This window comes from Pelophylax lessonae (genome assembly GCF_965119305.1).
Source record: "Pelophylax lessonae genome assembly, chromosome: 7".
Lineage (NCBI taxonomy): Eukaryota > Metazoa > Chordata > Amphibia > Anura > Ranidae > Pelophylax > Pelophylax lessonae.
This window is the reverse complement of record NC_138774.1, coordinates 155,823,853-155,892,243: the sequence shown is the minus strand read 5'-3', so window position 1 is coordinate 155,892,243 and position 68,391 is coordinate 155,823,853. Positions and strand designations below refer to the sequence as shown.

Sequence of the window (68,391 nt, the reverse complement as noted above, 5' to 3'; positions counted from 1 at the left end):
CGGTGCCCCAACTGATGGAGATGAGCCTGCGGAGAAGTTTTCTTCGCCGGGGCGCCTCAACTCTGGAACGCCCTGTGTCGCAGCGTTCCCTCCCGGCTGACGGCACCCCCACTCAATGTGGGAGGTGACCCGTATCGGACCGATGCCCGCGGTCAGTGGTGAGTGCTGTTACCCCCCCCCCATGTCCGTGGGACAGTCATCTGGGGGGGTTATGTGGGCCCACTCCATGGGGATGTCAGAGCATGCAGTCTCTGTGGTGTACCCCCTGAACGGTCCCTGCTCCTTATGGGGGTGCTCTAGCGGTACCCGCTGCGTGTGGGGCTATTACCTTGTCCTGGGGGGGCTTCCTTATGGATTTCCACGGTGGCCAGGGTCTTGTGCTTCTGCCTGTTTGCGCCGTTTGTTTGGCTGCCATTTTGGGTGTGGACAAGCCTGGCTGTCTCACTGTATGGGCAGCAGCCATTTTTTTGCTACATGTGCTTTGGCGCCATCTTGGATGTGGGCAGCTGCCTAGTAAGAGTGGCGGCCATTTTCCCTGTGATTTTTCCCCATAGACTTCTATTGGCATCCATTTTTTGTGTGGCTCAGGGCGCTGTTCGGCCTCTAGTGGATTAGGTCACTTCCTCCTGCCATCTTCCTTTTCCTGCAAGCAGAGTGTGGAGAGCGGTTCGTTTTCACTTCTCTCTGACACTGTGGGGGCTTTTTTCCTTTATACCTGGGGCATTATCATTAGTAACGGTGCTGTTTTATGTATTTCCAGCATCCTAAAGGGGGACTCCAGTGGTGAGGGTTTACAGTGCAGTCCGCAAAATTCGCCGATTTAAAAGGGCCAGTGTTCCCATTTTTTGTAATCCATCTCAATGATAACATTGTTTTGCCTTCGCTTTGTGCGAAGCCCAAGCATCCCAAGTAATTTGCCTTGCATTCGCTGGATGTGGTTCGGGCAGTCAGGGTTTACCTGTCTGCCACAGAGTCTTTTGGGAAGTCTGATTCCCTGTTTGTCCTTCCCGAGGGACCTCGGAAGGGTTTGACTGCGTCCGCTGCAACCATTTCTAAATGAATCAGACTATTGTTCAGGCCTATTCACTCAAGAGCCAGGTGCCTCCTTTCCCTGTGAGGGCACATTCTACTAGAGCCGTGAGTGCCTCTTGGGCTTTTTGCCACCAAGCTTCTGTGGCTCAGGTGTGTAAAGCAGCGACCTGATCGTTTGTGCACACTTTTACCAAATTCTACAAGATTGATGTGATGGCATCCTCGGATGCTTCCTTTGGCCGCAAAGGTTGAGCGCTGCAGTTTGTTGAAGAGACATGTTTTCTCTTCCTAAAGGTGAATTTGTTGTTCTGGGATTAGCTCCTGTTGGTTGAGCTTTTTGTTGCCCTGTTGGCCATGTTTTGTTTTTTCTGGCCTTGTTGGCACGTTACCGTTCTGTTGGTTGCATCTTTTCCCACCCCTCACACCTGCACTGCTTTGGGACGTCCCAATAGTGAAGAACATGTGGAAGGGCTGTGGCTGTCAGAGGATGTAAGAGAAAATATAATTTTTGTAAGAACTTACCGTAAAATTATTTTTTCTGAGTTCTCTGACTGTCACAGCCCCCTCCCCTCTATTTTGGGGATTGGTTGTCTTCCTGTACTGCTTGCTACGAAACTGATTAGCAGCACTGTGTGTCTGAGGGTAATGTCGAGAGGGACAGCCCCAAAGAGGTGTGTCTTGTTTAAGCTTTTTTTTATCAAGTTTTCACTACCTAGCCTGCTCCTGCAGAGGGCGCCATTACCCAATAGTGAAGAACATGTGGAAGGGCTGCGACTGTCAGAGGACTCAGAGAAAATAATTTTACGGTAAGTTCTTACAAAAATGATATTTTATTATTTTCCTTGCATGTCCTCCTTAGATCAAGAGCAACTGCACTTTGTGTACTTGCAATGCACAGTATATTAGCCTTTAGTAAATCCACCCCATTGCATCCCTGGCCAGGATTCTTCTGTGGTCGATATAGATGTTTAAGGCTCCATGCACACTGGCTTAAAAATTGCTGCTACTACAGGAGTTTTGTTTTTGGTCTGTAGAAGAAGCTCAGTGATGTCAATGCACATTAGGACAATTACAGGCATATTTTGAGCTTAATATTTAGAAGCAGGGAAAAAAAAAAGCCTTCTGCTTTGCGTTTCTGATTGCAGTTTACTGGCAGAAAAAACACAAAACTCTCATCGTCTAAACTCTGTACAAAAATGCTCTATATGAGCTTTTTTTCCTGCCAGGAGAACAGTCATTTCTTTAAGCCCAGTGTGCATAAAGCCTAAAGGCGCACACCTGATGTGGTTAATGTGACTGTATTCGATTTATTTTTCTAATTTAATAAAGCATTTTATTGCACGAGTTGTGCATTTCCCTTTGTTATCCTATGTTCTGCAGATTCTAAGTATTCTGAAAGTTTTAACCTGATCTGATGGAAAACTCTGCTACAAGGCTATACAACGCAATGAGTTTTCTTTTTTTTACACTTTAGAGCTGCATGCTCACAAGCAATTTCTGCTTTACCCCTTGCAGCTGAGGCATGGCAAATTCTTTGTTGATTCAACAGGACCCACTGTAACCCAAGTGCATGCCAGTGGTAAAATATATTCACATGGTCACAAAGCCTCAGAAAACAGTCATCCTCCAGTCCAATCTAACTAGTCTGCTAAACCCAAAAACAAATATATTGCAGAGTACCAGTCCTTGGATGTGATGGTGGTCCTAAAAAATATAATAATAGGTCAACAAGGTAAGGCCATACAAAAGACTTAAAACAGAAGTATGGGGTCCCCCCCCAATTATACTTACCTAGCTGAATGCTGCATCTGTCCCCCACTGGCTTTAACACTGAGAACTGAGCAATCTCCAGTGGTGATCAAAAGTTTGGGCACCCCAGGTAACAATTTGTATTAATGTGCATAAAGAAGCCAAGGAAAGATGGAAAAATCTCCAAAAGTCATCAAATTACAGATTAGACATTCTTATAATATGTCAACAAAAGTTAGATTTTATTTCCATCATTTACACTTTCAAAATAACAGAAAACAAAAAAAATGGCGTCTGCAAAAGTTTGGGCACCCTGCAGAGTTAATATCTTGTACTGCCCCCTTTGGCAAGTATCACAGTTTGAGGTATCTTTGCCCATTCTTCCTTACAAAAGTCTTCCAGTTCTTTGAGATTTCTGGGCTGTCTGTCACGCACTGCTCTTTTAAGGTCTATCCATAGATTTTCAATTATGTTGAGGTCAGGAGATTGTGAAGGCCATGGCAAAACCTTCAGTTTACGCCTCTTGATGTAATCCCCCGTGGATTTCGAGGTGTGCTTAGGATCATTATCCATTTGTAGAAGCCATCCGTTCTTTAACTTCAGCTTTTTCACAGATGGCATCAAGTTACCATCCAAAATCTGCTGAAATTTTATTGAATCCATTTTTCCTTCTACTCGTGAGATGTTCCCTGTGCCACTGGCTGCAATACAACCCCAAAGCAGGATTGATCCACCCCATGCTTAACCGTTGGACAGAGGTTCTTTTCATTAAATTCTGTGCCCCTTCTTCTCCAAACGTACCTTTGCTCATTCCGGCCAAAAAGTTAAATTTTAACTTCATCGGTCCACAGAACGTGTTTCCAAAATGCATCAGGCTTGTCTATATGTTCATTTGCAAAGTTCAAACGCTGATTTTTGTGGTGAGGACGTAGAAGAGGTTTTCTTCTGATGACTCTTCCATGAACACCATATTTGTACAAGTAGCTCTTTATAGTGGAATAGTGTACCACAACTCCAGTGTCTGCCAGATCTTTCTGGAGGCATCGTGCAGTCAAACGTGGGTTTTGAATTGTTTTTCTCACAATCCTGCGAGCTATTCTGTCTGATATTTTTCTTGGTCTTCCAGATCTTGCTTTAACTTCCACTGTTCCTGATGACTGCCATGTCTTAATTACATTCTGAACAGAGGATATTGACATCTGAAAACCCTTTGAGATCTTATTTTAGCCTTCTCCAGCTTTGTGAGCATCAGCTATTTTCAGTTTCAGTTTTCTAGACAACTGCTTAGAAGATCCCATGGTGCTGATTGTTGGGGCAAGGCCAGATGAGTCTGGGCATTTAAAACCTTTGAGATTGACATCACCTGGTCTTCCCAGACGATGATTGAGAACAATCCATGACACTGGCAGGTCTCAGCCTTGCAAAGGGGGCAGTGCATGCTATAAATTCTGCAGGGTGCCCAAACTTTTGCATTTTTTTTGTTTTCTGTAATTTTGAAAGTGTCAATGATGGAAATAAAATCAAACTTTTGTTGATATATTGTAAGAATGTTGAATCTGTAATTTGATGCCTTTTGGAGATTTTTCCATCTTTCCTTGGCTTCTTTATGCACATTAATACAAATTTTTACCTGGGGTGCCCAAACTTTCGATCACCACTGTAACACTGCTGATTGCTTGGTTCTCACATCTCTGTGAGCAGTGAGCCAATGACTGTCAGTCACTGGCTGTATGCTCGCCCCCCCCCCCCCACCTCACTAGAGTGCTGGGCTGTGGAGGGGGTGGGAGTGGCCGGCTCAGGCTCTTAGTGGCTCGCTGAGCCGGGTGTCGGTCCATGCATGGGGGTGGATCCCAACTTCATTGTCGCGTTCTTGCCTGAGCCTGGACCGACTCTATGACTTTAGTCTGCTGAAAACGGGTCAAGGAGTGCAGAATGAACAGTACTACTGTGATCCATAGGAGAAGTACACCCAAATTAACTCTGGCTGTACTTTTCCTTTAAGAGAAAAGAGGTGTGCGGTCAGTTACATTAGATGTTCCCCTTAAGTTGTTCAGATTCACAAACATCAAAAGATTCAGAATTAGTAAAGTAATCAAAAGGACTACAATGTGAAAAGTGCAATATTTCCTAGCCAATTACTTGGATTTTAGAACTGAAGTCAGCTCAGAGAAAGATTCCGATTGAATTCTGTAACTTCTGCATTTGCTCACTGTTTATTGGATTTACTAAGCATTCTTGCTTATGTAGGGTTTCATTACAGGTGGAAAATATATAAAATGGTAAAGAGTACAAGATAATCTACAATGGGTAGCTTCGATGTAATATGAATTCAGTGGCTTCAGTTTGGTCAGTACAAAAGAAACAGAGAGGTCTGTTACAATTTTTATCAGTTCACATATTAACAGTTCTAGATACAAGCATGGTTTTGTCATTCACATACAGCTAGACAGCATATGTTCACATTTACAGTGCAAAACAGAAAGCAAGGAAGTGTACATTTTTATATTCTGGAGATTCTGAGGAATGCAAAACCAACATGCAGATTTTACCGTGTTACCTATTGAAGAATATATGCTTGGCTTGTTAATTAATACAATTTTATCGAATCTTGTTTTTCTATAAACATAGAAGTCAGTTCTTAAAAAGTCCCATTGTGTTCCAGTACATTTACATGGGACAGTCCAATCCGATTCATCCATTTATCATTCAGAATATAGTAACAATTTGGCAGCTATAAATGTATAAACTGATTTGCCACCTTGAGTGACAATTCAGTTGAACAACCATGAATTTTCTATCCCAATACAAACATTGTATCAGTGCAACCTAGCAATCAGCGTGTCCATCTGCTTCTTTACCATCACAAATAGAAACCGCATTGTTGCAAGTCTTGCTTGTCTGCACACTGTATTTACCCTGGGGATAGATGGGCTGGCTGTAGAATATTTCCAGGTTGGTAATATGCGTCCCACATGTTCTCTATTTTACAGAGGTCAACTCGCCCTAAACAAAGCCCTTAACGTATGTCACTGGCCAGTTCACATGTAAGAATATAAAAAGTCAAAATATGAGAGAAGAGTCTGATTCAAATGTACCTAATTAAAGCTGATTGAAACATTTTTTTTTTTTTTTTTATTGCCATCATCAAATGCAGCTACAAATACATAGTTGAGCCACACCTATTAGGCCCCATTCACATTGGTGCACTTCTGCCATGCTTTTCCAGGGCAACAAAAGTGCATGAAAACAATTTGCAATTAAATCCTATGTAACTGTTTACACTGCAGGTGCGCTGTGCCAGTGTTTCTCAACTCCGGTCCTCAGGGCACACTAACAGGCCAGGTTTGCAAGAAAACTGAAATACATCGCAGGTGATATCATTTGCTGCTCAGTGATTGCAGTATTCTAGTCTGCATCTCCCCACCGTAATACTTAAAATCTGGCCTGTTAATGTGTCCTGAGGACCGGAGTTGAGAAACGCTGCGCTGTGCTTTGAAAAGTCCTACATGCTGCATCTTTGGTGCAGTTTTTCAAAAGCAGACCAAAAAAAGCACCTTACATTGTAAGGGAATGGGAACACATCAAAAGCACACGAGTGTGAAAGGGCCCTTACAACAGCACAATTTGGGCACACAGCACAATAGCTCTTCGCCCTGAAGCACATTAGGGACTCCTTTGAAAACATGCTATTGGTTTGCTTCAGACGCAAAGCTGCCATTGGTTCAATTTAGGGATGCACCGAAATTTTCGGCCGAAAATGGGCCTATCCCATTTCGGCCAAAAATGGGTTAAAAATGCAGAAATTAATGGCCGCCGTGAGGAAGGAGGAGGGCACAGCGCAGGTTTGAAAAGTCCCGCCTCTGGCCAGCCGCCCGCTTCTCAATGATGTCCCTACTACTACGATCTGTGCATGAATGAACTAACAGACCAGGCGGGAGGGCGGAGAGCGGCCGCTAATAGCTGTAACTATGTGAGCGCTTCACTTCCCTGTCAGCAGGACGATGTGCATGAATGAAGTGACACACCGGGCAGGAGAGCAGGCGAGCGGCCGCTAATAGCTATAACTATGTGAGCCTTCACTTCCCTGTCATGCGGGTATCTCATCTAACAGGGAAGTGAAGCGCTCACATAGTTATAGCTATTAGCGGTTGCTCGCCCGCCCTCCCGTCCGGTGTGTCACTTCATTCATGCACAATTGCACAGATCGTAGTAGTAGTAACATCACAGGGAGGCGGGCCGCCGGCCAGAGGCGGGACTTTTGAAAGGAAGGACAGTGACCGGAGGAACTGAGTGAGTAGATTTTGCATCCTTGGCATGGGGAGGGACGCTGAGGCGGGGGGGGGGGGGAGCTGAGGCAAGCTTACCAATGGTATTAATTAACACTGGTTGCACTAATGCAGCACAAAGGGGTTAATTAACTGCCACTGGTTGGTCACTAATGAATCAGTGACCAGCAGTGGCAATACATTAACCCCCTCATGCTGCATAATACTAATACCATTGGTAATTCAATTAACCACTTACCAACCCGTCACAGTACATATACTGTGACAGGGTGGCAGCGACAGGTGTACGTCGCTGCCTGTTTTTGGTGTATGCCCCTCTTCTCTATTTTAAAATTATTTGGGGGAAAAAGTAATTTTCGGTTTCGGTTTTCGGCCAAGGGCATCCTGCATTTTCGGTTTCGGCCCAGAATTTTCATTTCGGTGCATCCCTAGTTCAATTATACCATCCGTCTGACAACTGTCACTCATACCCCAGAAAAGGCTCTCATATTGAGCTTCATCTAATACGGAAGTCTGGCTTCAATGGAGCAATGCAAGCAAATAGGACACTTTTTCCTAACATTTTATTTTCATGTTTGCCATCTTTCCCAGCAGTGATGCAGAATCTTTTGTCATAAAAAATTTGTCTCGCATAGTATTAGTCGATGGGTAACCAAACAGAGACCCCGAGCTCGGCCAGTTTCCAGAGACAGATCCTCTGGAAAGCCCCTGTAGTATTTGGGACACTGAAATATGCTCAGAGAGTAGTAGTTTAAAGATACATGGGGAGGTGGATGACTAAATGCTAGAACTAAGCCCCTCATAGCTGAAAGCCAAAATCAAGCTTAAAGGAGGCCTGCACAATGCACTCTGTACATCTCTCCATGCATTTTAACTGTTGTTGGTACACATCTGGTTGTGGTGCTCTGGAGTATCCAGACTAAATTGATCCTGCAGGCCCCTAACCATGGGCTGGATGTTACAGGCATATTGTGTGTGTGTGTGTGTGTGTGTGTGTGTAATACACCGCAGAGAAAAATTAATATCTATGGTTAACACAGGTGTTGCTATAAAGTGACATATTCCTGACCACTTGATGTGATAAGTATTTGATGAGGGATCTGGCAGAATATAAATAGTATAAGTATTGTCATCTGCATTCATTATAGCAAAATAATTATCTAAGGGGGTGCGTGTTTTTATTAATACTCAGTCTACAAACTTTCATCCCTTACACGGTTTTGGATTACTTGACAAATAGATGCTAGTTCTCATGTTTGTAAAGAGAGGCCTAGTATTGAGCAGTGAAATGTGCCAGGGCCACCTAATTATCCCCCTCCCTCCCAAATTCTTCCAAACTTTAGCGGTTCCCATTAATCTGCCAGAATATGGAAAGAAAGGACTGTTAAACTTCATATTGATTTATCAAAGTGCACACAGGTATATGGACTCCTTTCCCATGGTAAAGGAGGCTTACCCATATCAGGGGAATGTTCCCTTGCTCCTGTATGAAGCACCAAGGAAGTGTAGGAAAGGGAGGGATAGGGAAAAGTTAAGGGACGCCTTTTTACTTTACTCTGCATAGGCAAAGAAAATGGTCCCTTTAAGTTTGTTGTATACTGTATGTCACATGGTGGTCATACCATAAACAATTTTATCTCATTTTTTAAATTTTATCTCCTCTAATTCTCCATATATACTAATATCCCATATGTATCAATGAATCACCAAAATCTAGCATGGCATTTATCACTGAGCTTTAAAGAGGAGAGCAAACCATCATCCAAAAATTTCTAGCTTAGCAGAAAAAAAAATCCCCCTGCCTTTACTATAGTGACATCTAAAACATTTCCTACAAAGTCTATTTCCCAAACCTGTACAGGTTCAGGAGTGGGGGTAAAGTAGAATCAAATATCTACAGGTTCTTTCAGTTAAATTATTATTATAGATAAGCATTTAGAATCAAAGCAAAATGGTCAGTCTGAAGCTAGCAAAACCTGATATATAGGCCAGAGAATTAGAACTTGTTTTACCAATCCCTGTTCGGTAAAAATCTGCATCAAGGTTGTACTGCCACAGAAAGAAAAAGGGAGTTTTTTGACCTATTGCTTATTTAAGTTATGAGTTACTTTTCTTGATTAGTGCAAAATATTATATTTGGTCAAGATTATACTTTTTATTTGAAAAAAAGAAAAATTAAACAAATAACTTAAAATTAGATCAGCAAATTGATACAGTAAATTATCGAATTTTGAGTTCTAAATATTAAAGAGGTTTTCCAGTTTTTTTTACTTAGGAAGGTTTGAAGTCAGAAAAAAATGGTTTACTTAAAGCTGAACGCCGGGCACAACAACTTTCCTTCAAATATATTCTAAAATAGCCACAAATGTTAGAAAACTCAGATATATCCTTGTAATTGTAGCAGTGACATCATCACAGGCTGCCTGCAAAAGACTAGAGAAGGGGTTCTACAAGACCAGTCACCCTGCACAGGGAGAGACAGCAGCAGTAACTGGTCTTATTATAGGAATCTCCTGTGCGGAGGCATAGTACAGGAATTGTTTCATGCTGGATTATTGCACACAGATATATATAGAAAAAAAAAATACATAAAGGACTTCAGAATTCACATAAGAATATACATGGCTCTTGTATTCAGACAAAGATTGTTTAGCCCGGACTTCTGCTTTAAGGCGGAGACTTACAAAAGCAGGTGTCCAATTATCCAGTCCTGGCCCGTTTTATGCCCATTTGGCTTGAATCATACGGATTTTATAAACTGCAACTTCATGTGCGTTGTATGATCAGCCCAACAGTCATGAGCATATTTCAATCATAAAGTGAAATAGTAAGTTCAGGATCTTCAAATGCCTCTCTTAAAGGAATCAAGAACACTGCACCACTTACGTGACATGAGCACTGTATGACCCAATGCACAGGAAACTAAAGGCTGGGCCTGTAGTTTGGATTTTTTGTGACCTACCCTGAGCATTGCAATGGAATGAATGAGTCATCAGATCCCACTGACCTACAGGCAAACTATAAGATGGCATTTGGGAAAACTACGAAGTAAAGGCAAGTGGAATTGTTACATATTACTTAAAGAATTTATCATAATGATGTTGAAAACACAAAAGTATAGTGCCATCTACAAGTTTCTCTGTATCCACCAAAGGTTTCATCATTTTAGGCCAGGCATCCTTAAGCAACCACCATCTGTGTGTCTGTTGGCACCACAGAACTGGAACTGCCATTTTGTAGGTCAAACCAAAAAACGTCACCCTTTCCACTGTGCAATGGCAACAGTTTTTCTTTTTAAGCCACTGCAATATTAATTACCACATAAATTACTGAATTTTACGTAAAGAGCTACAGCGTATTCATTGGTGCGTCATTTTTGTTTTTCGAAGTACAGTAAACAAAAGGGTTGCGTTTCCTATAACTATATATCATGACCAATACACTGTGGTATTAATTCACTGCATATAACTACCAACAATAAACTACACAGAATTTATCAAATGAATTAGGATGTATCTGAACTCTTGGTATCATTGTCTTAGGAATCCCAACTCCTAAACATTGACATACACACTTGGCCCTTGCCAGAGTTATAAGAACGCTCATTTTCTAGAAATGTTTTTGTTTTTACAAGCAATTTTTTCTTCTTCTGTTCAACCTACCGTCACACCTTCCAGTGCAAGGTCAATGTTACCTTTACTTGTCAGATTCATTAGGATGGTGTTATATTAGTAGAGTCTGTAATGGCGGCTTACTAATTAGTAACTGTACTGCTTAGCAAAAGCACCGCCTGTCGGACTTAATTACCTCTTCAGAAGAATGCACTACATTTGGAACAAATCCACTTTTTACCCCCTCCCATCCTTCTTGGATATTTATCTCCCCCTTTCTAACAAGCTCATATATGTCACGAGTCAGGTCAGTGAAGGCTTTCTCAACATTAATGGCATCTCGGGCTGAGGTCTCGATGTATCTCATTCCATAGGCAGTGGCTAGTTTCTCTGCCTCATGTCTTGTCACTTGACGTTGCGTGTCTAGATCACATTTATGTCCCACCAGAACAAACACGATCTGATAGGGTTGCACGTGGGCCTTCGCTTCTTCTAACCATTCATGAACATTCTGGAAAGAGCGACGATTAGTGATGTCAAATAGCAGGAGCCCTCCGACAGAATTTCTGTAGTAGGCACGGGTTATTGACCTGTAAATAAAAAGTATTTTCAAATAAATGTGCCAGACTTTGAGAGTAACATTCACATAATTTACAAGCATATATATATAAGTTAGCATGATTTTACATACTGTACAATATATTAACATGTCGACTCCATCAATCATCTCTGACCTCTTTAGAGCACTCCTATGGTTTGAGAGCAAATTATATTTTCCAAAACCAAATTGGAAGTGCAATTTCAAACTCCTTTCAAATGTGACCAGTGAGAACAAGGAAAAAAAAACCTGAAGGTGCAGACAACGTATCAACACAATATTTCATTTAACTATAATAAATCTGTAAGGATATATAAACCCGTCGTATTAAGAAATAATCACTATTGCACCTGCCCTACAAGTCACAGCATTATGTTAACATGGTTAAAATAGAGATGTGCGGAAATACACCACTATGGGGTAGCTTTACTAAAACTGAAGATTGCAAAATCTGGTGCAGCTGTGCACAGTAGTCAATCAGCTTCTAACTTCAGCTTGTTCAATTAGGCTTTGACAAAAAAAACCTGGAAGCTAATTGGTTTCTACACAGAACTGCACCAGATTTTGCACTCTCCGGCTTTAGTAAATCAACCCCTGTGTATTGCAATGCCATTACATGTTTTTTTTTAAATTTATATGACGTAATTACCGTATATATACGCGAGTATAAGCCGACCCGAATATAAGCCGAGACCCCTAATTTTACCACAAAAAAGTGGGAAAACGTATTGACTCGAGTATAAGCCTAGGGTGGGAAATGTAGCAGCTACTGGACCCAACTGGACCACCACGAGACACAAAACAGGGGCTGTGGGCATGGTACAGGAGATGGCGCAGGTCATAGTACAGGCTTTGCACAGGTCCTGGTAAGGGCATGGCACAGGTGATGGTATAGGCATGGCACAGTATGTAGAGGCATGGCACAGTAAGTACAGGCATGGCACAGGAGATGCAGTGCTGCGGGCATGGTACAGGAGAATGTCCTGTACCATGCCTGCAGCACTGCATGAGAAAATGCAGGGGCTGCGGAGGAGTCTCACTTACCTGTCGGTGAGGCGCCGTCTTCGATTTAAAAACCGTGCCACCCGGCGCCGCCAATACGTCACTGCAAATGCGCCGCCGATGCTCGGGAAAGGCCGAACACGTTCGGCTATTCCCGGGGCATGTGGCACATGCGCAGTGACACGTCGGCGCAGAGCGGCGCCATTTTTAAAACACTCTAGCCAGTGACTCGGGTATAAGCCGAGGGGTGCATTTTCAGCATGAAAAAACATGCTGAAAAACTCGGCTTATACTCGAGTAGGTAGGTTGTATTTGCAGTAATTTGTATGATAGGTAAAGATAGAAAAGAAGACTGAAAATCCAGAAAGCTATGATATATAATATAAAGCTATAATCCAGAAAGCAATGATATTTACTACAATGTGACAAAAGACCCATGTAATTCAGTTCTTTTTGCTGACACTCATGTGAGATAATTAGTGGTTTTTTTTTTTAACACAGGTTACCAAATAATGCAGCAGTTGTCCATAAGGCAAAGGCAAAAACGTGCATTGTGAGGCCCATCCACACTAGGAACTGCATTGAAATCACACAGGAACGTGTTGGGTGTCCCTCTGTGATTCGCATGCAGTTCTGTGGATTCAATTTCAGCCTATTTTATTTGCATGCACTACTTTGGGAAACGCACTGCAACCGGATCACATGGTACTTTTTTTACAATGCAATCCGATGCGGGCAAACGCAGTGCGTTTGCAATGTTGTTACAGAAGAATTGTACATTACCAGTCTGATAAATCTCCTCCATTAATTGTTTCTTGTAAAACATTTACCCCAAACCTCTTCTACATCAGTTACAAAGTTACCCCAAACCTCCCCTACATCAGTTACCGTACAAAGTTACCCCAAACCTCCTCTACATCATGTTGCAGCATTAAATGTTTTAGTTTGCCTAGTTTCTTTGATGTAAAAAGCTTTTATTACTCCATGTCTTGTGTAATTTTCATAGGGTCAGCTGTGGGGAAGAGGGATCCGCAGGGTGCAGTATATGAGTTGCTATTGCCATAAGCACATCCTCCAGAACTACATCTACCAAGAGCCCTTTTCCCTACAAACCGTGTGTGAGCAGGTTCTTGATAGTCAAGGCAGCAGTGCTATTTTACTAAGAAAGGAATCAATGCATGCTTCTGGCAGTATTAACATATATTTTTTTAATAAGGGTACGGATAATAGATGAGGAAATGTATAGATGTACTGCATTTTTATTTTGCAAAGACATATATCTTAAAGTGAACCTTTCCCCACCTTTTCACTAAAAATCACGCTCTGCATACAGAGGGGGCCTGCCAATCTGCTCATTTTAATAACCTCCATGCTGTCTTTTCCAAGATATATCTCTCTGAAAACCTTGATGGCAGTACATTAATACCATTACCCAGCTGCTTCTGGATCAATATTTTAATGGAATTAACCAACACAATGGCTTCCCAATTAACTTCTATTGCGGTAACAAATTCAAATAATGAAAGGGACCAGAAGCACAATGCACAAGGACTAGTATCAGTTAGGAGTACTGCTGCACTAGCATCAGGGTTTTTGGAGTGCCTCATCTTGGAAAGGACAGCATGGAGGGAACCGTGAGTTACACATTACACATACCTCCCACAGTTCTTTCTTGGCCAAAATATAACAGAGCTTTTTTCCCTGTGTTAATCACAGGGACAAATAGGCAGTGAGCAGCGGCACAATATAGGCCTGAAGCATCAGCATTGCCTGGGCCTTATCATAAATCTGATATTGTTCATTATATCAGATGTAAAGGCCAGAAAGCTTCTGCTTTGCCTTTACACATTCATTGCAGTCACCTATACAGAACACCAGTAGAGCCTGATTTGCATTTTATGAGCTTATCTGATGAGGCTAGTTTGCCTACCCCAGATACAGAGTTCAAAATGTCAGCCATGAAGTATAAACCACCAGCTTTGCCTTAAAGTGTTACTAAACCCACAACAGTTAAATTGGTCTATAGATGCAGAATAGCATGCTTGTGAATACTCACTGTGTAACTTTAGTGATTAATCCTCTGCATTGTGTAAAAAGGCTGTGTGAGCCTGTATGCACAGATCCTCCCCCTCCTGCAAGTTCACTCTGGACAAGTCCAGATAAGCACAGTGAGTGTAGTACAGCTGCACATGCTCAGTTTGGTCTCTAATACTCAGAGAACACTTCCTGGTTTGAGCTGAGCTATTCAGGTCACATGGTATTAGCATCACGCATTTGGATACGTATACAGATCCTAAATGACAGCCCAGTCCCTCCCTCCTCCCCCATGCCCAGTAAGTAAAAAAAGAAAACAGTAGGTGGGATGTCACATCTTGATTGATGGATGATTTTTTTTTCTTTTCTTGGGAGGGTACATGTGATCAGCACAGGGCCAATCAGCACTGTCCGGACATGCTCAGACAGAGAATTAAGGGTATTGAAGCCTGATAGGACAATTGTGGGAGAAATGAAAACTCCTACAAATCTATCAGCGCTCACTGATACAAGTCACAAGATTGCTCTAATTGCTATATACAGCTGATGAGAAAAAGTATTTAGCAATTTATATTTACTAAACTAATTGCATTTTCATCTTCTGTGTACTGTGGGAGACCAGATATAGTGACTGTAGGATTCTGGGTTTAGTAACACTTTAATGAAACAACATATAAAAAGGGCAGACATTTCTCATTATAGCAGTCATATCACAGGCTAGGAGCTCCTGCAGAGTGATCGCTGAAAGATATACATAAAGCAAAAAGATTATTAAACTTCCTCCATCGGCTGCAGCATATATGCTTCTTTGCCTCCCTCCTCCAATGCTATGTAAATCCCAGTATGAAGCTAAAACTGACTTGTCAAGAGTCTAAACAGGGCTGAGCACGTACGTTATTTTGTTTGTGACAGCTGAAGGGAGTGGTAAGGAGTAAAAGGAAAGTAGGGATGCACCCATCCGACTTTTTTTGTCCCGATACCTAACTTTTGCTATGTGAAATTGCCGATCCCGAGTCCGATCCAGAAGTACTGTTTTGTGAGCTTATAACAAAATAATACTTCCGGATCGGTATCGGTAGATACCTTATAACATTGTGCATTCAAAATCTAAAATGTCATGGGTTTAGTCTTTAAGAGGTTAAACTTCCCTCCTCCGGCAGACGGAACGAAAAAGATACATTGTAATCATTGTGTTTACTTAACTGGGAGAGTTGAAAGGCATTTGCAGGAGGCTCTTTTTTTTTTCTTTGACAGCTGTTCTCTGCTATAAAGAGCAAAACCAGATCGGCCCGTGGATCTGTTAATTTTACCGATCCAGCTATTTTGCCCGTATCGGGGCCGATATCCGATCTGAATATCGGATCGGTGCATCCCTAAAGGAAAGGTGAGTATATGCTGCTGGGCAAGCTAAGTGACCCTATTACTTTGCCCCATTTAACCACAGTAATGGGTCACTCTAAGGCTTAGATGTTCAACCTTTGGCCCTCCAGCTGTTGCAGAACTACAAGTCCCATGAGGCATTGCAAGGCTGACCGTTACAAGTTTGACTCCCACAAGCAGAGGCATGATGGGACTTTTAGTTTCACAAAAGCTGGAGGACCACAGGTTGAGCACCCATGTCTTAAGGCCTGAATCCCCTACCTCAACTCAACATATCAGCCATATTAAAGCCATAAAGCATTTGCTTTGATATGGAAATCTTTTTAGATCCCACTCCCTGCTAAACTGTATCAAAAAGCTAAAAGACCTTGGATTATCCTGAACCACAGAGTATTATAATCAGCCATATTAAAGGTAGGACACACCAGCTCTGCCTTTGATAAATAAAAACTGGGCTAGAACAACCAAAACAACCAACCAAATGAATCCTAGAATCCCAGCTGGAAGACTACGAGGACCATTCCTTTATAAACCTGTGCTAAAAACTCTCCACACTCAAGCTGTTGAAACAAATCTTATCACCATGGATAGGTAAAAATATTACAATACATATATAAACCAGGGCTAAAACATTAAATAATGTGCAGTTAAAAAAAAAAAAACACATAGTGATAGCACCTCTGAAGAAACCCAATCCACAATCTAAGTGTAAATTAGATAACTAAGTTCAGTGAAAAATCCACTCAAAATAGTCCAAACAAAAGTAATTAACATTCAAAATAAATGCCCTTTTTATTTTCACTATGGTGTCCCAAACAGTGTACATGCAGGACTCTTACAGATTAAAAATTGACCTCTTATCACTAAGCAGGTCATTGAGGGGAAAAAGGCATGGTGTAATACTCCAGCCAGTCACTAGGTGCTGCTTTACTCCAAACAGGCACCAGATCCGAATACCTCCTCTACCCCTTATAGTAAGGGCATTAATGAAACATATGATCTCCACAAGAATTTAAAACCGCTTTATTATTAAAAAGAAGGTGTTAAACATATATTGTTCATAAGGCTAGCGGTTCTAATGCATGTTTTTGTGTTCCAGCATCTGACGTCAGTTCCGCCTCAGCACATTTCATCACTAGGACTTTTTCCAGCAAGCTTACCTCTTGAAAAAGAGGTTTACTGCACCTTGAAAAAGTCCTAGTGACAAAATGTGTAAACTTCTGTTAAATACGGAACTGGCTGAATTTCGATCCATCTATGCGCAGCTTTACTCTGAAAAAAAAAAAAAAAAAAACCTTCAAACAAAACAATAAGTGCACCATATTTCATTGAAAAATATACAGTATCTGACAAAAGTGAGTACACCCCTCACATTTTTTAAAATATTTTATTATACCTATTCTTTTCATGTGACAACACTGAAGAAATGACACTGCTACAATGTAAAGTAGTGAGTGTACAGCTTGTATAACAGTGTAAATTTGCTGTCCCCTTAAAATAACTCAACACAGCCAGCAGTGTCTAAACCACTGGCAACAAAAGTGAGTACACCCCTAAGTGAAATTGTTCAAATTGGGCCCAACTAGCCATTTTCCCTTCCTGGTGTCATGTGACTCCTTAGTGTTACAAGGTCTCAGGTGTGAATGGGGAGCAGGTGTGTTAAATTTGGTGTTATCACTCTCACTCTCCCATACTGGTCACTGGAAGTTCAATATGGCACCTCATGGCAAAGGACTCTCTGAGCATCTGAAAAAAAGAATTGTTGCTTTACATAAAGATGGGCTAGGCTATAAGAAGATTGCCAAGACCCTGAAACTGAGCTGCAGCACGGTGGCCAAGACCATACAGCAGTTTAACAGGACAGGTTCCACTTAGAACAGGCCTCTCCATGGTCCGCCAAAGAAGTGGAGTGCACATGCTCAGTGTCATATCCAGAGGTTGTCTTTGGGAAATAGAAGTATGAGTGCTGCCAGCATTGCTGCAGAGGTTGAAGGGGTGGGGGGGGGGGGTCAGCCTGTGAGTGCTCAGACCATACGCCGCACACTGCATCAAATTGGTCTGCAGAAGGAAGCCTCTATTAAAGAGGATGCACAAGAAAGCCTGCAAGCAGTTTGCTGAAGACAAGCAGACTAAGGACATGGATTACTGGAACCATGTCCTGTGATCTGATGAGACCAAGATAAACTTATTTGGTTCAGATGGTGTCAAGCATGTGTGGTGGGAAACAGGTGAGGAGTACAAAGACAAGTGTGTCTTGCCTACAGTCAAGTATGGTGGTGGGAGTGTCATGGTCTGGGGCTGCATGAGTGCTGCCGGCACTGGGGAGCTACAGTTCATTGATAGAACCATGAATATCAACATGTACCTTGACATACTGAAGCAGAGCATGATCCCCACCTTTCGGAGACTTGGCCGCAGGGCAGTATTCCAACATGATAACGACCCCAACACACACCTCCAAGATGACCACTGTCTTGCTAAAGAGGCTGAGGGTAAAGGTGATGGACTGGCCAAGCATGTCTCCAGACCTAAACCCTATTAAGCATCTGTGGGACATCCTCAAACCGAAGGTGGAGGAGCGCAAGATCTCTAACATCCACCAGCTCAGTGATGTCATCATGGAGGAGTGGAAGAGGACTCCAGTGGTAACCTGTGAAGCTCTGGTGAACTCCATGCCCAAGAGGGTTAAGGCAGTGCTGGAAAATAATGATGGCCACAAAAAATATTGACACTTTGGGCCCAATTTGGACGTTTTTACGTAGGAGTGTACTCACTTTTGTTGCCAGCGGTTTAGACATTAATGGCTGTGTGTTGAGTTATTTTGAGAGGACAGCAAATTTACACTATTATACAAGCTGTACACTCACTACTTTACGTTGTAGCAAAGTGTCATTTCTTCAGCGTTGTCACATGAAAAGGTATAATAAAATATTTACAAAAATGTGAGGAGTGTACTCACTTTTGTGAGATACTGTAAAACTTACAAAGCACTGCAAGCTGTCCCAGTAGCAAATCAGTAACTCATGTGATTACAGTTATTACAATGAATAACGGTACAACATATGATAAAAGAAAATAAATACGGAGTTAGCCAATTTAAGCCAGACCAGATTAGCACAGTAAGGCAACGGAGAAAACAGATCTCCCAACTTAAAAATGATCAACAAGTGTCTCCTGTACCAGGTATATGGTGATACAGTTATAGCTATATAGTGGAAAATGCCTCTGTTTATTATGTAGAAGCCTGTTGATAGACACAGGCTCTTACCCCTAATCTGTCAGACCTTCAAATTTTTTAAATTTTTCTTGGCTTTCTAAACAGCTACCCCACAGAGCTCACCCCACTGATACAATGGAGACATGTACAGTGGGTACGGAAAGTATTCAGACCCCCTTAAATTTTTCACTCTTTGTTATATTGCAGCCATTTGCTAAAATCATTTAGGTTCATTCTTCTTCCTCATGAATGTACACATAGCACCCCATACTGACAGAAAAACACAGAATTGTTGACATTGTTGCAGATTTATTAAAAAAGAAAAACTGAAATATCACATGGTCCTAAGTATTCAGACCCTTTGCTCAGTATTTAGTAGAAGCCCCCTTTTGATCTAATACAGCCAGGAGTCTTTTTGGGAAAGATGCAACAAGTCTTTCACACCTGGATTTGGGGATCCTCTGCCATTCCTCCTTGCAGATCCTCTCCAGTTCTGTCAGGTTGGATGGTAAACGTTGGTGGACAGCCATTTTTAGGTCTCTCCAGAGATGCTCAATTGGGTTTAAGTCAGGGCTCTGGCTGGGCCATTCAAGAACAGTCACGGAGTTGTTGTGAAGCCACTCCTTCGTTATTTTAGCTGTGTGCTTAGGGTCATTGTCTTGTTGGAAGGTAAACCTTCGGCCCAGTCTGAGGTCCAGAGCACTCTGGAGAAGGTTTTTGTCCAGGATATCCCTGTACTTGGCCACATTCATCTTTCCCTCGATTGCAACCAGTCGTCCTGTCCCTGCAGCTGAAAAACACCCCCACAGCATGATGCTGCCACCACCATGCTTCACTGTTGGGACTGTATTGGACAGGTGATGAGCAGTGCCTGGTTTTCTCCACACATACCGCTTAGAATTAAGGCCAAAAAGTTATATTTTGGTCTCATCAGACCAGATAATCTTATTTCTCACCATCTTGGAGTCCTTCAGGTGTTTTTTAGCAAACTCCATGCGGGCTTTCATGTGTCTTACACCGAGGAGAGGCTTCCGTCGGGCCACTCTGCCATAAAGCCCCGACTGGTGGAGGGCCGCAGTGATGGTTGACTTTCTACAACTTTCTCCCATCTCCTGACTGCATCTCTGGAGCTCAGCCACAGTGATCTTTGGGTTCTTCTTTACCTCTCTCACCAAGGCTCTTCTCCCCCGATAGCTCAGTTTGGCCGGACGGCCAGCTCTAGGAAGGGTTCTGGTCGTCCCAAACGTCTTCCATTTGAGGATTATGGAGGCCACTGTGCTCTTAGGAACCTTAAGTGCAGCAGAAATCTTTTTGTAACCTTGGACAGATCTGTGCCTTGCCACAATTCTGTCTCTGAGCTCTTCAGGCAGTTCCTTTGACCTCATGATTCTCATTTGCTCTGACATGCATTGTGATCTGGAAGGTCTTATATAGACAGGTGTGTGGCTTTCCTAATCAAGTCCAATCAGTATAATCAAACACAGCTGGACTCAAATGAAGGTGTAGAACCATCTCAAGGATGATCAGAAGAAATGGAAAGCACCTGAGTTAAATACATGAGTGTCACAGCAAAGGGTCTGAATACTTAGGACCATGTGATATTTCAGTTTTTCTTTTTTAATAAATCTGCAACAATGTCAACAATTCTGTGTTTTTCTGTCAGTATGGGGTGCTATGTGTACATTCATGAGGAAGAAGAATGAACTTAAATGATTTTAGCAAACGGCTGCAATATAACAAAGAGTGAAAAATTTAAGGGGGTCTGAATACTTTCCGTACCCACTGTACATTTACCTAGAGGTGAAAAGTACTGACTGGACTGGTTCCTTGAAATACTCCAGTCTAGGGCATGTAACAGCCAATGACTAGGAGTCCAGGTTCAATCTGACAAAGACCCCAAAGTGCTGGCTAATTGGTCTTAGAATCAACACAATATTAGACACATATCCTGTCCCAAATAAGTTGGGAACTTATGCACTCACAAGCAGGATGCCCCATTCGGTGGGACAGCTCTGAAAATAGCCAACAGTTGCCTGAGACACCTTTATGGAAAAATTCTTCTAGATCCCCATCCTGGAAAGAAAGAAGAAAACTCAGGGGTAAGAGGGGCGAAAGGCAAGTATAATTCGGGAGGCAAACATCCTCATGGAAAGATTTCTTTTGTGAAATAGTGATTTTTGCTTTTATGTCTATGAATTATTGTGGAACGTCTAAAGCTCTTCATATATTGTGACATCCATGGATAAAAGGGAAGTTCGAGGAGTTCAATTTCTTTCTGTACCTCTGTGGGTAGGGAGGTTTACTCTCTCTGAAGTGCCATCATGGAATGTAATTAACCACTTTACCACTGCTCACTAGAGCTCTACTGCGGCAAAGTGGCTCGATAACGTCTGGCGACGTAGACCTACGTCGCCAGACATTCCCCTCTCTCGGCGGTGCACCGCCGGAGGCTCGCTCCCGCTGTATTCAGTCACAGCGGGAGTTGGGCCAGGGGAGGAGCGGCTGCTCTTCCCCGATCGTCGGGGAATCGAGTGTGGAGATCTGCCCGCTTGTGTAAACAAAGCGGGCGGATCTCCTAAGTGACAGGCAGGGTCAGATTGCAGGATTCAGCATAACTGAACCTGCGATCTGTCCCTGTGTCACTCAGTCCCCTCCCCCCACACACGTTAGTAAGTACCAGGCATACATTAACCCCTTGATCACCAATAAAAATTAACCCCTTCCCTGCCAGTGTCATTTTTACAGTAAAAGTGTATATTTATAGCACTGATTACTGTAGTAATGTCACTGGTACCCCCAAAAGTGTCAAATATGTCAGTCAAGGGTCCGATCTGTCCGCCGCAATGTCACAGTCCCGCAAAAAAAAAAAAAAAAACACCAAAAACGACAGAAATCTTTCCCTTATTTAGTAACTTTTGCGCAAACTAATCAAATTACGCTTATTGCGATTTTTATTACCAAAAATATGTAGCAGAAAACAAATTGGCCTAAAATGATAAAAAATTCTGATTTTTACATTTTGGGGGGGGGGGGGGGAATTTCATATAAAAAAAAATTTGAAAAATATAATTTTTTCAAAATTGTCACTATTTTTTTGTTTATAGCGCAAAAAGTAAAAATTGCACAGGTGATCAAATACCACCAAAGAAAGCTCTGTTTGTGGGAAAAAAAGGACGTAAATTTCGTTTGGGTACGGTGTTGCATGACCACGCAATTGTCAGTTAAATTTGCACAGTGCCGAATCGCAAAAAGTGGCCCAGACGTAAGACAGCAAAATGCTCCGGTGGTAAAGTGGTTAAGATGGAGGTCAAGCATGTGTAGCTTCCTGCTATATTGATACCAGCCATTTGCTGCACAGGGGTTTTGAAGAGAGATGGCCAATGAAGAAAAAAGGAATTGTTCTAGTTAATGAAGATATAATAATAGAGGGTGGAGGTTTTTCTGTTTTAAGAAGGATAGCCCATTTTGGAGGTGGAGAGCACCTCTCTTGAACCATGCTCCTCTTCAGATTCTGAAGGGCATATGGATGGATATCAGTAGAACAGTGGTCTCCATGCTCACCCACTTTCTCTAGGTGTACTCAGCATGACTGATGTGTTCAAAAGGCGTCTTTATAAAAGGAAGTGGGGAAGTACATTTTTCGCTTTTAATTAAATAATTTCAGAAAACACAAAAACAACTATTTTAAAATGTCCTACCAAGTTTCTGTGACATCCCAGGAGTATTTCTAGATCAAAGTGGTATTAGATTGGTAAGCAATGCTACTACTTAAACTCTGCTACTATGTAAACCCTAACCATGAACTATGCCTTTGGTCTGTAAAAATTCCAACAATACCCATTGATCCTGACAGATATCTTGTGGGCTGAAACTTTCTGTGCTCTCGTATCAGATGAAATATTTGCCAGCTCTCTCTGGCTTACACTAACTTCCCCCAAGTTCTGTTGAGGAGTAGCAGGTCTTCTGTAGCCTGAAACACTTCCCGTCTTGGGGGACTCCTCCACAGATACAGTATGGTGTAAACGCTGCCACCTTAGGACATGAGGTGTGTTAAGCTTCAAAATATTAGGTTCTTGGGTGAGGGAACACTTAAGGTTTGGCTTTTTCTCACAATATAAAGGTTACTAGGTGTTTGCATAGTTAAAGTTTTACTAAACCCACAACAGTAAAATCAGTCTGTATATGCAGTACAGCATGCTTGTTATACTTGATGTGGAACATAAGGGGTGTTAAATATTGTGTAAAAAGGCTGTTTGATCCTGTCTTCTCTAAAACTCCCTTCTTTCACAGTCCCTAATCCATCTGATAGTACAGAGCCTTTGGAGTCACTCTGCACATGCTCAGTTTGGTATGTATTGCTACAGAGTTTTTTTTTTTTCTTGAGAGAGTGCATGTGATCGGCACAGGGCCAATCAGCACTGTCCAGGGGTCCTGCAGCCTCGTAGGACAGTCAAAGGAGAATGAAAACTCCTCCTACAAGCTTTAACCAGTCACTGATAGAAGTCACAAGATTGCTATATACTGCTGATGAGAAAATGTATTTAGCAGTTTATATTTGCTAGAATAATTGCATTTCCATGTTCTGTGTATTGTGGGAGGCAAGATAAAGTAAATGCAGGATCCTGGGTTTAGTAACATTTTAATACGTGACCTCTTCTCTCCTTTGAGAATCAAGATGACAAAATGTATTAGACCCTTAAGTGCCGGTTCACACTAGTACGACTTGTCAGGCGACTTGGTCAGCCTGACAAGTCGTGCACCGTCGCGGTCCATTGTGTGGTACAGGAACCGTTCTAATAGGAGCGACACAAGTCGCTCCGACTTAGAAAAAGGTTCCTGTACTACTTCGGGGCGACCTCGGAGCGACTTGCATAGACATTTATTTTATGAAGTCCGTGCAAGTCGCGGTGCACGCAACTTCACAGGTCGTCCCTTAAAGCGGAGTTCCAGCCATTTACTCACCTGTCCAACGGTCCAGCAATGCGGCCGCCCGAAGCCTCGATCCTCTCCCTCGGCGCAGGCATCACTGCTGTGGGCACCCGGCTGTGACAGTTTGCGGCTTCACAGCCGGGTACCCACTGCGCATGCGCGAGTCGCGCTGCGCGCCGTGATTGGCCGGCAATCTTCTGGGACCTCTGACGTGTCCCAGAAAATTGCAGGGAGGGAGGGGGAGAGGAGAACTTCCGTTCAGGGCGCCGCGGCGCTCCGAGCGGAAGTGGGAGCGGGTACCTGTCAAAACTAGGTACCCGCTCACCCCCCAAAAAATGACATGCCAAATGTGGCATGTCGGGGGGTCAGGACTCCCTAAAGCGGAAGTTCCACTTTTGGGTGGAACTCCGCTTTAAGTCGGATCGCCATAGTGTGAACCGACACCAAGAGATGCATTATGTGTTACTACTCCCTAATACATTACAGATAATCATGGACAGTATGTGTGTGAAACACTAGATGTGCTCATAGTACTCTCTGTATTACCCTTTATATCTCTCTATAGGCTTCCAGCCATAACAAGTCTTGCCTAAATTGTTTGCGATTATAGGGATGAGTATGATCGCCAGATTTATGGTTAGTTTGACCACAGAAGGCTGATGTTTCAGCTACTTTATATTTCAAATAAAAGGCACCTCTGAAAACTCCCAGCACTTCACTGAAGGCTTTCTTTTTCTTGCTGTTGCATCTTTTCCATGTTAACTCCCGGAGGGGAAATTTTTGTTCTCAGCTTTACTCCAGAGATTTCGATGTAGGAAAAATAAAAACACATTCACTACCTTTACATATACCTCCATCTCCTGGATGTCACCTCAGTTCCCATAGACTATTGTGGGGCTGACACACTGAAACAGGAGAGGTCATCATTTATTGGGACCTGGAAGTCTTGTGGTCAAACAAAAGGAAAATGATTGTTATTCTAATGCTTGTTATATCACAGCTTCTCTGTCACTTGCTGCAATCAGAGAAAAGCTCTTTCAAGATAAACTCACAAGACAATGTACCTGTGTGAAAAGCCTTGTATCCAAGTTACCACTCTCCACACCTAATATGTACACCCTCTACTACTACTTCTGGGGGCTATTCATTTATTTAAGTCCAACTCCTGAATATAAGCAACAACACCCCCCCCCCCCCCCCCGCAACTAACCGCTGGTATGAAAAAAATGTAACTAAAAGCCTCTTTTACATACCTGAAGTCCTTCTTCGGATGTCCATATCATTGCCTACATGATATGGAAACTTCCTATTGGTGGAGGCAACACATGCAGCTGCTGGGTCCTCTCAAACAGGCTCAAGAGTCAGGTGAACTCATGGCGGTAGTAACCAAGAAGATAGCGAGCAGGGGAAAATGTCTGGTCCCCAGGGCAGAAAATTGTCTTGGCTCATAGAGGAAACTGGGACTATCATCCATTGCACTGCAGGAGGTCTTAGGAAGAAGTGCTTCTTGGCCACCCACAACTCTCACTAGTTACTGCAGCAGGGAATAGAGGTGAAATGGAGGTTGGCTGTTCCTGGAAGTGTCAGTTTTCCTGTTTAATCTGGGGTGGGGGCACAATTTTTTAGTGGTTCATATTAAGTAAATATTTCCTATTTCCTTCACAGGTATAGCATTAATTCCCACTGGCATTAAAAGCAGATGTTTGAGGGGCGTTAATAATGCTTCCCCACTGACAGCTAAGAGCCGGTTCACACTGAGGCGATCCGACTTCGGGGGGCGACCTGTGAAGTCGCGTGCACCGCGACTTCGGCGCGACTTGCAGGGACTTCACATAATGGAAGTCTATGCAAGTCGCTCCCAGGTGGCCCCAAAGTAGTGCAGGACCCTTTTTCTAAGTCGGAGCGACTTGTGTCGCTCCTACTAGAACGGGTCCTGTACTACTCAATGGACCGCGACTTGTCAGGCTGACAAGTCGCGCTAGTCTGAATGGGCTCTAAATGAAAACAAAATAATTGCCGGAATAAAAAAAAAAAAACAAGGGGAAAAAGGCATGGGGTCCTCCCTCAATCCATACCAGACCCTTTGGGTCTGGTATAGATCTTGAAGGTTACCCCATGCCGAAATTAAAAAAAAAAAAATGGTGTGGGGTCCCCCCTAAAATCCATTTAGGCCACATGCCCACAACATAGGGGGTGTGCTTTAGGCCAGGAGGGGCTCTGCCCCCCCCCCCAACACCAAAGCACCTTGTCCCCATGTTGATAGGGACAAGGGCCTCTTCCCCATAACCCTGGGCGGTGGTTGTGGGGGTCTGCGGGCAGAGGGCTTATCGGAATCTGGAAGCCCCCTTAAACAAGAGGACCCTCAGATACCGGTCCCCCCTATGTAAATGAGTATGGGGTACAATGCATCCCTACTCATTCACCAAAAAAAGTGTCAAAAATAAAAACACAGACACAGATTTTGACAATTCCTTTATTAAATATAAAAAATGATGTCCCCCGATGTAGTACCATCGTCAATCACGATGCCCACGGTCAAGACCCGAGAAAAAAAAAAAAAAGAAGAAGCCTCGCCTGCAAGGAAGGCTACCGCTGTCTGCCTGTTGCACTGCATGACAGTTTTTAAATAGGTAACGGGCAGGGTCACTCAGTGTCATTACCTGATGACACCACCCCCTGTGACATCACCGACCCAGTATGCACCGGTCGGTGATGCTACAAGGGGGCAGTGTCACCAGGTGACCCCTCCCCTTACTTATTTCAGAACTGTCATATGGCTGAACAGGCAGCCGGCGGTAGCCTTCATGGGCAGAGGAGCTTTTTCTTTTTTCAGGTTCAGCGGTGGGGGTGGGCAGCAAGAGGAATGATGCATCTACATTGGGGGACATTGTTTTTTATTTTTAATACAGGAGTTGTCAAAAACTGTGTTTTTATTTCTTTTTGACCTTTTGGTAGGCCAGTGTACAGAGATCAGCAGTAGGTAGGCCAGTGTACAGAGATCAGCAGTAGGTAGGGCAGTGTACAGAGATCAGCAGTAGGTAGGCCAGTGTACAGAGATCAGCAGTAGGTAGGCCAGTGTACAGAGGGCAGTAGTAAGTAGGGCAGTGTACAGAGGTCAGTAAGATAAAGAGAAGTGTACTAGGGATGGACCGATTATTGGTCAGTAGGTCAGCAGTAGGTAGGGCAGTGCCCAGAAGTCAGTAGTAGGTAGGGCAGCGCCCAGAAGTCAGTAGTAGGTAGGGCAGCGCCCAGAAGTCAGTAGTAGGTAGGGCAGCGCCCAGAAGTCAGTAGTAGGTAGGGCAGCACCCAGAAGTCAGTAGTAGGTAGGGCAGCACCCAGAAGTCCGTAGTAGGTAGGGCAGAGCCCAGAAGTTCGGAGTAGGTAGGCCAGAGCCCAGAAGTCCGGAGTAGGTAGGCCAGAGCCCAGAAGTCCGGAGTAGGTAGGCCAGAGCCCAGAAGTCATTAGTAGGTAGGCCAGTGTACAGAGGTCAGTAGAAGGTAGGCCAGTGTACGGAGGTCAGTAGAAGGTAGGCCAGTGTACGGAGGTCAGTAGAAGGTAGGCCAGTGTACGGAGGTCAGTAGAAGGTAGGCCAGTGTACGGAGGTCAGTAGAAGGCAGGCCAGTGTACGGAGGTCAGTAGAAGGCAGGGCAGTGTACGGAGGTCAGTAGAAGGTAGGGCAGTGTACGGAGGTCAGTAGAAGGTAGGGCAGTGTACAGAGGTCAGTAATATAAAGAGAAATGTACTAGGGATGGACTGATTATTGGTCAGTAGGTCAACGCCAAGAGGTCAAGAGTAGGTAGGACAGCGCCCAGAAGTCAGTAGTAGGTAGGCCAGTGTACGGAGGTCAGTAGAAGGTAGGCCAGTGTACGGAGGTCAGTAGAAGGTAGGCCAGTGTACGGAGGTCAGTAGAAGGTAGGCCAGTGTACGGAGGTCAGTAGAAGGTAGGCCAGTGTACGGAGGTCAGTAGAAGGTAGGCCAGTGTACAGAGGTCAGTAGAAGGTAGGCCAGTGTACAGAGGTCAGTAATATAAAGAGAAATGTACTAGGGATGGACTGATTATTGGTCAGTAGGTCAACGCCAAGAGGTCAAGAGTAGGTAGGACAGCGCCCAGAAGTCAGTGGTAGGTAGGCCAGTGTACAGAGGTCAGTAGTAGGTAGGCCAGTGTACAGAGGTCAGTAGTAGGTAGGCCAGTGTACAGAGGTCAGTAGTAGGTAGGCCAGTGTACAGAGGTCAGTAGTAGGTAGGCCAGTGTACAGAGGTCAGTAGTAGGTAGGCCAGTGTACAGAGGTCAGTAGAAGGTAGGCCAGTGTACAGAGGTCAGTAGAAGGTAGGCCAGTGTACAGAGGTCAGTAGAAGGTAGGCCAGTGTACAGAGGTCAGTAGAAGGTAGGCCAGTGTACAGAGGTCAGTAGAAGGTAGGCCAGTGTACAGAGGTCAGTAGAAGGTAGGCCAGTGTACAGAGGTCAGTAATATAAAGAGAAATGTACTAGGGATGGACTGATTATTGGTCAGTAGGTCAACGCCAAGAGGTCAAGAGTAGGTAGAACAGCGCCCAGAAGTCAGTGGTAGGTAGGCCAGTGTACAGAGGTCAGTAGTAGGTAGGCCAGTGTACAGAGGTCAGTAGTAGGTAGGCCAGTGTACAGAGGTCAGTAGTAGGTAGGCCAGTGTACAGAGGTCAGTAGTAGGTAGGGCAGTGTACAGAGGTCAGTAGAAGGTAGGGCAGTGTACAAAGGTCAGAAAGATGAAGAGAAGTGTACTAGGGATGGACCGATTATTGGTGGGGTCGATTATCGGAGGCCAATATTCACTTTTTTTTGAAGTATCGGCAACAAACTTGCTGATATGGCCGATATTTCTTCAAGTGGTTGTACCGCAGTGATGCCTACAGCTACAGACATCACCCCGCTACTGTTTTTTTTTTTAGACCGGATGGTTGGCTCTTGTAATAACAACCAATGCGGCTAAGCAGCCAATACACACATAAATTGCAGTATATCACCAGAACATGCGCTGATCCGATGAACAGTCCCTGACTTGCTGTGGTGTGTTACTTTCAGTGCGTGGTCGTTGCAGTTCCTCCTTAGATCCACTGGGTGGCGGACTTAATCAAAAAAAACACAGCTGCGGGAAGGAGACAAACAGCGCACAGCCGACCTCGCGTGATAACGTTTATTTGAAAACACATAACAGGAATTGCACTCACATGTCCAATCACAAAGACAGGTGCTTCAGCAAGGACCTTCTCCCCCCTCTCCCTCTCAGATGGCCTACGGTACGCCCTGCAGCCGACGATCACGAGGGACTGGTACCTGGAAGGGTGTGGTAAATGGAACCTAAGGTGTAGGATGGGGCCCCTCGTGATATATTATTTATCACTAGGTTCAATGATCAGCATTGGGCCATAAAGAAGGCTATCCAGAAGCACTGGCCTATCTTGGGGCAAGACTCGGCTCTTAGCGAAGTACTTCCAGCGAAGCCCAAGATTGTCTTCAGGCGTGCCAATAATCTAAAGAGCATAGTAGCACCTAGTAAAATTAAGACCCGAAAACAAATACAAAAAGTCAAAGATATCCCCATGTTTTTAAACATGATAGGGTCGTATAGGTGTAAACATTGGAAACGTAGTTTCACTTTGAAAGATGGTCGATCTTTCAAAATCCAGCAATTTATCTGCTGCAGCATCCAGTTCGTGGTATATGGCCTAAAGTGCCCATGCGGTCTGCTCTATATAGGGAGGATAGTCCGGGCAGTGCGTACTAGGGTCGGAGAACATTGCCGCTTTATAGAGCAGAAAAAAGATAAACACAGCGTGCCCAGGCACTTCTGCAAGGTGCATGGAGGTTGTACACAAGGCCTGGAACTGTTTGGCATTGCGGCCATACCTATGTCCCTTCCAGAGGGGGAAAGGTTTTCCAGGCTATGTGGGCAAGAGACCTTTTGGATTTTCTCACTCGGTTCCATGTCCCCTGGGGGGCTGAACGAGGAAATAGAGGTCAGTGCGATCATCTGATTGATTTATTTGATCGAATGTATTGTTAAGGTATGATTTTTATCAAAATTCCACTTTTTTCCCTTTTTTTTTTTTTGGCTTGTTGCTATGGTTCTTAGTACAATTATATATACAAATTATTTTAAATTTTTTTAATATTTAAAAAAAAAAAAAGTTTTAACATTTTATTAATCTTACGGTAGTGTCTATTGGCTCCATATGGAACTGGACTGGACAATCTGTATTGGGTTGCTTGTAAGTCCCTTGTTTTCCTCCCCCTCCCACATGGGATGGATTACCTCTGGGTCTGGCCCTCGAAGATAATTGGCATTGGTGGGGTCATATATAAAAGGAGGCTGGGGAGGAGCAGGGGCGCGACCTGAAGAAGGAGGCTTTGCCTCCGAAACATGTCGTCTTGGCAACCATCTAGCATCACAAGTGATCCTTCATACCCCTGTCTGGCATCCAGTGTTGCCTCGGCTGAGACTGTGGCGCACATGCGCAGTCGGGAGTAGCCGGCGGGTCTGTGCGCAGGCGCACAGTGGAACTGCACGCAGGCACCTGGCGGGGAGACCGGAGACCAATGGACCAGCAGTGGCGGTGTCCTGAGCTGATCGTCGGCTGCAGGGCGTACCGTAGGCCATCTGAAATGGAGAGGGGGAGAAGGTCCTGAAGCGCCTGTCTTTCTGATTGGACATGTGAGTGCAATTCCTGTAATGTGTTATGTGTTTTCAAATAAACGTTATCACGTGAGGTTGGCTGTGTGCTGTTTGTCTCCTTCCTGCAGCTGTGTCTTTTTGGCTAAGCAGCCGCTCGGCTGTTATTACAAGCAGCGGGAAGGGAGGTTCCCAATCCTGCCTCTCCGCCAGGGTCTCCCGTGACAGCAATAAAAGTGATCCAAGTAAATTTTTTTTTTTTTTAAAGGACAGTGTAAAAATAAAAACTTTAAATGTACATATAATAGCGGTACCTAATATCAGCTATGGGCCTGAAGGGTGACTGGAAAATCAATATCGGCCCTGAAAAAAACTATATCAGTCGATCCCTAAAGTGTACAGAGGTTAGCAGTATGAAGAGCAGGATATAGGGAATAGGGATCAGTAGGGCAGAGAACAGGAGGGTATGGTGCAGAGGGGATAAGGAGGGCACGGTGCATGTAGGGCAGGAGGTTGGGGGGGGGGGTCAGGATGGCATGGTATTGGCGGGGTTAGGAGGACAGTTCAAGGGGGTCAGGAGGGCAGAGTACAGTTGCAGGGGGGTCAGGAGAATATGGCACAGGGGGGTCAGGAAGGTATGGCACAGGGGGGTAGGGTGCGGGGGCTCAGGGTGGCAGAGTACAGGGGGGGTCAGGGTTGCATGGTGCAGGGAGGTTAGGAGGGCATTGTGTGTGTGGGGGGGGGGAGGGGGTCAGGAAGGCACAAAAGTTCTTTACTTATGACAGCAGGTTCTGGGTGGTATACCTAACCTTGCGCGGGGGGGGGGGCTGTTTGGCCTCATAGACGCAGTTTGATCCCAGTTTGGGTGTCTGGGGGGGGGGGTGGAGCAGTTCCTTGAGCCACCGCCACGCAATCTCTCATGAGGGGGGAAGGAGGACTCTGCCATTTACTACGAGCTTCCCTCCTCCTTTTTTGTTTGCTTGTTTTTGTTTACTTGTTTTTGTTTACTTGATTCTGGCTCCTCTATCTCTGTTTCCGAGGCTTTCCCTGCCCCGCAGCTGCATGTATGCAAGAGGCAGGGGCTTTGGGATTGGCTGAGCGTGCGACTGCGTGCTCTGAACCTGTCACACAGGAGAGGATACCCCTAGCTACAAAGTACCGGTGGGGACATCCCGCACATTTTGGCAATATAACCACGTTCAAACCTATATTTCATATGTACCTACCCCTGGAAATAGGAGATTTTTCTCTATATACACTCTGAACAAGTGGATTTATCAATACAGCTAACTTGAAAAGAATTCCTTCTCTTTGTGGGACCTATTCCATATACTTCACTCTAGAGATCAGTATGGCACAGGGGGTTGTTGGCTGTCCCGATCTGTGAGGTCTCTCCCATGTGGTCCTAGCGCCCACAAAAGGGAGATTTTTATGCATGCGGGTCTTTTGCTTAGATATGTACTTTGTGGTCTCTATAGCCCTGAGAAAGCGACATGGGAAATGCGTCGGCACTGGAGGACCCAAATATCATAGTGCTATCGCTGTGGTAATACCCACATGCTATTTTAATGGAGTTTTTATTTGGCTATGTTTATAGCTGTAATGTGTTATTTTATGTCTAGATAAACATTATTTTTTTTTTTTATTATACAACTGTGTACGCTCCTTTTACTGGCTTTGTCACCATTGTACCCCCAGCACATGTTTTTCCACCATTCAGGTCATTGTGGAAGTGGGGTATCGCCACTTATACTGCCCAGTGCCCACAATTACTTTGGGGCTTACACTTTAGAGATCTTCTTTCCGGAGTCGGACCACCCAGCAGCATGCATAACAAAAAAACGGGGGCAGAGCAAGGCGTGGTTTTCTGTTGGCTCCTTGTAGGGATTGGAACCTCTCCACAGGCCCATCTGCTGTGTCCTCACAGATCCAATCCTAGTGCAGGGGCCTCAGTGTTCGGTCACCATGGTGACCAGTAGAAACAGCAAGAGACATGCTGCACATTACTAAAAATCCGGACCCAGCCAGCCAGGACAATGGACCAATTAGCGAGCCTGTCCTGGGACTGTTGGTAAGTATATTATTTGCAGGCTCAAGGCCCTACGCTGTAGGAGAGGCGTGAGCGGCTACAGCAGGAATGATGCTGGTGGAAGCGGGGAGGGAAAGGGGAGATAACGCTGGAACACTAGACGAGGGGGGATTTGGAGTCAATATTTCTGGTGGATGCACAGATAACCAACTATTGCTAGCATTCTTTTGTTTAAATTTTATCTGTCAGCAGGGGAGTAAGGGAGGGTTAAAACCCCTGTAAGGTTTATTTTTGCCACCTGTGTCCCAATGCAGAAATTTTACTCCACTTCCTGTCCCATAGCCAAACAGGAAGTGAGAGGAGGAATTTCCTGCAAATTAAGGGAATCTCTTGGGGCCCCCAGCTCACCAGAACTAGAGTCCCCATTAGGAGACTTCCCCTCTTACCTTTCTGGGGACAACCCAGAATTTGGGATATTGTTTAATTTTTACTGATAATGCTAAACAGGACATATAGAGAGAGAGAGAGAATAATCTTCCTAACAGGGGCACAGACAGTAATAAAAACTGGCAAGTGTTTTAATCCATCTTTACTCGCTCTAAAACGAAAAACAAAACAAAAAAGTCTCACATATCACACCCCATTCCTCTCTGCAGTGAACAGAGTGCTGTGCAGCAGGAAGTGTAACTTTACAAACCATCTCTTGGACATGAAATGTGCTATTCTAGCTATAAAGGGCATACAAATACAGAGCTGATCACATGATCGTGGTTTTTTCTGCTCCGATCGCATTCTTTTTAACAAAGAAACAGCAAGTTGTCTTTGTTGAAGGCACGATTTGTTATGTGTATATGGTGTTTGCACACACAACACACACAAAAAACTTGATTTAGGCCCGATTCACATCTATGCATGTTGCTTTTGAGCATAACGCAGTGCTTTTATCGCTATTTGGGTTTTTTGTGCTTTTTTTTTTTTATTTGCAAATTTGTTCTTAGGCAGATTAAATGCACAAATAGCAGGATATTGCGGTTTATTGAACCAAAAACACAAAAAAAAAAAAAACACAGTTTTGCGTTCAAAAAAGTCCCTGACCCTTTCAAAAAAAACGCAGAGGCACAAAAATGCATCGGTGAGAATGTGTTCCATAGGAACCAATGTTAAAAAAAGTCCTGCATTTCTGAAAAAAAGCATGAAAAAACACATTGGTGTGAATGAAGTAAGTCACACATAAATCTCTACCATACTACATTGCAGTCTAAGGGCTTGTTTAACTTATTGGTGTAAACGTGCAGCACAACCCCAGGTTTTTACCCCCCCCCCTAAATGCTCCTGTTTAGCTGAAGGGGCAGTGGCTGGGGGTGACTGTGATACTCTGCTTCATGGCTGTGGTGGGAACTCTACCTCCGGTTGTGCTTGGTGGGCACTACTGCCTTCCAGAAACAACCATTTCTAGTGCATGTTTTCAGTGCAGTACTGCAGCATTTAGGGGGTTAAAATAGGTGATGAGGAGGTGATACAACTCCTTCTCACCGCCTGTCAGATGCTCCCTGAAGAGTAATCCGAGTGATCCTTTAGGGCAGTGGTTCTCAATTCCGGTCCTCGGGACCCACTAACAGGCCAGATTTTAAGTATTACCTTGGGGGATGCAGACTAGAATACTGCAATCACTGAGCAGCAAATTAGATCACCTGTGATGTAATTTAGTTATCTTGCAAACCTGGCCTGTTGGTGGGTCCCGAGGACTGGAGTTGGGAACCACTGCTTTAGGGCCCCGGTGCAAGAAACCATGATGGCCCCCCCTGACGTCCCCCCACTTTCATCTGAGCCTTTTTTTGGGAGGGCGTCCATGTACCTCCTCCCAGAACCCTGCCTCCCACATGCCCCCTGGGGCGTGCATCCAGCGCACTCTATGACTGCTGTGTCCTTTGGATGATCACAGATCACCGTAAAGGGTCAATCACAGCAGCCCTTTACCATGTGATCAGCTGAAACACATTAAAACAGACTTGCCATTAATCGGCAACCTTTTCCTCCCACGCTGAGTCTGTCTGAGGAAAGGTGAGCCAATTTTAACGGCAAGAATGGCAGTGCATTGTTTACACTGATAATCCTATTAATGCCACCTATTGGTGCTCATCAATGCCACCTGTCAGTGCTCATCAATGCCGCCTATCAGTGTCCATCACTGCTGCCTATCAGTGTCCATCACTGCTGCCTATCAGTTTTAAATGCCCATCAGTGCCAATTAATGTCGCCTATCAGCGCTCATCGATGCCCATCAGTGCCGCCTATCAGTGCAGCCTATTAGTGCCCATCAATGCAACCTATTAGTGCCCAATGCCCATTAGTGCCACCTATCAGTGCTCATCAATGCCCATCAGTGCAGCCTATCAGTGTTCATCAATCCCGGCTATCGGTGACCATTGGTGCTTTCCATCAGCCCTGCATATCAGTACCCCAGATCAGTGTTCAGCAATGCTGCCTCCCACCTCAGCAGGGCTCTGAGCTGAGAGTGTCTCTCTCATATAGCTCAGAGCCGGCATTGACAGTTCCCCCTCCTCCCTCGTACGGAAGGAAAAGGGGACAGCCAAACTGATCCTTCTCCCCCCACCTCTCTCCATCTGGTGCACTTCATTAGATGTGAAGCTAATGAACTTACACTGCCTGCGTTGCATACAGGAGGAAAGAGGTTGGGGAGAAGGATCAGATCGGCTGTCTCCTTTCCCTTCCATATGAGGGAGGAGGGGGGAACGGTCAATGCCGGCTATGAGCTATATGACACTCTCAGCTCAGAGCCCCGCTACTAGCAACCCCACTGGGGTCCCCTGACAGCGGTGGAACACCAGGGCCCGGTCGCATATGCGACTGTTGCGACCCTGGTAGTTCCGGCACTGATCCGAATACAGATCACTCCAGGTGTAAATGTGTCATTCCTGACTTGTAGCATGCCATAGAATGATGGCTTACTGGAAGACTACAGAGGAAGGGCGATGGGAGGGGTTTTCTTCATATGTAAATGAATCAGATCACAGAGAGCAGGGCTCTGGGAGGGTTGGATCTGAGGGGAGGGACTCTCCGTGTTTACACTGGTCGGCATATTTAACTGGGCAGGATTGAATTCTAATTGTGATCCATTCAATTCTGTCCAGCAGCAGCACAGCTGGCTTTAAGAACAGGCGGTGTATGAAGGAAGTTACTATTTGATTTTGAATAATTCTGTGAGACGGGACTTGGGAGGTTTGGACTCCTCCTGTAGGTGTGACTGGGTGGGACTGAATGCTAATTAGGATGTATTCTATCCCACCCACTATCAGAGCTATGAAGGAAGTTACATCATTTGCAGAGTCTCAAAGACTACAGAGGGGAGTATTTTAGGCTAAAGATGCAGCAGGAAGTGACTGTAGAAGATGCTCAGTCTACATCAGACTACAGAAAATGTCACATGACAAAACCACAACTAAACACAGAAAACAGAGGATCTGCTGACAAGGGAGCAATATTGTACAGAGGTATGATCTATGCTGGGACTGATCATTCCATTCAGTTCTAGTGAAAATACATTTGAGTACATAAAGGTCCTGAGTTCAGACCCAAGAAGCTCTCATAAATACAAAGAACAAAGGAAACAGAAAAGTCTTATTGCATATTATCCAATGCCATGCTATAACTGAATGTTCTATCTCATTGAAACTAATCAGATTCTAATGTTTAGCAACTCAGGGTAAGCTAAGCGACCAATGCTTATTTCTGATTGGAAAATATAGAGCACTACACAAAATCAGCCTTTACACCCATTCGAGGGATTGGCCCTCCCAGTTTACAGATGGATGCTGTTAGGCTACATATTCCTCACTTATTTATATCCTCCAGACTCTAATATTGAAATTCCAGCTCTGTCCCCCACTTCAGCCTATATAAAGATAGGCATGGAAGTCTTGCTCCTCCTGCAGCATTCTCCATAATTTGAAAGTATCAATTGAGCCCTGTACAAGTATTTGGCAGATCTGGGGACGGGTTTCAGATATCTGGCCATCAGAAGCTCCAAAAGAGATAAGCTGATGATTTATTCAGCCAGTCAATAGCCACATGACCTGAGGATCAAGCTTGGGGGGAATGTGTCTTGTAAACAAATCGGCCAAAAACAATATTGTTTTAAACAAATATTAGGGCTTCATGCTGAACTTCAGGCAGTGGTGTATTTAGGTTTTGGGCTGCCCTAGGCCTGACTAAACTTGTGCACCCCCTAATTTAAATATGACGCACCCCTTCCTGTAAAGGCCACACCTCTTCCTGTTTATGACCCGCCCTGTCATCTGTAAACCACAGACCACAACCAAAGTCTATCAGTGCCCATCAGTGTAGCTTCATCAGTTCCCATAAGGTCAGCCTCATCAGTGCCCATCATCATACCATACCATATCATACCAGGAGGTAACAGTGTGACCACTTTATGGGGGTGCCAGACTGATTAGCCTCCTGGACCCTGCCATCCAGCCCAATTCGCTCTGTAAGACTGGCACTATACTAAAAGTGTAGCGCAAGCCAGCAGGGACCCTTTTAAGTGCGTGAGGCTGTTTTTTTTCCTTGTGCGTGGTGCAGCTTTTTTGCTGCCCCCCTGCAAAGTGCTGCCCTAGGCCTGGGCCTTGTTGGCCTAGGCCAAGATACAGCGCTGACTTCAGGTATGATCCTAATTGCATACTTGGTCCAGCTTGAACCAGCGTATGTAGGCATATGTCTTATCTGAGGAACCTCTGTGGAAGCTTAGGAGATCACAGGCCTTGTAGGTGAAGGTTTGTAAACATGAATGCACATTATAGTGCCTGTTACTAAAACTGAACTCAGGTATGATCTTCACTGCATACTTAGTTCAGATTGGCCCAATGGAAGTTTGCATATTTCATATCTGAAGGGCCTGTGTGGAAGCGGACGATCTAACAGTTAGCACTACTACAGTGATCACTGCAGGATCTTCTGGATCCTGTGTTAAGTGGCTGCCTTATTGCACACAGACCATGACCACAGGAAATCACTCACTTGGCACTGCTGCCATTCAGAGAACACCTTGTATTTCTTTTCAGTGAATACAAGCAATTTCATGATTTGAAGAGGTGGAAAAGAGGGGTGGTGATTTTATGATCCAGGAGTAGTATAAAATGGTGCCAGTGCTGAGTGAGTGCCCCCTTCTGCTCAGTATGCAGTTTGGCAGCCATTCAGGACAGCAGCCAGAAAATTGCAGCAATCACTGTAGTAGTGCTATTAATCATGAGCTTCCACAGAGACCCCTCTGGTATGAAATATGCAAACTTCCATTGGGCCAATCTGAACCAAGTATACAGTTAAGATCATGCCTGGAGTTCAGTTTTAGGAACAGGCACTACAATGTGCATTCATGTTAACAAACCTACACCTACAAGGCCTGTGATCTACTAAATATAGCTGCAACCAAACCTCTACTATACCTTGTCATGGCCTCGACTATAACATGGTGTGCTGCTGGGGAAAACCAACCTCTGAGTCAGCTTGCCTTGTCAGGTTTACTATTACTATGCACGGTGGGCTTTAGTGCCAAAACTGAAAGAAAAGCACGAGTCACCGATAGAAACATCAGGATCCCACAGTCACCTATAGGAGCATCAGGATCCCACAGTCACCTATAGGAGCATCAGGATCCCACCAGTTACCTATAGGAGCATCAGAATCCCACCAGTTACCTATAGAAGCATCAGGATCCCACCAGTTACCTATAGGAGCATCAGGATCCCACAGTCACCTATAGGAGCATCAGGATTACACCAGTTACCTATAGAAGCATCAGGATCCCACCAGTTACCTATAGGAGCATCAGAATCCCACCAGTTACCTATAGGAGCAGCAGGATCCCACCAGTTACCTATAGGAGCATTGGGATCCCACCAGTTACCCATAGGAGCATTGGGATCCCACCAGTTACCCATAGGAGCATTGGGATCCCACCAGTTACCCATAGGAGCATTGGGATCCCACCAGTTACCCATAAGAGCATTGGGATCCCATTAGTTTCCCATAGGAGCATTGGGATCCCATTAGTTACCCATAGGAGCATTGGGATCCCTCCAGTTAATCATAGGAGCATCGGGATTCCACCAGTTACCTATAGGATCAAGATCCCACGAGCTACCTATAGGAACATCAAGATCCCACAAGCTAACTATAGAAACACCAAGATCCCACAAGCTACCTTTAGAAATATCAAGATCCCACAAGCTACCTATAGGAACATCAAGATCCCACCAGTTACATATGGGAACATCGGATCCTACCAATTACTTATGGGAAAAGAAAGATCCCACCAGTTACCTATGGGAACAGAAAGATCCCACCATTCACAAGTTACCTAGGGGAACATCAGGATCCCACCGGTTACCTAGGGGAACATCAGGATCCCACCGGTTACCTAGGGGAACATCAGGATCCCACCGGTTACCTAGGGGAACATCAGGATCCCACCGGTTACCTAGGGGAACATCAGGATTACACCAGTTACCTATAGAAGCATCAGGATCCCACCAGTTACCTATAGGAGCATCAGAATCCCACCAGTTATCTATAGGAGCATCGGGATCCCACCAGTTACCCATAGGAGCATTGGGATCCCACCAGTTACCCATAGGAGCATTGGGATCCCACCAGTTACCCATAGGAGCATTGGGATCCCATTATTTACCTATAGGAGCATTGGGATCCCCCCAGTTAACCATAAGAGCATCGGGATCCTACCAGTTACCTATAGGAGCATCGGGATTCCACCAGTTACCTATAGGATCAAGATCCCACAAGCTACCTATAGAAACACCAAGATCCCACAAGCTACGTTTAGAAATATCAAGATCCCACAAGCTACCTATAGGAAAATCTAGATCCACCAGTTACATATGGGAACATCAGGATCCCATCAGTCACCTATGGGAACATTGGATCCCACCAGTTACCTATGGGAACAGAAAGATCCCACCAGTCACAAGTTCCATATAGGAACATATGGATCCCACCAGTTACCTAGGGGAACATCAGGATCCCACCGGCTACCTAGGGCAGTGGTCCTCAACCCTGGTCCTCAGGGCCCACTAACAGGCCAGGTTTGCAAGATAACCAAAATACATCCCAGGTGATATCATTTGCTGCTCAGTGATTGCAGTACTCTAGTCTGCATCTCCCCAAGGTAATACCTAAAGTCTGGCCTGTTAGTGGGCCCTGAGGACCGGAGTTGAGGACCACTGACCTAGGGGAACATCAGGATCCCACCGGTTACCTATGAGAACATCAGGATCCCACCGGTTACCTATGAGAACATCAGGATCCCACCGGTTACCTAGGGGAACATCAGGATCCCACCGGTTACCTAGGGGAACATCAGGATCCCACCGGTTACCTAGGGGAACATCAGGATCCCACCGGTTACCTAGGAGAACATCAGGATCTCACCAGTTACCTATGGGAACATCAGGATCTCACCAGTTACCTATGGGAACATCAGGATCTCACCAGTTACCTATGGGAACATCAGGATCTCACCAGTTACCTATGGGAACATCAGGATCTCACCAGTTACCTATGGGAACATCAGGATCTCACCAGTTACCTATGGGAACATTAGGATCTCACCAGCTACCTATGGGAACATTAGGATCTCACCAGTTACCTATGGGAACATCAGGATCTCACCAGCTACCTATGGGAACATCAGGATCTCACCAGCTACCTATGGGAACATTAGGATCTCACCAGTTACCTATGGGAACATTAGGATCCCACAAGTTTCTTATAGGAACAGCAAGATCCCACCAGTTTCCTATAGGTCGGAGCATCAAGATTCTAAGAGTTTCCTGTAGGAACATCAAGATCATAGGTAAGTTACCCATGAGAACATCAGGATCCCACAAGCTACCTAAAAGGAACTTTAGGATGTCAACAGTAAAGTGTCATAACTATGGCTAACACAGCCCCTGCTTTCATACTGTGCTGATTTAATACAAGATGGATCCACCATAGAAAGGCCACCACCAAATGACCATATATCCTGAGAGGGGTGAGCAGTTTCTCTTACCTGAACCGTTCCTGTCCTGCTGTGTCCCAGATCTGTAACTTGATCCGCTTGCCTGGTTCAATCTCTACCAGCCTGGAAAAGAAATCCACCCCCACGGTGGGGTCAGAGACTTGGGCGAAGCGGCCCTCTGTGAACCTGCGAATCAGACAGGACTTTCCTACGGTGGAGTCTCCGATCACTATCAGACGGAACTGATACAACCAGATGGCCTCCATTGTTCCCAGTGGGTTGGATGCGATGGGCCGGAGGTTCTATCTCAGATGTGGTTCCTTGTCTTCTGTTGTATGGATCTTCTTAAAGTATAAAATCTCAGGCACTGCAGACAGGTAATGACAGTTCCATATAGGGGGAGGCACAGCACTACCATAGAGTGTATGGGAGAAAGGCTTCACACAACCCAACCTCCAATGAGTCCTTGGCAGTTCAGTATGACCGATCTCCTATGGGGGGGGGGGGGATCATTCACCTCTGAGAATGGGGGTGTCAGGGCTTCACCTACCAACAAAGCCTGTGGACAGGGAGGGTGCAGTGACGAGGCCGGCCTGCAGGGGGTGCTGTATGGAGAGGCAGGATCACCTCGGAAAGGTGAGCGCTCACTATACACATCGGCCACGTTGATGGTGAGGACAGGAAATTGGGCTTCCTGATAACAGCGGGGTGCTCAGGCCACCTCCATCTTCACTGAATACAGGGGAGTGTCAGGCCTCGGCTATAGGAGGAGAACGAGGGCTGGGCACACCTACCTCCTTACACCGGGCTCCGCACAGCACAGCGCCCCATTATCACACGGGGGACAGGGGTGAGAGGACAGAGGAGGAGGAGGAGGAGGGAGAAGACGGCCGCTCTGATCTGATGAAATGGCAGCAACATCAGCACCAAACACTCTGACTCATCATTGGCATCAGCGGCTACCGTAATCCGCCTACTACTGCAGCCCCACCCGCCCCTACCGTATTACTCCGAGCAACGCACCCTCTACAAACAATCCTAGCTGTCTGCAGAAAACCCCACCTGAAGGGTAAAGTACAACTAAAGGCAAATCTTCTTCCTTTTTTTTTTCTTTTTGAAACAAAGCAATAAAGGGTTATACCTGCTATCAGATTTTTTTTATTTTATTTTATTTTTTTACATTTGTGACCCATTGAGAAAATGTAACCTTCACTTCCTGTTCCATAGCCAAAACAGGAAGTGGGAGGAAAGCCCTGGTTGTCACCAGAACCAGAATTGGTGTCCAAAGATTTCCCCTCTATTCCTGTTCTGGCGACAACCCAAAAGTTGGGATTTTCTTTGACTCTGGATGATAACAGTAGGTAAGCAGGACAGTTGGAGATTGTAAATCTCCCTAATGGGGACACAAACAGCAATAATAACCAACAGGCCGACCACACTATAACTGAATGACAGCTACAACGTGGTTGTTCAGTTCTGGGAGGCCATCATATCATGGCCTCCCATGATCGCACCCGCTGCTGGGCACAGGCAGCACGCTCTGTGTATCCTCCGGAAAAGAAAAGACCTGATAATCAGATTCTGCCAATCTGTGTCCTCCACTTCTGCCAATTAGTGCCCACCACTGTTGCCACTCAGTGCTAACGGCTGACATTTAGTGCCCACCACTGTTGCCACTCAGTGCCCACTGCTGACAATTAGTGCCCACCACTGTTGCCAATGAGTGCCCACTGCTGACAATTAGTGCCCACCACTGTTGCCACTCAGTGCCCACCACTGTTGCCACTCAGTGCTTACTGCTGACAATTAGTGCCCACCACAGTTGCCAATCAGTGCCCACTGCTGACAATTAGTGCCCACCACGGTTGCCAATCAGTGCCCACTGCTGACAATTAGTGCCCACCATTGCTGGCAATCAGTGCCCACCAGTGTTTCCTCATCAATATCACCTGTCAGTGCCGCCTATCAGTGCAGCCTATAAGTGCTCATCAATGCCGCCTCATCAGTGCCACTTCCGCAGTGCCCAGCAGTGGAGATAAATTACCTGTTTACAAAATTGTATACCAAAATATGACATTTTTTTTCAAAATTCTCTGTTTTTATTCATTTATTATATTAATAAAGATAAAAAAACACAGCAGTGATTAAATACCAACAAAAGAAAGCTCCTTTTGTGTGAAAAAAAAAACGATAAAAATGTTATTTGGGTACAGAGTAGCATGACCGCACAATTGTCATACAAAGTGTGACAGTGCTGAAAGCTGAAAATTGTCCTGGGCGGGAAGGGGGTGAAAGTGCCCGGTAGGCAAATGGTTAAAGTATTACTAAAGACAGATTTTTTGTCTTCAGTTGTGGATAGAGCAGAGTCAGATTATAAACCCTGTTAGTTTTTATTGCTGTCTGTGTCCCCGTTAGGGAGATTCACCCTCTCCAATTGTCCTGTTTACCTACTGTTATTATCAAAAGTAGGGATGGGATCGTAGTCCCAACCCACCTGAGCAATCCCGCCATGAAGCCGTCACTGCACACCACCAATCATAGGCAGTGAGGCATTTCCTGGCCCGCAGCTGCACATACATATGCTGCCAATGATTGGCGGTGTGCCGTGATGGCTTCTTGGCAGGATTGCTCAGGTGGGTTGGGACTACGATCCTTACACGCCTGAGCCCATCTCTAACCAAGAGTCAAAGAAAATCCCAACTTTTGGGTTGTCGCCAGAACAGGAATAGGGGGGGAATCTTCCAATGGGGACACCAGTTCTGGTGACAACCAGGGATTTCCTCTCACTTCCTGCTTTGGCTATGGTACAGGAAGTGAATGGAAATCTCCCGATTGGTACACAGATGGCAAAAAAAAACAGACAGGGGTTATAACCCTTCCTTACTCTATCCAAAATGAAAAAAAAAAAAAAGTCTTGCCTTTAGTTACACATTACACAGCTACCCGAAAAGTGAGGCTTCCTTCTCACCAGTGCATTGCGGAAACTTGCACACAATTGCATACCTTCCTGCCACACGCAAAACACTCAGTACAATGCGTTTTGGTGCAATGCGTGTCAGACACTTTAGTGTGTGTAGCAGCTCATGGAAAGAATTGGCTGTCCTAATGCGACTCACAGAAACATGCAGAAAAGGGTGAGCGTTCCATTGCACCTGTTAACATGAATGGATTCTAAAAGCAGCTACAAGTACTGGGTGCGCATGCACAAGATCCACTGACTGGGGGGTTTCATAGGGTGTGTGATGTATATCCCAGGAGGCAGACCAAGATCTATGTCATCCTCTCCTAGGCAAGGAATCAGGAAGTAGGAGAGAGTTCCTGCTGAAAAATTCCAAATCTGTAATGAGAGGAAGGGGGAGGGTCCGCTTCAAGTCCCTTCCTGCTGTTGGGTGACAACACTCTGTCCCTTATCTTAGGTCCCTTTTTATGGGCATAGCGGCTGACTCATTATCTGCAGTGGATCACAGTCAGCAAGGGATGGCCTTCAGAAGGCAATATGCTGCACATTGAGTCCCTCTTCACTGCACCACAACCAAGTCCATTGAATGGGTTTACATCATGGTGTCGGTGCAGTTCTATTCACTTCTGTGGGCCATGTTGGGAGGCCTGCCTGAATGGAACATGTCCTAATTTTTTTGCTGTGCTATAAAGCATCCATGACAATGTGGATGGAGCCATCCAGCAACCTTTGACAGGCAGCAGAGGCTCATAAAAACGCTTCTCAACCACATGGAGGCGCCACATTGACGTATACAGGTAGCCTTACAGTTGTGCTCCCCTCACTCAGGCACCATAGGTGGCCACAGTGGGCTGTTTCAACATACTTTACACCGACACTATTCACTGTTGTCACCATCGGTAAACCTGCCCTGAGATAAGCTGTGCAGCCAATACTGGAGTGCATGTATGTACACAGGAAATTGCTGCAAAAATACAGCAGAAAAGCAGCAGCAATGAGATGTAACGATGCAAAAAAGGGGAACGTTTATTTTATTAGAACAAAAATGACAGTTGTTTACAATACACAAAAACATTACCAGAGAAGCATGGAGACCACCACAGTTGACCTCTCCATCTAAATAAAAAAAAAAATAAAAATCGAATTGCCCTGGCTGTCAGTCTGATTCAATGGTTTCAAGATTTTTTATTGACTTGGAATTCAAATGCTAATCAGAAGTTCCGACTTCTGATCTGCATGCTTGTTCCAGGGACAGAGTCTCAAATGATGAAAACCAGAGAGCCAGGAAACTAGCATTTTCAGGAGATCAGTAATGGCAGCTTCTGTATCTCTTTCAGAACGGGCTTCCTTCAAAGTCAACCTGTCATGCAATGACCTGCCAGCCATGCTAATGCTGTGACTTTGGTAGCAAGTCACTGACTGCAACCCGTGAAGTCAGTACTTTGAATATTGGTCTGCGGTCAGTGGCCCAGAAAGTATTAATGATAGTAGATTGGCAGCCAGGCAACTAGCTTTTTTAGAAATAGTTCAGCAGTGAAAGCCTATGTATTGTCTTCCGTGGAGATTTCTGTCAACCATTTGCAGACCGCAATACATACAGTATATATATATATATAATAAATATATATATATATATATATATATATATATATATATATATATATATATATATAAAGTTGCAGTTTGCAAGTAGTTTACCGGTTATAGCTTTCAGCCATAACCCCAGTATCTTTTTTTTTTTTTCAGTGGGCGACTGCCTTTCTATGGAAAGCAATCCGAGCAGCTCATGAGACACTGGATCGCTTTCCGAAGCAGTTGAACTTCAGAACAACATCCCTTTGCTGCTCGCCGGTGTTTCTCAGGCTTACCGTTTCCATTGGCTGACCCGAGAAATGATCCAACAGTGCTGTCAGCTGGTCACAGAGGCAGTGAGAGACTAGATCATCTCTGATTACCTCTAAGGGATTGGAGGACCAGAGCGACGTAAAGTAAACAATTTGTTTTTTTTAAAGCTTTTAAAGGTAAAGGAGAGATTTGGGGTCTTTTTGACCCCAGATCTCTCCATAAGACGACCTGTCATCCTTATTTCTATTGCAAGGGATGGTTACATTCCTTGTAATAGAAATAAAAGTGAGAAAAAAAAATAAGAAAATTAAAGGGACAGTGTATAAAGTAAATGGGAAAAAACATTTTTTAAAGTGCCCCCATCCCTTTGTGCTCTTGCGCAGAAGCAAAGGCATATGTAAGTCACCCACATGTTTGTAAATGGTTTTCTCAGCACATATGTGAGGTATCGCCACAATTGTTAGAGTTAGAGAAATAATTTTAGCGCTAGACCTCCATTGCCTATGGTGACTTTTAAGTCCTGTAGTTTGTCGCCATTCCACGAGCGTGCGCATTTTTAAAGCGTGACATGTTGGGTATCTATATACTTGACGTAACATCATCTTTGACATTATACAAAAAATGGGGTTATATATTGGGTTTTTTTTTTAATTGATTAAAATGTATTTTTTCCCCAAAAAATGCATTTGAAAAACTGCTGGACAAATACCGTGTGACATAAAAAATTGCAATAATTGCCATTTTGTTCCCTGGGGTCTCTGCTAATATATATATAATGTACAGAATCTCACAAAAGTGAGTACACCCCTTACATTTTGATAAATATTTTATTATATATTTTCATGTAACAACACTGAAGAAATTACACTTTGTTACAATGTAAAGTAGTGAGTGTACAGCCTGTATAACAGTGTAAATTTTATGTCCCCTCAAAATAACTCAACACACAGCCATTAATGTCTAAACCCCTGGCAACAAAAGTGAGTACACCCCAAGTGAAAATGTCCAAATTGTGCCCAATTAGCCATTTTCCCTCCCTGGTGTCATGTGACTCGTTAGTGTTACAAGGTCTCTGGTGCGAATGGGGAGCAGGTGTGTTAAATTTGGTTTTATCGCTCTCACTCTCTCATACTGGTCACTGGAAGTTCAACATGGCACCTCATGTCAAAGAACTCTCTGAGGATCTGAAAAAAAGAATTGTTGCTCTACAATGAAGATGGCCTAGGCTATAAGAAGATTGCCAACACCCTGAAAATGAGCTGCAGCATGATGGCCAAGACCATACAGCGGTTTAACAGGACAGGTTCCACTCAGAACAGGCCTCGCCCTGGTCGACCAAAGTAGTTGAGTGCACGTGCTTAGCATAATATCCAGAGGTTGTCTTTGGGAAATAAACGTATGAGTGCTGCCAGCATTGCTGCAGAGGTTGAAGGGGTGGGGGGTCAGCCTGTCAGTGCTCAAATTATATGCATTCAATTGGTCTGCATGGCTGTCATCCCAGAAGGAAGCCTCTTCTAAAGAGGATGCACAAGTAAGCCCGCAAACAGTTTGCTGAAGACAAGCAAATTAAGGACATGGACTACTGGAACCATGTCCTGTGGTCTGATGAGACCAATATAAACTTATTTGGCTCAGATGGTGTCAAGCGTGTGTGGTGGCAACCAGGTGAGGAGTACAAAGACAAGTGTGTCTTGCCTACAGTCAAGCATGGTGGTGGGAGTGTCATGGTCTGGGGCTGCATGAGTGCTGCCGGCACTGGGGAGCTACAGTTCATTGAGGGAACCATGAATAGCAACATGGTACTGTGACATACTGAAGCAGAGCATGATCCCCTCCCTTTGTAAACTGGGCCACAGGACAGTATTCCAACATAATAACGACCCAAACACACCTCCAAGGCGACCACTGCCTTGCTAAAGAAGCTGAGGGTAAAGGTGATGGACTGGCAAAGCATGTCTCCAGACCTAAACCCTATTGAGCATCTGTGGGGCATCCTCGAACGGAAGGTGGAGGAGTGCAGGGTCTCTAACATCCACCAGCTCTGTGATATTGTCATTGAAGAGTGGAAGAGGACTCCAGTGACAACCTGTGAAGCTCTGGTGAACTCCATGCCCAAGAGGGTTAAGGCAGTGCTGGAAAAAAAATGGTGGCCACACAAAATATTGACACTTTGGGCCCAATTTAGACTTTTTCACGTAAGGGTGTACTCACTTTTGTTGCCAGCGGTTTAGACATTAATGGCTGTGTGTTGAGTTATTTTGAGGGGACAGCAAATTTACACTGTTATACAAGCTGTACACTCACTACTTTGTACACATTGTAGCGAAGTGTAATTTCTTCAGTGTTGTCACATGAAAAGGTATAGTAAAATATTTACAAAAATGTGAGGATTGTACTCACTTTTGTGAGATACTGTATATATATATGTAGCACCCTACAGGTAGGTGCTAGGTAAAGTATAGTGGGCCTTGGCTGCCTAACAGCTGGGACGTGATTTCAGCTGGGCTGTCATGTCTCCCAGGTGTGGTTACTGAGAGGGGAGTCTCCCCACTGGCTCTGTAAGAGGATTCTCATTGGGCAATGGAGGAAACCCAATCAGTGGCCCATTCAGGCTTGTATCTACCCCAGAAGGCAGATTCTGCCACAGAGGATTCTGCAAGTGGGTATAAGTTTGAGGGGAGCACATGATGCAGCGTCTTTGGCGGGAAGCAGAGTCCCAGGAGGGAGAGTACGGCTGTCTCTCCTCCTGTCAGAAGAATCGGGTGTCTCGGGCGGCTTGCCTGAGAGTGCAGAGAGAGAGCTGAGCTGAGTTGCAGAAGGGATCCAGTGGTCTGAGGACCAGTGGAGGAAGAGGGGTTCAGTTCCAGGAAAGCCTTCCAAGGTCGTGAGTACTGTGAACTGCCCCTGGGGGTCTGCCTAGTGTAGAGGGGACAAGGGATCCAGGAGCCAGCTAGTGTAAAGGGGGTGCCTAGTCAGAGGACCCTGAAGTGTTTGAGGGGGTGCCTAGTCAGAGGACCCTGAAGTGTAAAGGGGGCGCCAGAAGTTGGGCCCCGAAGAGTTAAAGTGTACAGCGTTAAGAGTTGCAGCAAGCACAAGCAGTTACAAGGGGCTACCTCAGTCAGTGAAGGGCTGGAGGGAGTTGTTCACTGGACTTCAGAACTAAATAGAGTGTCAGGAGTCAAATGTACTACAGTCCTGGATCTCCTGAGTTAACAAACATATTAAAGTTGGAGTTCTAGCACTTTTGAGCAGATTAAGTATCTTCAAGCGCCAGGAAGCGTTGGCCGGCATTCAGCTGGCGTCAAGACAGCGATAACGGGCATTTTTCTGTACAGTGTCCCAGTTAAACCTAGTTGAGCCAGAGGAGTATCCCACTCATTCCCTTCTCCCATCCCCAATATACAAAACAAACCAAAGATGCCGGAGTGGTCATTGTCTCACTTCTCACACCTGGGTTCACAACTTAAATGTGTTGGAAGTGTCCCCGGTAACAATGGCAGACCCACCTCAGGCCCAATGCCTGGAAACACTGCTACATACATATATATATATATATATATATATATATATATATATATATATATATATAAAATGTTTGGGGGTTATAAGTAATTTTCTAGCAAAAAATACTGACTTAAACTTGTAAACAAAAAGTGCCAGAAAAGGCTTGGTCTTCAAGTGAGTAAAGTAAATAATATAAAATGCTAGTTGACTGGCTGGTATCCTGATATTATAGATTCAATACTTTAAGCAGGAAGAATATGGAGATCAAGAAAGTCGGAGGTCCTAATCATTATAGGCTGGCAACTAGCAGGTGGATAGGTCATCAGTTTTGCTGCGTGACCTTAACACAGCACAGTGATCAATTAATGATCAACAAGTGATTCTAATCAGTTAGAAAATAATAAATATGCCAACAATGAACTGATATTTGTCTTCCGTAATCTTGTTCTCTTTTACAAAGAACCAGCTTCCCTGTACTTTTTTATTTGGCACTAAAATAAGGATATTACATGTGTAGCACCCTTCTAGGTGGGTGCTAGAAAAAAATCTAGTTTTTGGGTCTTTCTGCTTACCAGAGAGATTGCCAGGAACATTTATATTGATTTCTGCCTACCAGAGAGCAGGAACCATTTGTAGGGTCTGCTCATGGTGCTTGGGTACAGCTCAGCTTGTCTAAATGTTTCACACTAGTCCAATAGGGAGGCAAATTGGACAGTGGGAGAAAACCTGACAAGTGAGTAGGCAGGCATTGTTACAGCCCTGGTGATTGGAAGAAGAAAGTGCCTTGGTGCATGCTGGGTGACTGTATAAATGCCATGGGCACATTTGCTTGGGGTCTTCAGCTGGAAAGGGGAGCCCAGAGGGAGGGGGTGGCTGCCCCTCCTCTGTAGAAGCTGTCACGCGGCCTCGGGTAGGCGACCTGAGGCCCTGAGAGTCAGGTAGGAGTCGAACCCAGATGTCCTGCCAAGCTGACTGGAAGAGAGACACCGGAAATGATCTGATTCTGCCTACAGTGAGTACAGATCTGTGTCATGGAGCCTGTCCTGAGAGGGCCATCCCTTCAGCTAGAAGAGTCAGTGGATGGGTGTCAGTCAAGGGGATGATAGAGAGTGTCCTGAAGATAAAGTAGTTGCATCAAGTCTGCTGCTAAAGAGAGCAAGAGGACTTAATTCCTCTATACAAGTGGCAGTATGGTTAAAGCAGTGTGTCTGCTTCCACAAATAATCTGGTGAGGCCAAGTGAGAGTTGTCCTTACCTACTGTGAATAGTTCAGTTGGAGTATCCCACTATTCGATTGACTCATCCAAGTTCCACAATAAATACTAAACCAAAACTCCTGGACTGTTATTGAGTAACAAGCAACTGGGAGTAAGGAGGGATATGTGAAAACCCCCCAGCAACTGTCTGCAGGTAATCAGAGGGAGGCCTAAGACGTCATCACACAGCAAGCCCTACAGGGACAGTGCTACACATGTGTGTGTATTGTAACTCGATCAGCTAGTAGTTCTGTTTGTCCTCATACCAACTGATATTTCCTGTTATATATGCAGTGCCACTTACACCTGAGGGGTCCGCAAGTACACAAGAATGTTCAACAGAGGTGAGCTTCCATGACATAACATTCCCTGTACCCGCTCATGTGGAATAAACCAGTGTTCATATCATCATGTTTTCATGGGTTACACATTGTTACATTGTGGTGATGGTTGTGATAATATTACAGCTCTAGTCTTCTAATAACAATGTGTATTATCATTGTTGCAACTAGTTCTCATTTCATACAACTCAGTGTTGTCATGGTTTTACTTATATTTTGTAAAGAAATGCTTTTTATCTAGGCATTTATATTTTTGGATGTGTTGATTTGCACCCTTTACACTATTTACTTCAGGATCGCCCACCACAGTTATACTGCGTCAGAGCAGTACCACTGTTCTGGTTCACACACAAATATACGGGATTTCGTATTTCCGGGTTTGGGGCACACAAGCACGGGCCCGCTAAATCGGCTGTGCTGTCATTTGCTACAGCACAAGCCGATCAGCCAGTCCCGGCCAATGATTTATGGCCAGAACCCGCCGATCGGCTGAGCGAATGGCAGAAGAGAGCCCTGTGTAGGTAAACAACACAGGGCTCTCTACTGACAGATGTGATGTGCTGTTTTTTTTGTTCTGCAAAGCTTAGTAAAAACAGCTCACAGTACACACAGAAAACACTGTTAGAGTCCTTTTACATGGGCGTTTCCGCCCGGTGGACTCCCCTTTGCTCAGCGGGGGATCGATCTGCCAATCCCCACTGACCAGGCGGATGACAGCTTCGTCTCCGCTTACATTGCAGAGACAGACCTGTCAGAGCCCCACTCTCCTCTATGGGGGATCGGATGAAAATGGGCTGTCTGTTTGTTTTCATCCAACCTGATCCTCCAGATGGATGGAAAAAAAGGTTACCATCCATCTGGATTTCACGGACAGGATTGGATCGGAAAGTAGGTGTCATCAGACATGTCACCGCTGACACCCGCTGCCCCATAGGGGTAGGTTGCCACATTTTCTTCAAACCAAACCCGAACACTTTAGCGGCGCACGTACATTTTTTTTTTTTTTAGTATACACTATAGGATTGTAACAGACCTGGGACACCTTTTGGCGCTCAAAAGAGAATAGAACGTGCATAGTGCCCCCTCACCCTCATGTCAGGTCCTGTTCCAAGCCACATTCTTGTCTGAATAATGTCGGACAGTCCGGGTTTCTGAAAAACTGACAGGCGGACCTGATCAGAAAGCCCGTGTGAAAGGGGCCTTAGGCACACATTTAACCCTTCGATAGCCCTAGATGTTAACTCTTTCCCAGCCAGTGTCATTAGTACAATGACAGCGCATATTATTAGCAGTGATCACTGTATTCGTTTCACTGGTGATGTCCGTGGCAGTTAGTTAACCCTCCGCGTCAGTTAGTGTCAGAATGTCTGTCACACTATTGCAGTCCCATTACAAGTCACTGATTACCACCATTACTTTTTTTTTTATTCGGGCAACCTCTGTCTAACCCTTGTCTTATTGACTACCTCTAACATTTTGGGCAACATTATTTCTGAGTAGTTCTGATATATCTCCATCGGTAACCCGCCATTCCCCTGGGCCTTGGATTTGGGAAACAGACCTACCGGCTCCCGCAGTTCTTCCAATGAAAGTGGGGCCTCCAATTGCGACCTTTGAGTGTCCGTAAGCTGAGGGAGGGTAATATTTAGTAGATAAGTATAAAATTCTTCGGAAGAATAAGTCGCCCGAGATGCATACAAATCTGTATAAAATCTAACCAATTCCTGCATAACCCCCTCCTGGGTATTAACCATTTTACCATTCTGAAGTGTCAAGGCTCCAATAGCTGGAACCGAAGGGCGCACATTAACAATTTTTGCTAAGAGGCGGCTGGTTTGCTCCCCCTCCTCATAGAATGTTACCCTAGAAAAAAAATGTTTCCTCTCTGCCTTTAAATTAATTTCCTTAGTCAATACATCTTGAGCTGCAAGCCAGGTTGCCCTACTGGCGTCCCCAGGGTCAGCCACATACTCTTCCTCCAACTCCCGCACCCGCCGTGTCAACTCCTCCTCCAACTCCCTCGTGCAGGATTTAATTTGATTTATAACAGAAATAAAAATACCTCTAAGAAAGCATTTAAAGGCATCCCATCTAATCAATGCATCCTCACAGGAGGCATTATCTAAAAAAAAAAATTTAAATTTGGAAAGAGATGGCTGCACTAGATGGTATCAAGTTTAACCAAAAGGCGTTCATTGGCCACGGGACCTTCAATAAATTGATGGAAGCTCTGGCCATTACACCCATCACCACCGGAGAGTGATCAGAGACCCCTCTCTGCGCACATTCCACGCCACGTACCTGGGCCAAAGCAGACCCAGAGCCCAGACACAGATCTATGCGCAACAGAGAGGCATGTGTTTTAGAAAATTGTTTAATATTAGGAAATGTTGTACGCCAAAAATCCACCCAGCCCACCTCTAGCATAAAACGCGAAAGGGCCGTACCCCTGGTCAAGGATGTAGCTGAGACAGGGGGGTGCCTATCTAATTTAGGGTCTAAAACCCCATTAAATTCACCCAAAACAAACAAGGGGGCATCTTTTATTACTAGTATAAAAAAAACATACTAAATAAAAATTCCAATATATATATATATATACCATAATTTGTAGATGCTTTCACTTATTGGTATTTTTTTTTTACCAAAGACATGTAGCAGAATACATTTTGGGCAAAAATTTATGAAGAATTTAGATTTTTTAAAATTTTTATTACATATGTTTTATAGCAGAACGTAATTTCTTTCTTTCTTTTTTTTTAAATTTTCAGTTTTTTTTCTTCTATATCACATAAAAATGACAAACCCAGTGGTGATCAAATACCACGAAAAAAAGATCTATTTGCGTGAAAACAAGTTACCGTATATAAATTTTGTTTCGGTACAGCGCTGCATGACCACGCAATTACCAGCTAAAATAGCGCAGTGCTAAATAGCAAAAAATGACCTGGTCATGAAGGGGGTAAAACCTTCTTGTTTTTCAGGGGTCGGGCTTGGCCCCTTAGATCCAGTGAAGAGAACTCTTTGGACAATTTCATGCTCCCAACTTTGTGGGAACAGTTTGGGGATGGCCCCTTCCTGTTCCAACATGACTGCATACCAGAGCACAAAGCAAGGTCCATAAAGACATGGATAAGTGAGTTTGGGGTGGAGGAACTTGACTGGCCTGCACAGAGTCCTGACCTCAACCCGACAGAGCAGCTTTGGGATGAATCAGAGCGGAGACTGCGAGCCATGCCTTATTGTCCGACATCAGTGCCTGGTGACCTCACAAATGCGCTTCTGTGGAATTTTGAATGAACTGGGTTTTTTAATTTTTGTACAATTGCACTTTATGTCATATGCAAATTTGTATTAATTTAGTTATTGCACTTTATGATATATATATTTGCAAACAAGTTGTGGTACACTATATTATTTACTTGATGGTTACAAATAGCGGTAAGTGGAGCACTTTAAGTTAGCAACTAGATACACACATTTATACATATTTTCATAGTTTCACTTTTTTAAAATTTATTTTAGGTTGATAGCGCTGGTTTTCTTTATTTTAAATCTCTGTGACATAGACTGTATTAAAGCCAAAGGCAGGCAGACAGCTGGCATTTCAGGAGGCTAGCCCCCTCATTTTTCTCATAGCAGGATTTGCAATGGGTTTGCCCAGGTTTTCAGGTCCATAGTAAATATGCAAAATTCAAATATCTTGTTTTTTAGTTTTTTTTTTTTTAATGCAGTAAAGGAAAATAATAACCCATAGAAAAGAGAATGAAAGTGTTCAGAGCTGTCTGCAGTTTTTTTTTACACGAAGGCTGTAAACATAGGTTTGCAGTTCTGTACACCTTCTACTGACTAGTTTTGTACCCACCTAACCTGAACCCTAAAATTCACCATAATTCCTAACCTTTACCTCACACTTAACCCTTGACCTATCCTCAACTTTAACACTATACCTAAAGCTGAACTCCAAGTAAAGGAAAAATGCTTTCTTGTATTAGGGCTGCCCCCAAATTGTAAAGGTTAAATAGTTTGGGTCTAGGGGACTACTTCCCCCATTTTCCTCACCTGGCAAGTGCCCCCAATAGCAAGCCTCTTGCTATGGGGGCACTCAAGCAGGCTTGCTCCCGAGCCGTGCTCTTGTGAATTGACATTGTCGAGCATGGATAGGTCCCACCCTCTGCTGTCTCCTCATTGGCTCACTGGCTGTATTTTTGACAGCAGCGCTGCCGTGTCAGCCAGTGACCAGAGACCGGGAGAGCTGCTGCTCTCATGTATATCACTGGATCGAGATGGGGCTCAGGTAAGTAAAAGGGGGTGGGGGGGAGGGAGAGGCTCCTAGAAGATTTTTTAAAACCTTCTGCCTTTAGAACCACATTAAGCCTTGTAGTGCAGGGGTAGCCCCAATGTAAGGGAAGGTTTTTCTTCTCCTCTGGGATGACCTTTAAATAGGAACTGAACACTTAAGCTGTGCCCAGAAAAACTCAGAGGGCAGAGGCCTAGTCACCGGAAAGACCTGTGGTCATCCTGTAGCTCATGCACCACGTCTTGCACGTTTTTGTTCTCTACATTTTCAGTTGTAATAAAAAGCATGCACAAACAGGAAAATGGGGAAATACACGGCAACTGAAAACAATGAATGTAGACTTAGCTGTGGTTTCCGTGTGATAGAGAAGTGTGTTGTGCAGCTGGAAACCGCATGAATGGGGAGATAAAAGTCAGTGCTACTAACTGACACAAGCACCTTTTTATCACGCATAGATCTTTTTCTTTAAATACAAAAAAATTAACGAGTCACTAGAAAAGACAATATTGCTCTTGTGTTCATTTGCAATGTAAAGACTCAATACAGCTACACATACAGCTAGTACAAATAATTAAAGCCTTTTTTTTTTTTTAAATAAAAAAAAAACTGACAGATCCCCAAGTCAACATAAAATATGTTGATGCAGAGATCTCTCCCGCTGTTCTATTGTATTCTGACAATGGAGATTCCCCAACCCCCCGTCAGAATACAAAGGTTGGCGCTTGCAGCCATTGACTGCCGAGCTGATCAAATGCTGGTTTTCCAGCATTATTGTTAGACTGGCTTCTGTTGAACAGCGGTACGCATGGACCAAAATTAGTCAGGTTCCTGCTGAACCGGCTGATTTTCAGCCCATGTATACCCAGATTAAGTTTAGTTAAAAAAGAAAAATCAGCACAGGGACATTACTATCTGTACGAGGTGTCCCTTGTGCAGCTGTCTCTTGGTTTAGTAGAAATCTTCCTCCTCTGATCCTTCACACCACAATTATCTGTTGGAGTCTGGAGTATGCTGTCCAGTTCTGGGCACCGGTCCTCAGGAAGGACATGCTGGAACTGGAGAAAGTCCAGAGAAGGGCAACAAAAATAATTAGGGGAATGGAGGGCATCGGCTATGAGGAAAGACTGCAAACACTGAACTTATTCTCTCTGGAGAAAAGACGATTGAGGGGGGATATGATATCAATGTACAAATACTGTACTGGCGACCCTAGCATAAGGAACAAACTTTTTAGAGAAAGGGAATACAATAAGACACGTGGCCACTCACTAAAACTAGAGGAAAGGCGGTTTAACCTTTAAATACGTAAGGGGTTCTTTATTGTCAGAGCAGTAAGGATGTGGAATTCTCTTCCACAAGCAGTCGTATCAGCAGGGAGCATTGATAGTTTCAAAAAACTATTAGATGGGCACCTTAAAGACCACAACATACAGGGGTATACAATGTACGGTTAACAGCAAACACACACACACATCATAGGTTGAACTGGATGGACTGATGTCTTTTTTCAACCTCACAAACTATATCTGGTGTAGCAGGGATTAAAGTGATTCTAAAGGCTGGTTGTTTTTTTACTTTAATGCATTCCCTGCATTAGGCCCCTTTCATACGGGCACACACTTTCACACAGTTCTCCGCTGATCCCTGCTGTGCCGGTGGATGACAGGCGGACACGGACACAGTCCCGCTCTCCTCTATGAGGCTATCAGTTGGAAACAGACTGCCTGTCCGTTTTCATCTGATTATCCAGACAGATGGGGAATAGGACCACCATCCGTCTGTTTTTGGTGGACAGGATCGGATCAGATGGCGGCAGGTGTCAGTGGACCACTGACATCTGCCGCTCCATAGAAGAGACTGGAGGGTCTGATCAGGTCCGCCTGAATAACTGACAGGCAGACCTAATGGAACAGCCTATGTGAAAGGGGCCTTAAAGTGAAGGTTTTCCTTACCCAACATGGCGGCGGCAGCACCTGAGAGCCGATCCAAAAATCGGCTCGGGTGAACACATTGCTAGATCGCTGGACAGGTAAGTGTTCTAATATTAAAAGTCAGCAGCTACAGTTTTTGTAGCTGCTGACATTTAATTTTTTCTGAAGGAACCTGGAGCTCCTCTTTCAGGTAAAAAATATGCCAGTAACTATCTCCCTCTTCGCTCTTTTTCTCAAAACACTTACCTGAGTTTATCAGGGATCCAGAGCTGTACCCGTCTGCCGTCTCCTCTCTTCTTTCTTCCTCTTCTCACGGGACTCAGGCGGCAGTAGCAGGAGCCATTGGCTACTGTCTATCAAATTGTGTGAGGAGGGAGCTGGGGGGGTGGGGTGGGAATGAGTCATGCGGTCTGTATCAATAGACACAGGCTGTGTAGCATGAGAGTGAGCCTGCAGGTGTGCCCCCATAGCAAATGGCTTGTGATGGGGGCACACAAAGAAGAGGAGAAGCCTGTAGTGCAAGCAGGGAACTCCAAAAGAGGAGGTTTGGGGCTGCGCTGTGCAAAACCATTGCACAGGGCAGATAAGCATAACATGTTTGTTGTTATTATATAAAAAAAAAAATTCTAGGCTTTACAATCACTTTAACATCTTGCAGACTGCTCTATAGCCGAATGATGGTTACAGCGTGGTCGTCCATTTCTGGTAGGGCGTCTATTGACATCTTCCTAGAACCGCGCACCCAGCGCGCTCTGTGATCGCTGTGTCCTTCTGCTGATCACAGATGGGGGTACAGAGCCAATTAGAGTGGCTCTTTTCCAAGTGATCAACTGTTCCAATCACAGCTGATCATGATGTAAACATACTAGCTGGTTATCAGCATTCCTTTCCTCCTGCTGTCACAGCATGAGGGGAGAAGAGAGCTGGTAAAAGGGACACTACACTGATATTTAGGGCACTGATCATCAGTTTCCTGATTATCATTGCAGCCCCAACAGTACTGCATATCAGTGCCAATCGGTGTCATCAGTGCTTCCAATCAGTGCCCTTCAGTTCTGCCTATTAGTGCCACATATCAGTGCCCATCAGTGCAGCTTCATCAGCACACATCAGTGAAGGAGAAAAATTATCTGTTTGCAAAATTTTATAACAGAAGCTAAGAAAAACTTTTTTTTTTCAAAATATTTGGTCTTTTTTAATTTGTTTAGCAAACCCAGTGCTGATTAAACACCACCTTAAGTCCCGATTCACATTTGTGCGATGCGGGAACGCTGCGAATATACAGCGTGTTCTCATCGCATCCGCACTCCTGGCAGTTCACACTGCCATATGCGATACGCATGGGGGTGTCAATTAAATGTTAACAACACCCCCCAGTTGAGATCGCATATCGCAGTGCGATCTGCAAGTCCGCACAAAATTGGATCGCACTAGTGTGAAACACCATGCGATTTGATTCTGCTGTGGATTAAAAAAAGGGTCATGTGCGTGCTTAGTGCGATTGCAGTGCGAATTCAGCCATACAAACTGTATGGCTGAAATTTGCACCGCACAGAGATCACATGTAATTTAGGAGCAGTGCGCTCCGAATTACATGCTATCTCTGTGATCGCACTAATGTGAACCGGCACTAAGAAAGCTCTATTTGTGTGAAAAAAGTAATGACATGGGTACAGTGCTGCATAACCGCGCAATTGTCAAAGTGCAACAGCGCTGGAAGCTAAAAAATTGGCCAGGGCAAGAAGGGGTTAAAAGTGCCCAGTAGACAAGTGGTTAATGGAGCTCAGGGACCTGTTCTACGTACTCATCAAGAGAGGTCGACTGTATCCGCACTTTCTGCCCAGCTCCTCCATTCATAGTACTGTCATATTATGGCTTCTATGGTTGACACATGACCTATGAATGGAGGAGGTCTGTTCAATGATCAGCTCATCCTCCATTCATAGATAGTTCATCATTCATAGAAACTGTAACATTCCTTGTGCTGATTTTTTTTTTTTCTTAACAAAATTAGGCTTTAATATAGAATGTAAATGACAGGTAAAGAACAGATCTGCAGCTGTAGAAAATGTATTATTATTTCTATATACAGTATATACTGTATATACACACACTTACAATAGGCAACATACACATTTCCAACCTATGATAATAGACGAAGCAGGTTTAAGTGTTTGCTTTTTGTTTCCTATGTTGTTACAATCTCAGTTTAGCTACACAATACCCTTCTGTTCTGTTGTGTAATAATTAAACCGAAGAAAACAAAGGTTTATTATAGAGCTGCAAAGGATCAGCTTATTGTGAGAAGTTGGAATTTCTCCTCTTCATAATGTGTGCAGTCACTCTCTTCATAAGTGGTCCCGAGGTCTGCTGTACAGTAGGACGCCTCCTGCCCTGGCGCCTGACTTGGCTAAGCTAATAATAAAAGTGTTAAACTCCTTTCCTATCCCAGGCTCCGGTCCCTCTGAGTGATGGGCAGAAGGTTTTTCCCTCTCTAGCTGTGGTACAGGGTGAGATCTGTGTATGGACAATTTTACTCTTCTCATTTAGAAAGGGGGACAATCGATCTCCAGTAGCAGAGATTTGTGCGCTGAGTGATATGTGTGCTCATTAGAACAAGGGTACCCTCAGAGCTCCTTCTCTCCAGGTTATCACATGTTGGGATAATACATGACCATGCCTTTTAGAGGTGGCGATTTCTGAAGAACTCGGGTCTACCAAAAATGGAAGATGAAGAGAATGTATGAAATGTTTCTGAGAAACGTCCTTATTGAAACAATGTAATTTATTTGACCACATCTGTTTTTTTATTGAAACCTGCAGCAAAATATATGACAGCATAGCTGCAGTGTTAATTTCGTCGACTAAAACGTTTTTGTCGACTAAAATACGACTAAAACTAAAACAATTCAGATGACTAAAATACGACTAAAACTAAAATGGCATTTTAGTCAAAAGACTATAACTAAAACTAAATCGAAATTTGCTGCCAAAATTAACACTGGTGCATGCTCAAAGCTTAATAGCATAAATAATAACATATTATATTTTTCACTCCAGGACCAGCAGTAGTATATAATGAGTTTGGAAATTGTAGAGATATGCTTAAATAATGCATTACAAATTACAATTGAACTATACCCATTCGATTATAGATTACTAAAATAAGTCATAGTCGACTAAAATGTAGGACATTTTAGTCAACTAAAATGTACTGGAGTTTTAGTTGACTAAATACGACTAAAACACTTGCAGAAGACTAAAATGGGAGTAAAATTAAATGCCATTTTAGTCCTAAGACTAAAACTAAATTGAAATTTGCTGCCAAAATTAACACTGCATAGCTGGCCAGAACAAGCATTTCTACCATGCAGTCATTGTTAGGCCTGTAATGGTGCCCAAACATTCTAGATGGAAAGTGAAAATAAAAAGTGATCTGTAAATACAAACACTACAACTGTGTGAAAATCAGAACATTAACGGATAAGTGCATTTTAATACAAAATGTACTTTAGAAAACTAGGTAGTAATGTTTTTGTTATCTGCGATCTGTCAAACAATCACTCTGTTTTTAATGAAGAAGCCACATGATCCCAAGATCACAAGAACCCAGAACTTGTACAATACATGAGAGTCCTACCATGCAGTGTTACTGGCTGGCTAATTTCTGAAATGGATTCTGTTAGCTTGAACAGCCATATATGATATTTACAGAACATGAATGAAATCCAGAATAGAGACTTGCATGAGTCTAGTTCGTCAAGTCATCATATTAAAAAAAAAAAAACACAAAGAGGGCGCAAACACTTAGTGCATTATCTTTAGCACTTTTTTTTTTAAAGGGTATAGGAAAACATAATATACTTACAAGCCAAGTGGGCAATGGACATGTCCAATGCACAAAGCACAGGATCATGAAGTCCGCTTTCCAACACCAACTGGTATATGGATTATGGCAGTTTACGTGTTTTAGGGAACTGGCCCCCTTTAACCACTTAAGCCCCAGAAGATTTTATCCCCTTCCTGACCAGGCCCTATTTTGCAATTCGGCACTGCGTGAGTTTAACGGACAATTGCGCAGTCTTGCGACGCTGTACCTAAACGAATTTGACGTCCTTTTTTTCCCACAAACAGAGCTTTCTTTTGGTGGTATTTGATCACCTCTGCGTTTTTTTGATCATGCGCTATAAACAGAAAAAGAGCAACAATTTTGCAAAAATAACAATGTTTTTCACATTTTCTATATGAAATTCCAAAAAAAAAAAAAAATGTAAAAATCAAAATTTTTTAACATTTTAGGCCAATTTGTTTTCTGCTACATATGTTTGGTAAAAAAAAAAAATCGCAAAAAGCGTATTTTGATTGGTTTGCGCAAAAGTTATTGCGTTTACTAACTAAGGGAAAGATTTGTAATTTTTTTTTTTTTTTTTAACATGTAATGGCGGCGATCTGCAATTTTTTTGCGGGACTGCGACATTGCGGCAGACAGATCGGACCCTTGACTGACATTTTTTACACTTTTGGGGTTACCAGTGACATTACTAGAGTAATCAGTGCTATACATATGCACTGTTACTGTAAAAATGACACTGGCAGTGAAAGGGTTAACTTTATTGGAGAAGGAGGGGTTAAGTGTGTCCCTAGGGGCGTGCTTCTAACTGTGAAGGGATGTGGTTGGTTGTTTAACAACAGAGATATACGATCCTGCATAGCAGGACCGTATGATCTCTGTTCTTACACAGGGGAGAATGACAGGCGGCTTTGTTTACATTAGCCGTCTGCCTTCCTCCCTTCACAGCAGACGATCGCGAGTGGCCGGCGGACGTCGGGTCCGCCGGTCACACGCGCGCGGGGGGGGGGGGTGGTTCCGAGAAAGAGCGGAGGCGGGAGTGCGCCTCCGGCGGCGGACGCTCGCCCCCTAGAGCCTCTCAGGCTAGCGACGTAATACTACGTCGCTTTGCCTGTGAGGGGCTGACTGCCGCAGTAAATATACTGTGGGTGGTCGGCAAGTGGTTAAAAGAGCTATGGCTCCATTGCATGGAGCATAGTCCACTTGGCTTGTGAGTATGTTATGTTTTCTTACACCCTTTAATAAAGTGATAAAGATATTGCACTAGGCATTTGTGCCCTCTTTGGGTTTTGTGCAGTGTTGGACTTCCCCAATCTGAGAAGGGCTGCACCGCTATATCCTTCCAGTCCAGGTTGCCGAATGGTTTTGAGACTTATGGTTCACATGACAGTTGCCTCCACCATTTTTGAACGCTTTAATGTCAAGCTTGCATTTCTTTATTGTCATATTCCAAACTAACTACCCTATTACCAACCTGCTTTTTTTTTTTTTTTTTTTATTAAAGCAGAAACATACAGACCCCTGCCAGTACTGCCCATTTAAAAATCAATGCTCTCACTAATAATAATGATAATACTGACTGCTGGGGTTCTCAAGCCAATAAGTACCAAAGGGTTGCAGGTTGGGTACTAGGGCTGTAGATCTGTCGTAGGTTTGTACATACATAGAATTTAAGGCGTGTGTGCATTCCTCAAATTAGAGGTACACAGGTGGCTTTTAACATCTGCACCAAAGGTATTGTTCATAAAGTAATGGCATGTTTATTTGTACTCTATTGGAGCTACATTATTGTGATGTAATGCTGTCTCTCTTTTCCTATTTTTTTCATCAACAAACGAATGGAAAACTAGAACTACTAGTCCTGGAAGTTTATAATAAAGATACTGCTATAACCGAGTGCATGGAATGTATACAGAAGCCCAGGCCAAATCCACCTACAGGTGAGTGGACAAAAATGGAAAGGTATGTACTATATCCCTAAATATAGATTATAATCAAATTGTGCACATATGCAAGTGTAAAACCTGAAAAGAAATGTGGGAAGAGCTACAGAATGTACATGAGAAGCAAATGATAGAAAGCTATACCAGACTATACTGATGAAAGGCTAGCACATGCAGGACTAGGTAAGATGTACCTTAGAAATTGTGGAACTCCTGTGAGTTATAGGAGAAGAAAAGCAAAAAATAGACAATTTCAACAACAAAAGGACATAAGTGTAAAAAACAATTAGAAGACACTCAAAAGGGGGTGCCTCATCATTTTTTTTACCAGTGGCATGGACTTCAGAGATTCAAGTCATTTGGGAAAAAGTGCAAAAGCTACTTCGTTATTGAGAAGCAAAAGTGGATTAAAGCTGCAGATAAAGAAATTACATCTCTCAACCACTTCCAAGCTACAATGGGCTCAACAATAGAAACAGCTTACTTAGATTTTCTACCTAACCATCGACAGTACAGGCAGTGTGGTGGTACTTTTTTTTCACATTTAAATTTTTATTGTAAAATAAAATGAGAAAGGCAGATTCCAAGTATGCATACACAGGTAAAATAGTAAAAATACAAAGGATCTAGTGGCAGTAAGTTACAATTGCAACGGATTCATTTCAAAGAATATAAAGAAGATGACGGGAACTATCAAAAAGTAGGGGTCAGCTGTAATGTAGACCAGGATCGGTAGAAGTAGCAGAGGGAATCATCCCCTAGTGCTACCAGGCTGGCACGTTATAGTGTAATACTGGGAAATAATCCCAAGTCATGGAAAACCTCCAAGATAACACTTAAAGATAACGTGATGGAAGTGGTGGTACTTTTAAACATTGCAACCACTATCAAAGCCAGAAGAGGAGTAGTTTTTGAGAGAGGGTGCTAGCATGCTTTTTATACAGACATTGGTGCAACAACCATTCTCATATAATATGTTGTGAATAGTAGTTCTGCCACTAGGTGGTAGTGCTGTGTTTAATTAATTGTTCTTTTTGTGGAGCTACATGAATACCATGTAATTATGTGTCTCCCTGTTCCTGACATTTTCCAATAAATCAATAAGATGTGTTCAGCACCATCTTGACCGTTAAGAATCCTATCTGCACCAGCTGTCAACAAAGTTGCATTTGATCTTTAATTGACCCTTTTCTGATCTGCATTTCACTTGCTTCAACTGTAATCTTAGTGCAGACTTCTGGGAAATCAGTGAGCCAATCACACAAAGCAGGAAATGAATTTTCTAGGGCATAGTGTACACCAACTGTGTAAAGAACACACCCAGGCTGCCATATTGCATTGAATTTTACAAAAAATTACAGCAGATGCAGAAAGTAAAGGTAATTGTTAATAACATTTTTTATAACCTGGTTGTGCGTAGCAACTGTATATGCAGAGTTATCCTGTAAGGGCTCATGCACACTGCAGCTAAATAAAAAAGCTGTTTTTACAGGCATTTGAGCTTTTTATTTCAGCTTGTACTTTTGTTGGGCTCTTTTGCACAAATTTATTAAAGCGTAACTCCACTTTTGTTGAGAAAAAAACATTCCCCTCTGGGCAATCTATGTAGATTACAAGGATTGTAACAAACTTTGTTGCAGATTTCTACCTTTTGTTATTCTGAAGAAAGCATTGTTTGTTCCTCTGTGCTGAGTGGGTCTAATGGGAGTGGTTTCATAATTATCTGTCAGCTGTGGAAGCTGCAGAGCACTAATGAGGAAAACTGCTGGGCCTGCATCCTTTTAGACGTGTTTCTATTGCGAGTATCTCACCAAAAATGACATTTTTGTTGCAGGGAATGCCTGAAATCTGACTTGTATCTTAGGCAGACTTCTGGGAAAATTGGTGAGCCAATCACACAAGCAGGAAATGATGTTTCTGGGGTGTGGTCAGTACACATTCTGTGCACAGAACAGCTCCTGGTAGCCATATTGCATTGCATTTTCAGAAAAATTACAACAGCTTCAGATTGAAAAGGAAAGGTAACTTTTAATAACAGTCAATTACAATAGGATTTCTGTCGCAATTGTATACGTTATATTGTTTTTTTCTTTATTTGCTATTTTTTTCCCCCCACGAAAGTGGAGTTACCCTTTAATCTTCTTTGAGCATAAACCTCCATTTTTCCTATTTTTTTTATTTTTTTTGTGTGTTTTCAAGCTTCTTTGAGCTTTTTCATGCTCATTTGCACTTTTTCATGAGTTCGAAAGCTTCTCTCAAAAATGCAAGTTTAGTATGATTTTTTTTTCTGCTTGGAAGAGCATATGCCTGTAAACTCCTTAAAAAGGCACAATGTGCATGGACACATTGGCTTACATGTAGGGGAGTTTCCAAGTAGAAAAAAATTAGTGCTCAAAAGCCTGTAGGAGCAGCTTTTTTGAGCTACAGTTTGCATGAGCCCTTAGGCTCCGTTCACATGTAGGCGTTTTGGGGGAGTTTTTCTGCTCTAGGATCAGGTCTCAAAACGCCCAACAAGACAAATCCTATTCATTTCAATGGCCCCTGTTCACATCTAATCGTTTTGACGCTGTGAGCAAAACGCCCAATGCTCAAAAAAGTACTTGAGCTTCTTTTTGGGCAGATTACAGGCGTTTTCCATTGGTCTCTATTCAATCTAAAAACAGCTGCACAAAAAACGCCTGTAAAACGCATTAAAAATCGCAGTAAAAAACGCGTGAAAACACTACGCTCAGGTGTGAATGTAGTCTTAGTGTAAAACCAATACAGGTTCATCCACTGGTATAAAAGTAAGTGGAAAATGGCAATGAGCTTGGAGCGGCTTGGTTTCAGATCTAATTTTTCCAGTGAAAGTCACACAATTTAAGCACATTTTGTCTACAAAGGTCATAATTATACGTGTTCTTATACAACAGTCTTTATAAAACTATGGTATTTGAAGAAAGTATTTTTTTGTACATTATAATTGGGGAAAATAGCATAAAACCATAATATTACCTGGATTTTCTTAAAAAAAAAAAAAATGGCTTTAAATGACTAAATATAATATTTTTTTTATTCTGAGCATACATTGATCAGTTTTTTTTCAACCACTAGGAAGAAAAAAAAAACCTAAACAGATTTCCCCATCCACACATTCCATGTGGATGTAAGAATCTTGCCTGCTGCGTTAATGTATTGTGACAGCGGGATGCCTCCGCTGTAGGAATACAATGATCAGTGCTGCTGCCAATTGGCTGTATGCACTGATCGAATGAACATTTACCAGCAGTCCCGTTAGTTAATCCTTAGATCAACTCCTCTTAAATAGGAACAGCCATAGCTGGTTAAAAATGTGTCCAGTCCCTGCTGAACCGGCTGAATTTGGATCCATCTGTGGTCATCTTTATTTTACACCTCCTTGCAGTACACAGGTTTACTTTGAGAGCCGGGGGGACACACCTATTCTACAAAGACTGGCTGTACTAGCTATGCCTGTTTATCTGGGTGTGATCACAACAGCAAATAAGAGAACAATGTATGAATACTGTAAAAGAGCCAAGCCTTTTAAAGTATGAAATCCCATAATTCAGATGTTATCAAATTGCATGTTTGAATCAGTTCAGAAGATATCTTTAAAGTCGAATGCTTTTTGGGGTGTTTTAAAATGCATTCCAATATAATTGAGGTAAACTTACATAAACAAGAGTAAATGAAAGGGAGACACAAACTCCATGCAGCTAGCACCCTAGATGAGATTTTAACTAAAGCCCCGTACACACGCACACATTGTTGGCCGTAAATTGTCGGCCAACGTCCGATCGGCCAATTGTAGGCTTGTTAGTATGATGCTTCCGACAACCAACTGCGAATTTTCGGCCGAAAAAAATCTGGTGTGCATGCTATAAAATTTTTGTTGGCCAACAAAGAACGGCCGATTGTTCCTCAGTCAGTACAGATTTCGGCAGACAAAAATCAGATGAGCAAGACTGGGCATGCTCAGAGAAGAAAAAACACACGGAAAGTCAACCATCACATGACATCACTTCTGAAGTTGTTTTTTGTTGGCCAACAAAAGTCCAGTGCAAGTCTAGAGCACATTTCAACCAACAAACACTGGACAAAAGACGGCCGATCGGTCGGCCAACAATCTGTGCGTGTGTACGAGGCTTTACTTCTAGAGCTCAGACATACAGGTGCATCTCAGAAAAATAGAATATCTTCTAAAAGTTAATTTATTTCAATAATTCAATTCAAAAAGTGAAACTCATATTTTATGTAGATGTGTTACATGCAGAGTGATATATTTCAAGCATTTCTTTTTTTATTTTGATCATTATGGCTTACAGCTAGTGAAAACCCAAAATTCAGTATCTCAGAAAATTAGAATATTACATAAGACCAATAAAAAAAAGGATTTTTAATACAGAAATGTTGGCTTACTGAAAAGTATGTCCATGTACAGTATAATATCCACTCAATACTTGGTCGGGGCTGCTTATGCATGAATTACTGCATCAACGCAGCGTGGTATGAAAGCGATTATCCTGTGGCATTGCTGAGATGTTTGAATAAGGGTGCGCTGATAAATCTTTAAAACAAAATAGTGAAGCTGCTACCAAAGATCCAGATACCTGATCTGGAAAAAAAAATTTGAAAAGGAGATGGTCTGGTGCGCTAAATAAATATGGTGCCAAATAACATATGTGAATACAATAAAAATGAGTAATGTGACAACCAAAAATAGGGTGTATAATCAAATAAACCAGATGCAAATGTGAATAAATCCTGAAAAGGATGCAAATCAAAAAATAAGTATAATATCCTTGCTGAGATGTTATAGAAGCCCAGGATGCTTTGATAGCGGCCTTCAGCTCATCTGCATTGTTGGGTCTGGTGTCTCATCTTCCTTTTGACAATACCCCACAGATTCTCTATGGAGTTTAGGTCAGGCGAGTTTGCTGGCCAATCAAGCACAGTGATATCATATTCATTAAACCAGGTATTGGTACTTTTGGCAGTGTGGGTAGGTGCCAAGTCCTCCTGGAAAATAAAAACAGCATGTCCATAAAGCTGGTCAGCAGAGGGAAGCATGAAGTGCTCTAGAATTTCCTAAAAGAGGGCTACTCTGACTTAAAACACACTGTCCAAAGTCAGCGCAGCCCTCTTACAAGAAATTCTAGAGCACTTCATACTTTCCTCTGCTGACCAGCTTTATTGAGATGCTGATTTTATTCTCATGCAGAGCTTGGCACCTGCCCACACTGCCAAAAGTACCAATACCTGGTTTAATGAATATGGTATCTCTGAGCTTGATTGGTTAGCAAACTCATCTGACCTAAACCCCATAGATAATCTGTGGGGTGTTGTCAAGAGGAAGATGAGAGACACCAGACCCAACAATGCAGACGAGCTGAAGGCTGCTATCAAAGGAACCTGGGCTTCCATACCACCTCAGCAGTGCCACAGGCTGATCTCCCCCCCATGCCACACCGGAATGATGCAGTAATTCATGCAAAAGGAGCCCCAACCAAGTATTGAGTGGATATTATTCTGTACATGGACATACATTTCAGTAAACCAACATTTCTGTATTAAAAATCCTTTTTTTATTGATTCTATGTAATATTCAAATTTTCTGAGATACTGAATTTTGGGTTTTCACTAGCTGTAAGCCATAATCATAAAAATAAAAAGAAAGAAATGCTTAAAATATATCATTCTGTGTAATACATTTATATATAATAAAGGAGTTTCACTTTTTGAATTGAATTACTGAAATAAATTAACTTTTTGATATTATAATTTTATGAGATGCACCTGTATGAACACATACTTACAAATTCCTCCCAAGGTATATTCGCAAAACAGACTCTGCTCTGTGATGATACATACAAATCATTAAAACTTCTCATATCCTGAAACAGGTGTTTCTACGAC

General features: G+C 43.6%; 1 protein-coding gene across 1 annotated transcript; it reads right to left on the bottom strand.

Annotated features, from left to right (window-relative positions):
- Nucleotides 1-10,104: 10,104 nt before the first annotated feature.
- On the bottom strand, nucleotides 10,105-41,334 carry RAB39B (RAB39B, member RAS oncogene family). The gene is made up of 2 exons (XM_082264489.1): nucleotides 40,598-41,334; nucleotides 10,105-11,268 (listed from the first exon to the last, which is right to left on the bottom strand). The coding sequence occupies exons 1-2, from the start codon at nucleotides 40,810-40,812 to the stop codon at nucleotides 10,842-10,844; spliced, it is 642 nt and encodes a 213-aa protein (XP_082120615.1). The 5' UTR covers nucleotides 40,813-41,334; the 3' UTR covers nucleotides 10,105-10,841.
- Between the last annotated feature and the right edge of the window lie 27,057 nt (nucleotides 41,335-68,391).

Bases quoted from the DNA above. Each gene is read 5' to 3' on its own strand.
- RAB39B (XM_082264489.1), bottom strand. From the start codon at position 40,812: ATGGAGGCCATCTGGTTGTATCAGTTCCGTCTGATAGTGATCGGAGAC. The intron at 11,269-40,597 runs GTAAGAGAAACT...TTTTATTTACAG, and splicing joins GCAGGACAGGAACGGTTCAG to GTCAATAACCCGTGCCTACT.